Source organism: Salvelinus namaycush, chromosome 13 (genome assembly GCF_016432855.1).
Source record: "Salvelinus namaycush isolate Seneca chromosome 13, SaNama_1.0, whole genome shotgun sequence".
NCBI lineage: Eukaryota > Metazoa > Chordata > Actinopteri > Salmoniformes > Salmonidae > Salvelinus > Salvelinus namaycush.
Window position 1 is genome coordinate 11506622 of NC_052319.1, and position 72089 is coordinate 11578710.

At 41.5% G+C, this 72089-nt stretch overlaps 2 protein-coding genes across 7 annotated transcripts in view; one reads left to right on the forward strand and one right to left on the reverse strand.

Annotated features, from left to right (window-relative positions):
- Positions 1 to 9051: 9051 nt before the first annotated feature.
- LOC120058235 (RNA-binding motif, single-stranded-interacting protein 1-like) lies at positions 9052 to 57903 on the reverse strand. 5 transcript variants are annotated; one of them, XM_039006746.1, is made up of 14 exons: positions 57657 to 57903; positions 36991 to 37169; positions 26352 to 26410; positions 23403 to 23500; positions 19164 to 19321; positions 18269 to 18348; positions 17383 to 17498; positions 17018 to 17064; positions 16759 to 16846; positions 16263 to 16313; positions 14316 to 14381; positions 13944 to 14021; positions 13566 to 13644; positions 9052 to 11631 (listed from the first exon to the last, which is right to left on the reverse strand). In XM_039006746.1, the coding sequence occupies exons 1-13, from the start codon at positions 57726 to 57728 to the stop codon at positions 13573 to 13575; spliced, it is 1164 nt and encodes a 387-aa protein (XP_038862674.1). In that variant the 5' UTR covers positions 57729 to 57903; the 3' UTR covers positions 9052 to 11631; positions 13566 to 13572. The 5 variants fall into 5 exon arrangements, with proteins under 5 accessions (XP_038862674.1, XP_038862675.1, XP_038862670.1 ...); XM_039006747.1 differs by having other exon boundaries at positions 23409 to 23500; positions 57657 to 57900; XM_039006742.1 differs by having other exon boundaries at positions 14316 to 14426; positions 57657 to 57900.
- Positions 57904 to 68680: 10777 nt separating this feature from the next.
- The window catches only part of LOC120058236 (TRAF family member-associated NF-kappa-B activator-like), a 16332-nt gene continuing 12923 nt past the window's right edge, over positions 68681 to 72089 (forward strand). For both annotated transcript variants that reach the window (XM_039006748.1, XM_039006750.1), the window contains exon 1: positions 68681 to 68856. The gene's annotated coding sequence lies outside the window, so the exon portion shown is untranslated. The remainder of the gene's footprint in view (positions 68857 to 72089) is intronic.

Sequence of the window (72089 nt, forward strand, 5' to 3'; positions counted from 1 at the left end):
CATTGTCTTCGAAGGCGCGAGAAGGAACCCCAGATTGCCTTCTGAAAAGCTTTCGGTATACACGGTAGATATCTCCGGCTCTGATTTTATTTGATAGATGTGATAAAAACATCATAAAGTAGTTTTTTTCAACCGAGTTGTATCAGTTTATTGAACGTTAATTGCGAGTTTTGGAATTTTCTTTTCTTTGCGTGAGGTGAAGTTGGGCACGTTTGCGCCACATGGCTAGCTATGGTTGCTAATTCGACAGGCGAAGAGGACATTCTAAAACCAAACAACGATTATTCTGGACCAAGGACTCCTTGTACAAGATTCTGATGGAAGCTCAGCAAAAGTAGGAACCATTTATGATGTTATTTCGTATTTCTGTGGAAAATGTTTAGTTCTATTTTCCGCCCTTATTGCGGGCGCTGTCTCGCTATAACGTAAGCTGTTTGTTATGGTAAAGTTATTTTTACAAATCTAACACGGCGATTGCATTAAGAACTAGTGTATCTTTCATTTGCTGTCCAACATGTATTTTTTAGTAAAGTTTATGATGAGTTCTTTGGTCAGATTAGGTGAGTGTCAGAAATATATCCGGAGATTCTGGGAAAAAGTTGCTACATTTTCACAATGTATAACCACGGTTTTCAGCTCAAAATATGCACATTTTCGAACAAAACATAAGTGTATTGTATAACCTGATGTTATAGGACTGTCATCTGATGAAGTTGGTCAAGGTTAGTGAATAATTTTATATCTTTTGCTGTTTTTTTGCGATCGCTACCTTTGCGGTGAATGAATGTGGTTGTGTGTTTGGCTATTGTGGTAAGCTAATATAATGCTATATTGTGTTTTCGCTGTAAAACACTTAAAAATCTGAAATATTGGCTGGATTCACAAGATGTTTATCTTTCATTTGCTGTACACCATGTATTTTTCATAAATGTTTTATGATGAGTATTTAGGTATTTCACATTGCTCTCTGTAATTATTCTTGCTGCTTCGGTGCTATTGGTGATTGTAGCTGCAATGTAAAACTATGATTTTATACCTCAAATATGCACATTTTCGAACAAAACATAGATTTATTGTATAACATGTTATAAGACTGTCATCTGATTAAGTTGTTTCTTGGTTAGTGACTAATTATTTCTCTATTTGGTCGGTTTTGTGACAGCTACCTATGCGGTAAAAAAATTGTGAAAATATGCGGTTGAGTCTTTTGCTATTGTGGTTAGCTAATAGAAATACATATTGTGTTTTCGCTGTAAAACATTTTAAAAATCGGAAATGATGGCTGGATTCACAAGATGTGTATCTTTCATTTGGTGTCTTGGACTTGTGATTTCATGATATTTATATGCTAGTATTTACTTGTGGTGCTATGCTAGGCTATGCTAGTCAGCTTTTTACTGATGAGGATGCTCCCGGATCCGGGATGAGTACCAAGTAGAAGTTTTAACTGACTTGCCTAGTTAAATAAAGTTTTTATAAAAAACACAATAAAAATAATTTGGCTCAATGACAGCTTTGCACACTCTTGGCATTCTGTCAACCAGCTTCATGAGGAGTTCCCACATATGCTGAGCACTTGTTGGTTGTTTTCCTTCATTCTACGGTCCACTCTGCAAAGTCATCTGATGCAGCACTCCATCACTCTCCTTCTTGGTTAAATAGCCCTTACACCGCCTGGAGGTTTGTTGGGTCATTGTCCTGTTGAAAAACAAATGATAGTCCCATTAAGCGCAAACCAGGTGGTAGCCATGCTGGTTAAAACTTCTTATGGCTGCAAGGCAAAGTGTTGAGTAGCCAGTGAAATCGTGCCCATTTCAAACGGCCTCCTACTCAAATCTTGCTCGTACAATATGGATATTATTATTCTTTTTGGATAGAAAACACTCTCTAGTTTCTAAAACAGTTGGAATTATTTCTCTGAGTGAAACAGAAGTCCTTCTGCAGCACTTTTCCTGACCAGGAAGTGAAATGTCAGAAATCGATGCTCTTTTCAACTTGATGCCTATACATGGTCTTGACACTTAGGAGTCTACTTACACTCCATACGCCTTCCTATTGGTGTCAAGAGGATGTGAGAGAAGACATTTTGTGCTCATCTTGGTCTGTGGTGGGAAAAAACCTATTTCTTTGACGTGACCGTCCACTTCCGGTACTCTGAAGGAAGTGGGATTGACTTCTGTTTTGCTGCCGTAACGGACGATAACTATCCCCGGCTCGAATTTTTTTTTGATACATGTGACCATATCATCGTAATGTATGTTTTTTCAATATAGTTTAATCAGATTATTGAAATTTTTTCGGGAGTTTTGCCGTGTTCCGTCCTCTGACTGTGTTTACGTTGGAGAAATTTGTGCCACTCGGCTAGTGCCAATGCTAAGTGAAGAGGGAAATTTGCCATTCTGAATCCAAACAACGACTCATCTGGACAGAGGACACCTTGTTCAACATTCTGATGAAAGATCAGCAAAAGTAAGACCCATTTTATGATGTTATTTCATATATCTGTCGTGCATGTGAACTGGCCGTGGGCGCCCAAGTGTTTCTGTCTATTGTGGCTACGCTAATATAGCGATACATTTTGTTTTCGCTGTAAAACATTTAATAAATCGGAAATATTGTTTGGAATCACAAGATGCCTGTCTTTCATTTGCTGCACACTATGTATTTTTCAGAAATGTTTTATGATGAGTAATTAGCTATTTGACGTTGGTGTCTGTAAATATTATGGCTGCTTTCGGTGCAATTTCTGATTGTAGCTGAAATGTAAACTATGGTTTATACATGAAATATGCAAATTTTTCGAACAAAACATATGCTATACAATAAATATGTTATCAGACTGTCATCTGATGAATTTGTTTCTTGGTTAGTGGCTATTTATATCTTTATTTGGTCGAATTTGTGATAGCACCTGATGGAGTAAGAAACTGATGGAGTTAGAAAAGTGGTGTCTTTTGCTAACGTGGTTAGCTAATAGATTTACATATTTTGTCTTCCCTGTAAAACATTTTAAAAATCGGACATGTTGGCTTGATTCACAAGAAGTGTATCTTTCATCTGGTGTCTTGGACTTGTTAATGTGTGAAAGTTAAATATTTTAAAAAAAATATCTTTTGAATTTCGCGCCCTGCACTTGAGCTGGATGTTGTCATAGGTGTACCGGTGTCGGGCTGCACCCCTAACAGGTTAAGTCTGCCTTGAATTCTAAATAAATGACTGACAGTGTCACCAGCAAAGCACCCCCACACCATCACACCTCCTCCTCCATGCTTCACTGTGGGAATCACACATGCGGAGATCATCTGTTCACCTACTCTGCGTCTCACAAAGACAAGGCGGTTGGAACCAAAAATCTCAAATTTGGACTCATCAGACCAAAGGACAGATTTCCACTGGTCTAATGTCCATTGCTCATGTATCTTGGCCCAAGCAGTCTCTTATTATTATTGGTGTCCTTTAGTAGTGGTTTCTTTGCAGCAATTCGACCATAAAGGCCTGATTCACTCAGTCTCCTCTGAACAGTTGATGTTGAGATGTGTATGTTAGTTGAACTCTGTTAAGCATTTATTTGGGCTGCAATCTGAGGTGCAGTTAACTTTAATGAACTTATCCTCTGCAGCAGAGGTAACTCTGGGTCTTCCTTTCCTGTTCAGCCCTCATGAGAGCCGGTTTCATCATAGCGCCTGATGGTTTTTGCGACTGCCCTTGAAGAAACTTCTAAAGTTCTTGAAATGTTTTGTGTTGACTGACCTTCATGTCTTAAAGTAATGATGGACTTTCATTTATTTTTGCTTATTTGAGATGTTCTCAAATCAAATCATCATATCAAATTGTATTGGTCCCATACACATGGTTAGCAGATGTTATTGCGAGTGTAGCAAAATGCTTGTGCTTCTAGTTGTAACGAACGTCGTCGGGAGAAGGAGAAGAGGACCAAGGTGCAGCGTGGTAAGTATTCATAATACTTTTAATAAATACGAACATTTGAAAAAAAAATGACAAACGACAAACGAACAGTTCTGCAAGGTGCAATACACAAAACAGAAAACAACTACCCACCAACACAGGTGGGAACAGGCTACCTAAGTATGGTTCTCAATCAGAGACAACGATTGACAGCTGCCTCTGATTGGGAACCATACCAGGCCAAACACCTAGAAATACAAAACATAGAACAAAACATAGAATGCCCACCCCAACTCACACCCTGATCAAACCAAAATAGAGACATAAACAAGGAACTAAGGTCAGGGCGTGACACTAGTTCTGAGAGTGTAGCAATATCTAACAAGTAATCTAAAAATTCCACAACAACTACCTAATACACACACATCTAAGTAAAGGGATGGAATAAGAATATGTACATATAAATATATGGATGAGCAATGACCGAGCGGCATAATTCTTGCCGAAATATGGACGTGATCTTTTACCAAATAGGGCTATCTTCTGTACACCACCATTACCTTGTCACAACAGAATTGATTGGCTGAAACGCATTAAGAAGGAAAGACATTTCACAAATTAACTTTTAACAAGGCACACCTGTTAATTGAAATGCATTCCAGGTGACTATCTCATGAAGCTGTTGAGAGAATGCCAAGAGTGTGCAAAGCTGTCATCAAGGCAAAGGGTGGCTACTTTGAAGAATCTCAAATCTCAAATATATTTTGGTTACTACACTTTTTTGGTTACTACATGATTCCATATGTGTTATTTCATCATGTTGATATCTTCACTATTATTCTACAATGTAAAAAGTAAAAATAAGAAAAAACACTTGAATGAGTAGGTGTGTCCAAACTTTTGACTGGTATATATATATATATATATAATATTCTGCCCATACCAATAGTTTTATTTTAGGCAATAACTGAACCAATTTATGTAGGCTATATTAACAATATTTTGCCCATATCAACGAATTTATAGGCCTATAAAATATTTATAGCCATACGTGATTGAATGAAAAGCAGTAAACATACCTGCCCACATGATCGAATGTAGGCCTATATAAAATATAAATAGCCATACACGATTTAATGAAGATCAGTAAACATTGTTTCACATTCTTTAATAAGACTCATGAACACAACCAGGCAATAGTAAACATACACAACATTCTTTCACATTCTTTAATACAATCCTTAAGATTGCGACAATCTAAGTAACATAATATAAAAATCTCCATCAGTTTAAGCTAGATATGTCTGTTTTTTTGCATGGGCTGTGTCTCAATCCACCGCACCCGCATATGTCAGCCTTCTGCATCTGCGGTGGAAGGGAGAAGGGTGCAACTGCAGCCCGTAATTCGGGCATTCCTGCACATGGGCAATCCTGTATATGCAGGAACCCCTCTTGATACTTCTATTGGTCAATTTATAAGCTATGACTCCAGTACATTGGTGGGAGGCAGGGACGCTCTAGTAGAATAGAAGGCGGTAATCCACCATAACGTTGGATGCCAACAGCCGATAAACCCCACAGAAGAGGAAGAGGCGGAGGCGGGGGCGGGGGCGGGGGCGACAACTGTAGCTGGTACACACCGGTAGAATGTCCTTCGCCCCTGCCTGTCGGGTACTGTTTTCCCTCAGTTCTGTTAATGACGCCAGGGCCGGTGTTCGGCAGGCGGGAGCGAACGACATTGTGTGCTAGCTTAGTCAGCTGCTCCTAAGGAGTACACAGAAGGCAGGAGGCAGGAGGCAGGGGCGACACCGTGTCCTAGCTAGCTAACCATCAAGCTAGCTAGTGCACAGTGATGCTAGCACACAGTGTCACCCAGTCTCCCACCTGCTGTGTACAGGTAGCTAGCGGTAGGCGGGAGCAACACCCTTAGACAGTGTCCTTCGCCCCCGCCTGTCAGGCAAGGTTTTCTCCGGTACACAGCAGGTGGGAGGTGGTCTTCTCACAGAAACGTCTGTAGTGTCCGAACGGTTTGGCCTACGGACTCTCGCGAACACGATGGTGCCGTTTTGCTCTACATCCCCCTCAAGTCCCACAGGACTCGTCTGAAGTCGGTAACCCTGATGTGCCAACTTCTGTCTGTAGCGTCCGAACTGTTTGGGCTACACTGTGGAAAGGGGAGACTGTCACGAACATGATGGTGTTCTCTGTTTTGCTCTATGATCCCCACAAGAGTCACGGGACTCGTCTGAAGGTAACCCATACAAATGGATGAAAATACAGGGGTAGTTTTGTGCCAACAAAAATAAGGAGTTAAATATGCGTCCAAAAAAACTAAAATATTTCTTGAGCTTTCTTATATCTCCTAGATATAGGACAGACACTTCAAAACCTTATTCCTTATGATACATTTTTTTACTGTTCTTTTTGCCATTTATGAAAGTGTTGTTCAATGTGTTTCTATGGGCTATAGTAGTAAAGGCTCAATATTTATTTGATAACTAAAGGTGTCCTAATATTCAAAATCAAATAGCTAAAGGATCCATGGTACTGTAGGACCATTTTAAAACAATTCCATATGTTAGCTTAGTAGAACCCTCCCCCAATGGCTTAGACTTTTAGAGGTTAATAGCAATAGGCTACAGCTGGCTTCACAGCTTCTCAGTGAAACTCAATGTATTGTAGCCTCACTCGGACAGTGTTCACTGTAAAAATAGAATGCATTGCACCGGTACTTTGAACATTTGGACTATATTAGTCCACACAGAAACAAGGATGCACTTGCATGCTAGGTTTAAGATCTCATATTGAAGTTAAAGATAGATACAAGTATCATGAAACCTCTAACACAATTTTTTTTAAATTTGACTTGCTGAAACTTTTTTTACCTGCTTACCCCTTTTTCCATGTGGTTTCTTCCTTCACACACTCCATTAAATGATGGCCTCTTCCAAAATATTTGGTCAAATTATTAATTCATTAATTTTGTGTATCGTTTCCTAGAAACATGGGCGGTTCAACTTACCCCACTCTCCCCTACAGTAAATATGGATATACAGTTATTGTCTTCAGGAGCCCTCCAGGACCTGATACCGAGCAAATGTTTTAGATGGAACCTCTGTGAGTGAAGACAGAGCAGAAGAGCAATACACCCAGCCATTCAGCGTCATCGGAATGTTAAATGTAACAGATCAAACATAATGGTCAGATAGAAAGATACCACTGTTAGTTCACTCTCCACTGAGATGCAGGAGGTTGATGTTTCAGAAAAGTCCAGAAAAGATCAAGAGCTCTTTGTCCTCTCCCTGTGTAAACGCCACATACTTTGGTGGAACAGAAGACATGATTTTTCGTAGACGGCACAATCATTATACCTTTGTTGAGATGGCTCCTCTTGGAAAGCTGCTGTGCTGATATTACCTGCAGCCAGACAAAAGGGCAGAACGGGTAGTATGATATAGTTATAGTGGAGGCAGAAGGCGTGCCCGGCTTGTACAGTAGACGCAGCTGGCTGCAAGCCACAGACAGCTGCAGCATGGATCTGGCTCCTTGTCTGTCTGCTGCTCATGGCTTCCCGTCGGGTGGCACCATACCCTGCAGGAGACCAGGAAGACCCATCTGCCAGTCCAGGGCCTGGCCACTATGGTCCTCTCCAAGCTCCCGTCCTTCTATCCTCCCTCCCATCCACCACCCACCCAGACCTGGCCACAGCCCTCTCCAAGGCCCAGTCCCTCTAGCCTCCCTCCTGTCACCGCTCACCCTGGCGGAGACAGGGACATGCATGTTAACACTGTGACCGGGAGATGGTGTTGATGATAATCTCTACACTGCCCTCACCCTCAGGGCTGTGAATGTGCTAGTGCCAAACACACTGTATGTCCAACTCAACAGAAGGTCTCTTCAACAGTAAGGTCTGTTCAGGCATTCTAATGACAGACTAGAGCAGTGAGTCCTGGTATATTGATTAGATTGCCTCCATAGCTGACTTACAAAACAGTGCACAAGATGAGAAATAAAACAGACAAAAGTTTCATGATGAATTGCATTGTCAGAGTTATATTAATCGGGTTGGATTGACATGGTATGATTCTACCCCATTTATCCAATTTCCTTTTCTTGAGCCTGTCATTTGCAAAGGTAACGGACCTCATAGATAAGTTTCCCCTCTGTCGCGAGAGGAAATGTGTCACATATCTTCATTGTAAGAGAGAGCAGTGTCAATCTCAACTCTATGTGAGGGAAGGTCAGAGTGTCAGTGTGTTGAGACCAATGACTAGAATTCTCATGTGCTCTGAGGAAATTGCTACTGTAGGATTAATCTCACTCCCTGGCCTTGGTGAGCCAGTCGCTGGTAAGGAGATAGGCCTATACAGGCCATGTTGTACTGTCGCTCCAATCATTTCCTGAAAGCTTTTGGCTTTGTGAGGAAGATCCACAAGAAAAACACAGCAACGGCTGTGTCAGCGGGAACTGCTGAAATTGTTTTCCTTCAGCACCTTATCTGTGGAAACAGAGGTCACGGGTATCATTTACAAAAAGAGACAAAAATAAAAGGTTAAAATATAATTAACTTTTCAAAGATATGCTAGTTTTCTGATATGCTTCAAATTTTTCTGGTCTTGACACATTTCACTGTAAGGAAATAAAATAAAATAAGCTAATAAAACTGTTTTGTTTTTTTTATCTTCAAAGTCATATGTTTTCAATATATCCTTTAATTTGTCTTCCAATTGTTATTGATAAATGTAACTCTCAAAATGTATGTTTGTATAGAGCAGGAGCAGCTCCCATTGGTCAAATGAAGTACCTCCAATACAGACTCCACAGTGGATTGGTGGGGTAGGGTGTTGATCAGCAAGAAAGAGGGAGGCAAAGACAGTGAAACAACATTTTACAGCCAAAGACAATTACTTCGGGGAATTCTGTTTTAGGCATAGAGATCCTATAACGTAAATGATGGTAATTTATAACAGTTCTTTTTTTTGTCATGTTGCTAGGAAATGAACAAGCTCTTAATAAGCAATTGTCTCAGCTCTGAGGGTGTGTGTTTACTATGGGCAAGAATCCAGGGAAATACAACAGACAGAGATCAATATAATACCACCTCTCCTCTCTCACACCAACACAGAAAGTCAAAACACAGAAGAATTCCAATGGAAGTTTTTATTTTAAAAAAATTCGAAGAAATGAACAGAAATAATGCTTAAGTAACAATGCACTGAAAAAAATATTTTTGGCTTTAACAAACTCTACAAAACAAAAATATAGAGGAAAGTTCTCATAAACTGGACATACAAGTTACCACTGGCAAATGTGTGGCACATGTAAAAAAAAAAATTTAAAAAAAAAAATCTAATATTTACTCTCATATAGATATCTCTATGAAAATCCTTTGTTTCTTCAAACGATCTGTACAAAACTTCTCTCTTCATAAATTACTACTTTTCAATATAACTGAATGACTGTTTAACATGATGGTTAATTAAATTAGCTTTTCTTTCTTTATGCACCCTTCCAACTCTTGACCCAGACGCAGTATGGCACTTGGTTCAGACATTACTAGCAGCATAACCCTCACAAGAATTCAACAGTATTAGTTATCAGTCTCAGGCGTTTCACAGAAATCTCAAGTATAGTCACAATGGCCCTTTACTTTGGTAACTCAACTCAAGCTGACTTCAGAGGAAATGCTGCTGCAAGTCTGTCTGGACTCTGACAAAGCAACAATGATGTTCTCAGGAGCACAGATCCAGGAAATACCACAACTTTCAGCTTTTATTTATCTTCAACCACTTTTATTAGCCTCTGGAATCTGGAATTGTGATGAAAGCAGCAGTTCTACTTTTGAAACTATGAAACTGAATTTCTGAACACAACTTAAACACGCTCAACGCACAATTTTCCTCTGAATGATTATAATAATACGTCATAAAAAATAAAACAATTATTGTGAAGAAAATCAAAAAGTATTAAAAACAACCTGAAAGGAAACAAGTGTATATTGCCAGCTCCTGAGCATGGCGTTTGGTCTGGAAGGGCGGGCTGGACCTGCTAACCCGGCTCAATACAGAGGAGAAAGTAAACTCTGAGGTAGATAACTGGTCGGTCTGTCTGACCATCAGGCCAGAACATACCATCTATTGGCCAGAACACAGGCTTCTGGAAGACAACTTAATCATAAAGCCTGTTCAAATCTACTATGATAAAAAATTATCAAACTTTAGCAATAACATTCTGTTGCACAATGTCAAAACAAACTATTATTGTATTTTTTGTAATTTCATAGTTTCAAACTGTCTTCTTTCCTGGTTTATTCATTTTATAACGTTGCATTTTCCATTTTTCTGTAGTGACGAAATCAGTGTGTGGCACTTGTTGGATCCAAATTGTCCTTCATGCTTGTTTGTGTCCATATTTTCCCATAAAACGTATGACAACTGAATGTACATGTACAAAAAAGGCACATTCTCCAAACTGCAATCTAGTCTGGCAAAAAGTCAATTACATCCTGGTTAGAGAGAGAAATTTAACTATTTCCTCAATTTACTAGCTCACAGTTCTTTGGTGAAGTAAATCATAATTGAAAGTGCCGAGCTTGTTTGTTTCCTATCAAAGAGCTGGGTGCAATAAAATCTACATATTCATCTCAGTTTTTCCCCAACTAAAACTCCATTAAACGTTTGCCGTAAGTTGCACTGGAAGGCTTTGATAAATCGAAGTTTGCCTCTTTGCATTTCAACTGAAAGTGAAAAAGAACAACAACATCCCCCAAAAGACACAACCACGCCCTCCCTTATTCCATCCCCACCCCAAGAAGCTCATTTTAGGCTAATCTACAACACCAAGTAATCAAAAAAAGGCAAGATTCAAAATGTGATAATTCAACAGAATTTCTAGCACATTCAAACAACCAGAGACATTTAAGGCCCTGTGATTATACAAACATTACATCCTATTAAAACATCATCAGATTTAGAGGGTAATTTCACTCTAAACATTCTTTTCTCAAAAACTTCTACTTCAGATTCGTTTTCAGAGGGGAAAAGCAAGAACATTTAAGCACAGCAGATTTATTTTGCTATATCCAAAGGAAAAGCCCTATTTCGCTGATTTACAAGGCAATAGCTCTCACCGTGACTTCCTCATTTCTAGCCTAGGAGGTTGCCTATATAGCTACTGTGGTCTAGATGGAAAGATCAATCTAGACCACTAAGATAAATCACTTTACAATAAGAAACATTTAACACGTCACCATAGCAACACTCACACAGCAAGCACAAAACATCATTTTCAAGATAAATAATAAAACTTCAGAAAATTCTATTCCAGTACAAAATAAAGAGGAAAAACTCAATTATAAAAAATATTAACAAAAGACGTCTTTACTATCATGCACCATAAACAACAAGTCACATGATCCTCTATAGGTTCTTGCATCCATGTGACAATTCTTGGTAAAAAATAAATGTTCTTTCTTTAGTAAAATACAACTACTTTTTCTTATTTTTTTTTGAGAATTTGAATCCTTTGATGAAATTAATCACTTATTTGCACCTCATGGGACTTATACCAAAATTGTCTCACTTGTTTTTCTTATCACAAACAAAAGTAAATCATTGCAGAATCTGTACAAAATGGGGATAAATCCTTAACGCACAATCCATCACCAGAAGCAGCCATGATTGTTTCAACTGTCATCCCACTCTGTCTTCTGGGCTCCTACCACACCTGAGGACACAACCAAGACAGTCAAATGATTGTACACTCTGGTACTAAAGCCTTGTGCACATTTGCAGTTTGAAGTGACTTAAATCCTATTTGTTTGCATATCCGATTCGAATCTGTTCTTTTTCCTGCAGTCTGAACAGCCAAAAAGCATATTTCAAGCCACATTTCAAACCTTGGTAGGTCATTTGAAATCAGATACAAATCTGATTCCTGGCCATGCGACTTGTGTCTGAACGGTCAAATGTGATGTACTTGCCCAGAAGTGGTTTTTAGACTGTTATTTGGCATATCTTGTTGCTCACTAGCTACTCTGTTGACAGTTTGACAAGATCATGTGGTAGATAACTAGCTTGTTAATTGTTTACAAACAAATTAGTGAACGTGCTAGAGAGCTAAACAGCTACCTAGCTAGCTAGTTGACTGCTGTGGCTAGCCAAAAAGGACTCGTTTTGAAAGTTTTATCATCTTATCCTATGAGGCTTTAAAAGTGTCCTTACACTATGATTTTGAACATTCAAAGAAACTGGGAAACGTCCATGGCAGGCATTGTTGTTACGTTAGCTTGCTACATAACCTCTTGAGTGATAGGAAGCACGAGCAGCACCACTAATTAGCTTGCACCACTGCGCACACAACAGTCATTACTATGACAACTAGCCATGTCAGCAAATTACTGCTGTCTGAACACACACAAACCCCAATTTGGTCAGATGTAACTTGCTGTTCAATCAGAATTTGAAAACTGATCATTAAGCAATAAGGCATGAAGACCCGGGGATTATCGTTGCGAAAAACTCCCGACTAAGGGTTGTTCTTAGGCCCAATGCGGAACGAAAGGCCTGGGGAAACAGCCCTTAGGAGGGAGTTATAGGCTAGGACGATTCCCAACATTAAAAAAGATGAACAATATGTTTTCATTAAAAACGTTATTTTAATGAGTCAATTAATTTTCTTTCATCCTTCCACCAGGCGATATGGTCTGAGGAAAAGCCAGTTGTTAGTTCTGAGATTGTGAAGTTGCTAGCCAAACAGGCAGGCCATTCATTTTATCCATTCTATTTGCAATGGTTGCTATGCTAGACAAATCATTGGCATGCAGCTACGTAGGCTAGCTACTTCTGCTTTGCTAGCTAGCCAACTAAAACTAACTCACAATCACACCAGGCAGCTGAAATGACAGCAGACTATGTGCATTTTTGTTTGTTTTACCTTTATTTCTATTGCCATTTCTATGGATATATCCATTATAATGATCCTGATAAATGAATTCACCTGGCTCAGAGAAGCTGTCAGTCTCTTTTGGACATGTTCATATGGCACAGGGGAGATTGCAACATTGTTGCACAGGTCGGAGAGGCAGGCAGCAAAGTTGAGACAAACCTAATGCTAGGCTTACAAGCATGGGGAAATGTACATTTTTGTCATTTAGCAGACACTCTTTTCCAGAGCAATTTACAGTAAGGAGTGCATAGATTTTTGTACTGGTTCCCCGTGGGAATCAAACCCAAAACCCTGGCGTTGCAAGCGCCATCCTCTACCAACTGAGCCACATGGGACCATAAGGTCTTAATGCCTTTTTCCAGGGGAGATTACGTTTATGAATGGCCTGGCTGGGCTGTGACACAGTGGATGCGCATTGACAATTTACATGGAACTGTTAACAGGCATTACCTGGGGATTGTGGTGAATAACTCCCTGCTATCAACCAATCAGCATCCAGGATCCAAACAATCTATTTCATAATATAAAACATTTACCCACAACCATATAGGCTAGGCTGAACACCCTGGTCCCAAATGGCACCATATTAGTGGACTTAGTGCACTAAGTCTGACCAGAGTTCTAACTGTACTCATGCACTATATAGGGAATAGGGTGCCATTTGAGATGCACGGCATGTACGACATAATAAAAAGATCCCACGCTGACTGTACCTCCGTATTACTTGGTTTGTTGGTAGGTGTAAGGGGAATGATCACCGGATGACTCCACCTGGTGTTGCTGACTGTTGTCCTGGAAGGAAAATTAAGCAGTTTACCATCTATAAATACATGAAGTGTTATCTATGTGAATTACCTCTTTTATCTAGCATCTATAAACAACCAAGTTGTAAGTATAGCTAAAATCTTATGGGCCAGTTTCACAGACCTAGTCCAGGACAAAAAAATAATTCTTAATGGAGATTCTCCACTGAAATAACTTTTGAGTCCAGAACTAGACCTAATCTGTGTCTGGGAAACTGGCCCTATAGGTACAGCTAAGGTACAGGACAGCATAAAATATGATTCATGAATAGTAAGCTAATCACAAACCTCCACTGGAACATTTGTGGTCTGCATGTGTGTGTACTGGGGAATATAGGCTCCTTGCATAGAGTTGGCAGCCATGTACTGCACAAGGAAGAACAGAACTGTGTTAGCATAAATCCATCTAAAATGCACTATATACAATACAGATTCCGACATCAAATGTACTTCTGGGGCCGTATGTAAGCGTCTCAGAGTAGGAGCACTGGTCTAGAACCAGGTCCATGTTATCTTATTTATTATGATCTAAAAGGCTAAACTGATCCTAAAATCAGCACTCCTACTCTGAGACGCTTGACACATACGGCCTTTGCTCTAATTATACAACACATGAACACAGTTTAGACGTATTTGACCCTGTGACCCCAGATCGCTCACCGTTCCTGTGCTACCCATGGAGAGATGACTCATCTGCTGAGTGAGAGGGCTCATCATGGATGTAGGCTGTAGTGACATAGTATGGTCCATAGAGGGCGATATCACCGCTCCCTGGGACAGAGAGTGTGAGAGGATGAGAGCACGGTAGCAGAGGCACACAGACATTCATGGAACATATATTTCTTTGTACGTATAACAAATAAATGCTACACACATCCATGAATACCATGCAAGTGAGAGACAGTGGAGTGAGAGACAGTGTAAGAGAGAAAGAAGGACAGACCGGCACGCTAATTCCTATGTAGTGCACTCCTTTTGACCAGAGCCCTATGGAACCTGGTCAAAAGTAGTCCACTGAAAAGGGAATAGGGTGCCATTTGAGACGCAACCATCCTGTTAAGTCTCTGGAACTAGTCAGGTCAGATAGGTGGAGCTGGAGAGCATTGGAATAATACCTAGATTAAACCCTTCCCTTCCTGAATCATGTATCATTCCACAAGGGCATGCCCTCTGTTAGGTTTCAGACCGAGAGAGAGAGAGAGAGAGAGAGATCAAGTGAGCTCAGTGTGTCAGACTTCATATCCTATATCCACAATACAAGGTAGCTGGCCACACTGACTATAGAAGTCACTGGATGTATCCCAAATGGCACTCCATTCTGTATATAGTGCACAACTTTTGACCAGAGGCATAGGCACTACATAGGAAAGAGGGTGCATTTGGGAAGCAGCCACTGACAATCTTGGGTTATTGTTATTTAGCAAGCTAGAGGCACATGGAAGTACTTGTAAGAAAAACACCCACTGGGAACCACTATTTCCTTGTAAAAGCAGGTACGACTATACGGCACAGGACAACAATTACTCATCTCCCTACCAAAATGGAATCAGTCATCAAACACAAGATGTTTGAAGCGCTTCCAACTAGTCCTGTGGTGAGTGGTGAGCATCACCAAGAGAGTCAGGCATCCTGGTTCTAGTATTTCTCTCAACACCGTAGTGCCAGTAAATCCCAGAGTGCCCAGTCACATCCTGTATGTGTGTCCTCACTACCATCCATCTTCATTTTTCACCAGTGGTGAAAAGTACCCAATTGTCATACTTGAGTAAAAGTAAAAGATACCTTAACAGAAAATGACTCAAGTAAAAGTGAAAGTCACCCAGTAAAATTCTACTTGAGTAAAAGTCTAAAAGTATTTGGGTTCAAATATACTTAAGTATCAAAAGTAAATGTAATTGCTAAAATAGTAAGTATCATAAGTAAAAGTATAAATCGTTTCAAATTTTTAATATTAAGCAAACCAGACAGCACCATTTTCTTTTGTTACGGATAACCTGTGGCACACTCCAACACTCAGACATCATTTACAAAAGAAGCATGTGCTTAGTGAGTCCGCCAGATCAGACGCATTAGGGATGACCAGGGATGTTCTCTTGATAAGTCTGTGAATTAGACAATTTTCCTGTCCTGCTAAGTATTCCAAATGTAACGTGTACTTTTGGGTGTCAGGGAAAATTTATGGAGTAAAAAGTACATTATTTTCTTTGGGAATGTAGCGAAGTAAAAGTAAAAGTTGTCAAAAATATAAATAGTAAAGTAAAGTACAGATACCCCAAAAAACTACTTAAGTAGTACTTTTACTTAAGTACTTTACAACACTGCTTTTCACCTCCCTAGTTCTCCTCTTTTCTAAACATAGAGCAAAGGGAACACCTGCAAACAGCTGATCTACACCTGCCCAGAGTAAGAAAGAACAGAAGAGAGAGGAGAGAAGGGAAGGAGAGAAGGAGAGGAAAAGCAAGACATTCCAACAAGAGGAGAGAAGAAAAGAGAAAGGAGAAACATTACATTCCAAGGTGAGGGAAGAAAACAAGGATAGGAGATGATGAGAAAATAAGCAGGGGGCGTGACAGAGAGGGTCAAGAAAGGTTGTTTATTTGGGCTTACTGGGTGCTGCATGATGTAGGGCTGGTGAGTAACCCAGGAGGGATTCTGTACCTGGAACATCACACATACACTCTGTAAACACACTGGCACAGCACAGGGCACAGGGCAGGCACAGGGAGAGAGCTATTTCAGGAGCTCACATGCCTCTGTTTGGCTCAGCACTATAGAATGCGTCCCAAATGGCACCCTATTCCCTATAAAGTGCACTAATTGTGCAGTACTTTTGACCAGATCTCTATAGGTCATGGTCAAAATTAGTGCACTAGGGGATAAGGTGCCATGTGGATCACAATCCAGGGAGTAAGGCCATAGTGACCTCTCACAGCCCCAGCCGTCTAAGGAGAGCCCTCTGAGGTAAGTGTCATAAAAGGTTAATACATACATATAGACCTGGTCAATTACAGAAAGTGTGTATTATGTCTGTGTAGAATAGTGATGCTACTCAAAGTCATGCAAACCCATCCATCCATATCAATTGAATGAGGTAGATGCCAACCTGGTACGTGGAGATAGGTGAGAGATATGGAGACATGGACGTTTGAGCAATCATCCTGTTTCCGATACTGTATGGAGACGCATAAAATCTGTAGAGGGAAATTCAAACGTTTCTAAAGTCCTACACACCACAAAATGATAAGACTTTGATTTGATTGATTCCTTACTCACAGTTTACGACAACAACAACAAAAATGCTGAATTGACATAATGAAAAAATGGCAATGTGAACACAGTGGATTTGTTGCGGTGGCTCTTACCCGTTTTGCATAGCCGCTGTGGTGTCGTACGTGAGGGTCATTCCAGCCTGGGGACATAGAAAAGAACAAGAGAGCTAAAATGAGACAAGATAACTCATACCCTGAGGCAACCCACACACACAGTCACATTAGCCTTAAACAAATCTCCCCTTGACACCTGTGGAGACTGATTACTGTACGTACACCTCATAACTCTGTCAAAGAGTTCTAGGTATACGATTTAACCTTGACGTCTGTTTATTAAAACTGGAACTAGATGTGTAAAAATCAATCTAAACACCATTCTTATAGATGTGCTCTTCCCGTGTGCAGCAACCCCACTCCATCTAACATGCATGCTGAAACGAAAGGGCAGCAGCACTCACCAGTCTAGCATCGCCGTCTCTAGCCCACGCACGGCTATTCTGCAAAAATGTATACTGGCTTTGCCTCTTTTTCTGCCCGCCGTCAGCAAACTTACACAGTAAGGGCTCCGGTGGCACTGGAGAGAAAGAAAGAGGAGGGAGAGAGACAAAGGGAGAGAGGGGCTTCACAATCACACAAACACTACTACAGTATGCATGGTGCGGTCTGAATCACTTACGGGGGAGGCAGGTAGCCCAGCGGTTAAGTGCGTTGGCCCAGTAACCAAAAATTCACTGGTTCGAATCCCTGAGTAAACTAGGTGGAAAAACTGTTGATGTGCCCTTAAGCAAGGCACTTAACCCAAATTGCTACTGTAAGTCGCTCTGGATAAGAGCGTCTGCTAAATGACTCAAATGTAAATGTTACTATACAGTCATTCATGGAAGCTGAGTGTTTTTTAGCCCGGCTGAGAAACACAGACATCTCATTTGTCAGCTGGGGCCCTGTAATCCCTGTCCTTTCCTAAAGGCGGCAGGGCCAGTGGACACTATTTCAGTCGATTAATCCAATTAAATAGCTTAAACTGGCAAATAAGGCAGCTCTCCAGCCACAGAAGGCCGCTCTTCACTCTGCCTCTTAGTAGAGGGTCCATGGCACCTGATTCACTAGGGCCCTGGTCAACAGTAGTGCACTATATAAGGAAAAGGATGCCATTTTTGGACACCTGAAGGGACCACAGATCCGCTGCTTGACCACTCACTGTATTGGTTCACATCCCAATGAACCAATAGGCAATCCACCTTTTACTGTCATTTGAAGCTGTTTAATAAAAGAGCGAACCCTTGAGAGCCAGTGCAGCTGCTGACAGGGTGAACAATTATTGGTTCTTAGAAATCAGTCCCTTACCAGTAACTCCAGGTGGTGTCTTAATAAACTTCCCGTTGAAGTGAGAGATAACGGAATCACATTTCTCTGTCGACTCCATTCTGAAATATGCAGGAGACGAGAAGTTACACTGCAGAATCGCATGGTGGCATCCTACAGTGCTTTTTGTTTTAGACTGAATATAAATGCAGACCTTCCAATAAATGCTTTTTTAATGGGTCAATATCCTGGGCTTTAATCTTGGTTGCAGGTCCTAGAGTGCACTTGAGGTTCATATATATTCATATATAAATGTAATGTAGTAAATATATCTCTGCTCTGGATCATTGGTAACATGCATGCAGGCAGGGACTTGACCACACACCCTCTCATAGACAGACATTCCTATGAAGCAAAGATAGTGTTTCTGCTTTGTGAATCAAGGGCCTGGCCTCCCTTTCAGGTTAGTCAGTCAAGTGCCCTGTTATGTGAGCGTGAAAGGAGGAGGCCCACATTAACACTATAATTACACCATCCCAGTCATAATGAAACTGATCTTCAACTGGCACTTCAAAACATTAACTCTTCATTGTCCATTAAAATCCACGGCTAACCACAGTGTGTTCACTCATCCTCTCTGGGGAAAAGTGGAAATACAATAACTCCTGGGCTATAATTGCCTATAATCAAGCAATGTAGTTGTGCATTTTTATTACGTGATAATACATTTTTAGTCTGATCTGTTTGTGCTCTTGTAAACTCTGTTGCTATCCATGCCAAGCCAAACATTGGTTTTGCACGACAGTGAATGACAAGGAGTTGGCGTGATAGCACAAATGGACCGGCACTTAGGCTATCAATTTCAGTCACGTGAATAAAAACACCATTCAGGAATGTTGGGTTGTGGCTCCTGTTCATTCTACTACTAGTGGCTGACCTTGCAAAGCCCACTCCTCTACTGGTTCCATTGGAGTCCCTCAGTATTCGGGTAGAGATGACCTGGCCAAAGGGCTTGAGCATGGTCTCAAGCTCCTGCTCGTCCATCGACAGCGGCAGGTTGGAGATATACAGGTTGGTTGGGTCTTGTTCTTGTTGCTGCATGGTGATAAAAGACAGGAAGCATTGACGTGTTAATGGCACTTAAGAACAACCTTGACACACCTGGAAAAAAGATCTCAAACATTTCAACTCCGTCTCTTTATTGGCATCAATTTCAGTTTCAGGCACGGCAGTCATATCCCTTGAATAATTCCTACTCTCTGTCTGTGTCCCAAAATGCCCTCTATTCCCTATATAGTGCACTACGTATGTCCAGAGCCCTTGACCAGGGCCCAGTGGTGCACTGTATAGGGAAGAGAGTGCCATTTGGGACACCCTGAGACCTCTTAGACTACCGTGATGGGGTTAACCCTGGCCATGATGCCTCTCTCGACATCCACTGTCTTTGTCTGCCTGGGTTTTTAGCTAATAAAGGGTCACCATGAATAGTGATTTGCATGCAGCACACGGCTGGTTGAGACCCACATCAGCTGATTTCTTCCTGTTTTTCAATAGCATCAGCAGAAACATAAGACACGGCTACGGGTCCCCGGGGAGCAGCCGCTCACCATTAATATTCATCAGCGTCCTGCCGCATTCAGAGCCCAGCCTAACACACTCGATTGGATTACTAAGTTAATACGCTGACAGAGAAATCTACATCCAACTATTAGGAACAATGAATTGGCACCACACAGAACAGCAGAGCAAAGCACCCAGTGGAGGTGTTCAATCAGAGGGATTGGTGAGGAGTTGAGGGAGGGATGGATGGAGGAAGGGAGGAGTGTGTTTCAGCACTCAGCAGCAAAAGGGTGTGTGTGTGTGTGTGTTCTGCTCTAATAACTGTAAAAAGCTCTCTAGAATGGAAAGAGGGGGTGGCCATGAGCAACAATCCTCCCTGCTCACCACGCACACGCGCACACGCACACTAATTATATTCAAGGGCAAAAAGACTTCCGTACCATTTTATCCTTTATGGCTTACCTAAAGGGTAATGGTAAAGCCTTCATCCAGTTAAATGGCCTTTAAAACATTTATATTGAATAGGCCACAGATATCCATTCAGGATAACAGGCTGCCTACACAGGAAGTATGGAATAGACGATATACGGAAAATCAAACTAACTTAGTCAACACACAACCTGTATTCCACAGAGAATTCCACTAGTAATGTATTCAGTGGCTCAAAGGGAGGAATGAGTGTAGGATAATTACCACATGGTTTACCCGTGAGTCATCCCGAATGGGAGTTCTCTTAGTATAAGCCCCGACTCAACTCCTAACTCCGCCATCATCTGACAGAAATTAGAGACAAAAAAGCCTTTCTGTGCGTGTGAAGCGGCTCTTAAAACGCAGGGACCGAAATTTGGCAGCAAAATAAGACATCTGTTTGTGCAGCAGTGAATGGGGTCACCAGCAAAACAAGTAATGTGACTAAGGCGTGCTCATTGAGGGTTATGTCTAGAAGGGATACAGATTTTGTCAAAATGTACTTTTTGGAGCAGGTTAAGGAGAACTTACGGAGCAGGTTAGAAGGGCCAGTGGCGGCTGAGGGGAGGAGGAGGGGAGGGGTGGCCTGGCAATTTCTTGTCTAGCCGGAGAGGGAGTCCCTCCAAATTCTGTGCTTAGGCCACAGGTTTATTATTACGATCATCTGTTCATGTCCAAAATAAGTGGGAAAGTAGACCTCACTCATCTGTCATTACTAGGGGATGTTCACTTCATCCTAAACAAGTTTATCCACTTACAATATTATGATACAGACACATTGTATCATTATTATGTTATATTGGACTCCTTCTGTAACATGTTAGAAAGGGAGAATAGAAGTATGCAATCCATCTATGAAAAGGAACATATCTAGGTGGAAATACCATTAGGATAACATTTTCAACAGGAAACCCTCATCTGCTGACTTCCCACCCACCTGCCTTTGAAATAATAATGAGTGAATGCCTATTAAATGTTGCCCGGGCAGAAAGAAAATACCTTTGTTTGGGGAGTTCATTAAGCCCAAGCAAGCCCTGGTAATAATGAGAAAAAGTTAACAGAAAAGGCTCCGACTTTTAAATGGCCTTTACCTTGAACAATGCCTAGATTAAATTTAGGCATTCCTCACAAAACGGCTTTATTTTAATGAAAAGTTAAATAGGTGCACAGAGGCATGTCAAAAAGCAGAGGATTTTGAGGATTCCTGTTTAGGCTTTGCGGGCCTGATTTCCACAACTATAACTGGCTCGGTTGCCATGGCAATCTCCAAACGATTTACATCCCTTTCTTCTGTCCAAGATTGTAAACTACCTTGTTCAAAGTTATTACAGCCCCTGCTGGCCCTTTGAAGACCAACCATGTGAATTCTCTGCCCAATTGACTCCCACCAGAAACTGGCCTCAAAACTGCTCCAGTAATGCTTTACCCAGCTCAGTCTGCCTGACACATAGGACTTTCAAAGGACATTCTATACCAGAACAAACTAGCTACACGTACGCTGTTCATAACCCTTTCATTACAGTCGGTCTAGTAAGTCAGGCCTTTTTAAAGTGACACAAGCTGGTGTGACTTCAGTGAGTAATGCTGCAGCAAGCTAGATCGGTTACACGCAGAATGCAAGGCTCATGACTCATGCTTCTCAAACTAATATCCCTCTTCACCACTTAGTCTTATTCAAAGTTTCACATTACTTTCATCCTCTTTTGCCTCCAAATTTCCACAGCAATGCTTCCAGGAAGCTTGAGAAAAAACCTAATGGCTCATCTAATTTATACACTTTACTTTATTACACTGTAAACATATACTGTATGTTTATACAAGCACATGTGAATCATTTTCCAGTAATCTTAGAACTAAGATTCTGTGAGACAAGAATATTCGGCATTGTGTCAAAAAGCAGCCTTCACCTGTCCTGCCTAAAGCCAAGGGGATCAAACTTGTCTCCGTGCCAGTCTGCACTGAACCCATTAAGACTTTCCAGACCTGGAACACCGTCCATTGACCGTTACATCTTCTTTGGATGTGGAGCGAGGAAACAGGAAAATATACTGTATTTCCCAACAATTTGTCCCTTGGTTGGTTGTGCTCGCAAAGCCCAGTTGGCCGTAGCCAGGTTTGGAAATGCCTACCGGGGAACAGTGGGTTAACTGCCTTGTTCAGGGGCAGAACGCTAGTTTTTTTTTACCTTGTCAGCTCGGGAATTCGATCCAGCAACCTTTCGGTTACGGCCCCAATGCTCTAACCACTAGGCTACCTGCCGCCCCAAGGCTAGTGAAAAAGGCTAGTGTAGGCTAGTGTAAATGAGCCCTTTGAACAGACAAGACGAGCCTCCTTTAGAAAGGACACACTGGATGTGTCCCAAATGGCACACTATTCCCGATATAGTGCACAACTTTTGACCAGGGCCCTAGTGCACTAAATAGGGAATAGGCTGTCATTTAGGACACCGCCTGCCCTATAAGCCTCCTTTAGAAAGGACACACTGAGTCCTCTCTGCTCCTGCTGAGGCTTAGACACACATGTCCCCAGGGGGAATTCCTTCTCCGGCACGTCACCTTGTTGTCATCGCAGAGTATCACCAGCCTGTTCTCTCCACCCAACAGTCTGCCTGTCGGCGCCACTCACCCCTGGTGCCCCTCCAAAGTGTGTGACAGGATGCCTTTAGGAACTGTCACACACACCACCACCACACACACACACAAGCGAACGCAAGAGCACACACACATACAAATGGTTGAGCACACACACACACAAAGGCAGGAACACACACATGAACGCAAGAGCAATAACACAAACACAAGCAAGCACACACACACACACACACACACACACACACACACACACACACACACACACACACACACACACACACACACACACACACACACACACACACACACACACACACACACACACACACACACACACCTATGGGCTCATGTTACTGCACAGTGACCACAGAGTCACAGGGGGGCTGCAGACAAACTTGAGAGGTACACATGCAACCCGGGCAGGGAGAAACCTATTAATCTATGTAATGATGGGTGGGTCAGGTTTTTGCTGCCTATAAATGGACTACCAAAATCCATTGGAGACTGTGTATTGTCAGGTGTTAGTGTGTGAGAATAGGAATAGACTGCAAGCATACCCTCACCTTAGCCATCTGGGCTTGGACCCCGCTGGTCTTCAGGACAGTGACGGCTTTCTGAGCTGCAGCAGGGCTGTCAAAGTCCACAAAGCCGTAACCTGAGGGACAGAACACCATACCACTCAAGACACGTCTCACTATATGCGTTACACAGCCTACCCGGAAAGACTGCATGGCACAACCATGCTACCTAATGCATCATTCAGCTTTATCATTATTATCTTCTGTTGGCAATGCAATTAAACATATAACAATTACGGACCCTGGTTAAAAGTACTTCACTACATTTTTACATATTTATATATACAGTATCAGTCAAAAGTTTGGACACACCTACTCATTCAAGGGGTTTTCTTTATTTTGACTATTTTCTACATTGTTGAATAATAGTGAAGACATCAAAACTATGAAATAATACATATGGAATCATGTAGTAAACAAAAAAAGTGTTAAATATTAAATATTTTTACATTCTTCAAAGTAGCCACCCTTTGTCTTGATGACAGCTTTGCACACTCTTGGGATTCTCTCAACCAGCTTCACTTGGAATGCTTTTCCAACAGTCTTGAATGAGTTCCCACATATGCTGAGCACTTTTTGGCTGCTTTTCATTCCCTCTGCAGTCCAACTCATCCCAAACCATCTCAATTGGGTTGAGGTTGGGTGATTGTGGAGGCAGGTCATCTGATGCAGTACTCCATCACTCTCCTTCTTGGTCAAATAGCTCTTACACAGCCTGGAGGTGTGTTGGGTCATTGTCCTGTTGAAAAACAAATTATAGTCCCACTAAGCGCAAACCAGATGGGATGGCCTATCGCTGCAGAATGCTGTGGTAGCCATGCTGGTTAAGTGTGCCTTGAATTCTAAATGAATCACAGACAGTGTCACCAGCAAAGCACCCCCACACCATCACACCTCCTCCTCAATGCTTCACGGTGGGAACCACACATGCGGAGATCATCCGTACACGTACTCTGCGTCTCACAAAGACACGGCGGTTGGAACCAAAAATCTCAAATTTGGACTCATCAGACCAAAGGACAGATTGCCACCGGTCGAATGTCTATTGCTCGTGTTTCTTGGCCCAAGCAAGTCTCTTCTTATTATTATTGGTGTCCTTCACTAGTGGTTTCTTTGCAGCAATTCGACCATGAAGGCCTGATTCACGCAGTCTCCTCTGAACAGTTGATGTTGAGATGTCTGTTACGTGAACTCTGTGAAGCATTTATTTGGGCTGCTATTTCTGAGTCTGGTAACTCTTACGAACTTATCCTCTGCAGCAGAGGTAACTCTGGGTCTCCTCATGAGAGCCAGTTTCATCATAGTGCTTGATGGTTTTTGCGACTGCACTTGAAGAAACTTTCTGCAATGATAGTCCCACTAAGCGCAAACCAGATGGGATGGCGTATCACTGCAGAATGCTGTGGTAGCCATGCTGGTTAAGTGTGCCTTGAATTCTAAATAAATCACTGACAGTGTCACCAGCAAAGCACCCCCAGAGCATCACACCTCCTCCTCCATGCTTCGTACAATACATAGAATAGGGTGCCATTTGGTTGGCCCTCTAAATCTCAGGTCAACATTGACGTCTACAGCAAGCAGAAAGTGACAGGATGTGATTGACAGCCACCACAGCGAGGCCAGGCCAGAGGCCACCATGTTCTGTGGTTGACCCCCACCTCTCTGTGGCCCGTGGTGGTCAGTCAGTGACTGGTGGTGAGGTAGTGTTGTAGGCCGGGGGAGCAGAGAACAGTGCTGAAGCTGCAGATTGTAGTGATGACGCCCAGGGCTCAGGTCAGCTCACTGTCCCCCTGGGGCTACATGCAGGCCAGAGTCAGACCTGCAGTCCCTCCCTGCCTTCTGCTCTGCTATATTTAACCATCAAACAACCTCACAGGTCCACAGCAAACTCTATGCTCAATGTGGAATCTAATAACAGATTCTAGTTTGATCTTGGTGATAAACAGCACAAACAAAGTATATGCAGAATCGGAACATTCTGATGTTTGTTTTTATGAATGGCAAATGTTCATTTGGCTTTCCAAGTTGGGATTTTGGGCAGATACTCAGGTACCTTTCTTCAAGCAAGCCGTGAGTTCAAGTAAAAATCGTCACGCAAAATGAAATGATGTTTCTCAGTCGCCACCTGTGATTAATAAGGGTATAATAATCCCCAGCAGGACAGTGACCAAGCTTATTTCCTAGCCCATCTGTGGTGCGTGCTGGCTGGGCTGGGCTTCAGTGTCATTGCGCTCCTCACTAGTCAGAACAGGGTGTTGGGCCCAGGGCTGCAGGCAGAGCCAAAACTGTTTGTCCCGCTCCAGAGGGAGGGGCATGAGCTGTCACTTCCTCTTGTGATCCCCCCCATAGCGCGCTGCACAGTGACAGACAGCCAATCAGTAAAGGGACTAAAATAACTTGAAGTAGTGGCAGCCTTTTGCCAGCCTGTCTGTCTGTTTCCTGATTAGACCAGCCCCTCTGAGCCACATAGCTGTTGGATGACTGAATGACTTCAACAAGGCAGAGCCAGTACACTGTGACACTATTGGGGTGCCAAACCCACTGCGTGAGTCAAGAAGGCCTTAAGCAAGAATCTTCATTCATTCCTTAGCATGGCCTTTGTCTTTAGTATAATAGCATTAGGAGGATTATGGTGAAAATCCTATGTGTCATCATATCACAAACTGGAAGTCTATGTCAAAGCTCCAAAGCCTTGACACTGATCTCCTGCTTTACAATGAGTCATTGTGATACCTACCTACACTATCCTCTCAATGAAGATGCATGTGATGAGTTTTTATTGCTTTAAGCCTAGGCGTTGTTATGAGCATGACTTCTTGAGCCGTGTGCAAAAATAATAATAATAAAAAAAATACAAATCTGTTAGCAGAATCAACCACGTGCCGACTTACTGAAATGTTTCGCAAAAACAGAGGAAGCCATACACACCTTTACATTTGTTTGTCGTCTTGTCCAGGATGGCCTTTGTTGATACAATTTTGCCATACCTAAGAGAGGAAGAGAGAAGTATTTTTAGTTGTGTTGCGTTACGTCCCAGACAGAGGCAGCCTGTTATAAAAGACAAAAAGAGTTTGCACAAGAATGTATGACATCACCAAAAAAAAAAGCATGAGAAACAGGAAGCTGTTTGTTTCCATGTGGATTTGAGAATCTCTGCGGCGCTGGAGCAAAGGTTGCCGTGATGTTTACCGAACGACAGAATCACGGAGGGTTACCTATCCTCCATAGGCATAAGGATGTCTGACTCGTGAAGAAGACGTACCGAAAATCAGAAAACATTTAGGAATAAACTTGAATGAAATATGCATTACACACTGTATATTTACGATTTCTTGACAATGCAGGCACAGGGGGACTGAGTAGCATTCCATAGACACATCCTGTGCTTTAACAGTTATTTTGTGCACCGTGTTGCTGCTGCTGCCAGCTCTGACAAATGAACTCAGCGGTGACCCCTAAACACAGACTGCACTGCATTTCCTTTCAGCGCTAAGCTAGCTCACTCTATTCAAAATGAATAGCAAATCAGTACAAAGAACGCAACAACGACATATATCGCGACTTTCTCTCTGTACAATGATGAATGCAACCAATAACAACGCACAGACGTCAGGCCGTAGTAGTAGATGAGCCTCCCTTGTAGTAATCAGCGCGGCAGACAAATGATTGATGAGGGGATTGGCTCTCTAGACGGAGGAGGAAGTGTGAGCTTTGACCTGAGCTGGGAGGCGGGCAGGTGGTGGCTTTATGAAAATGAGGCCTCCGTCCCGACCGTGAGTCATAGATAAAACCAACTGTGACAGATCTGGTTATGTGTCATGGTGTTATGATTGTCGCAGAGGAAAAGGTCACCTATAGTGCCTTTGCAATTAATGATCGCTGATCAGCAGTGGCTTAATATAACCAAATAAGTCTCCATGATATTTGAAATCCAATTACAGAGCCTGACTTTGCGAGCAGCAGCACATTTCTGTGTGTGCTGTGCTAGTCTCCGTGGGCCGGCGTGACCTTACTCTGTGCTCCACTGGGTAAAGAGCCTCGAGGATGAAGGGGTTTCCACTAATTGACTCCAAATAAATCAATTACAGGAATCACCACAGTGTCAACGGCAACCCGCCCACCTCCCCCTAGAGCAGCTCACAATCAAGGGACGCAAAAATCTAAACCTTGAATGCAAGAGGTTAAAAAAGGCACAGGATTACGACACCCGCTTCCTAATCTGGGCCACCGTTGGATGACTGAGAGGACACAGTTTAACTCTCTGCAAAAAAAACAGTAGATTAGCATCGAATGTATATGACATCGGTACAGTAGTTCAGGGTAAAGGTGTCCGCATTCTTCCCATCTAAAACAGTTAGTGCAAATACAGTGCATTCGGAAAGTATTCAGACCCCTTCCCCTTTTCCACATTTTGTTATGTTACAGCCTTATTCTAAAATGAATTAAATAAAAAAATGTCCTCATCAACCTACACACAATACCCCATAATGACAAAGCAAAAACAGGTTTTTAGAAATTTTTGCACATGTATTACAACTAAAAAAGAGAAATACCTTATTTACATAAGTATTCAGACCCTATGAGACTAGAAATGGACCTCAGGTGAATCCTGTTTCCATTGATCATCCTTGAGATATTTCTACAACTTGATTGGAGTCCACCTGTGGTGAATCCAATTGATTGGACATGATTTGGAAAGGCACACATCTGTCGATATAAAGGTCCCACAGTTGACAGTGCATGTCAGAGCAAAAACCAAGCCATGAGGTCGAAGGAATTGTCCGTAGAGCTCCGAGACAGGATTGTGTCGAGGCACATATATGGGGAAGGGTACCAAAACATTTCTGCAGCATTGAAGGTCCTAAAGAACACAGTGGCCTCCATCATTCTTAAATGGAAGAAGTTTGGAACCACCAAGACTCTTCCTAAAGCGGAACCCGATGGTCACTCTGACAGAGCTCCAGAGTTCCTCTGTGGAGACGGGAGAACCTTCCAGAAGGACAACCATCTCTGCAGCACTCCACCAATCAGGCCGTTATGGTAGAATGGCTAGACGGAAGCCACTCCTCAGTAAATGGCACATGACAGCCAGTTTGGAGTTGGCCAAAAAGGCACCTAAAGGGCTCTCAGACCATGATAAACAAGATTCTCTGGTCTGATGAAACCAAGATTGAACTCTTTGGCCTGAATGCCAAGTATCACGTCTGGAGGAAACCTGGCACCATCCCTACGATGAAGCATGGTGGTGGCAGCATCATGCTGTGGGGATGTTTTTCAGCGGTAGGGACTGGGAGACTGGAGAGAATCAGAGAGATGAAAACCTGCTTCAGAGCGCTCAGGAACTCAGACTGGGGCGAAGGTTCACCTTCCAACAAGACAGTGACTCTAAGCACACAGCCAAGACAACGCAGGAATGGCTTCGGGACAAGTCTCAGAATGTCCTTCAGTGCCCAGCCAGAGCCCGGACTTGAACCCAATTGAACATCTCTGGAGAGACCTGAAAATAGCTGGGCAGCGACACTCCCAGTCCAACCTGACAGATCTTGAGAGGATCTGCAGAGAAGAATGGGAGAAACTCCCCAAATACAGGTGTGCCAAGCTTGTAGCGTCATACCCAAGAAAACTTGAGGCTGTAATCGCTGCCAAAGGTGCTTCAACAAAGTACTGAGTAAAAGGTCTGAATTCTTATGTAAATGTGATATTTCCGGGGTTATTTTTTATACATTTGCAAAAATGTATAAAAACCTGTTTTTGTTTTGTCATTATGGGATATTGTGTGTAGGTTGATGAGGGGAAAAAAACAATTTAATCCATTTTAAAATAGGGCTGTAAAATTTGGAAAATGTCAAGGGGTCTGAATACTTTACAAAATTCAATGTATTATGGCAACATTGTGACGTTTTAGTTCGATTTATTTAGGCTGTTAGTGCACAAGACATTTTTTATCAAGGCAAGCCTAAGTCGGTAACCGAAGTGTACGCCCATTCATCGGTGATTGGTCAACAGTAGTGATGGGATTCTTCAATTAAGTGTTTGTAGTCATTCAAAGAGAGAAGATTCCTTATTATGCGCATTTTGTCACTTGAGGGAGTATGCGAGCACACTTGTTCGGTTTGCCTGGCCGAGTTCGGCTAGGCGCCAGCTGAACAGATACATGCGGAAAGCTTTAGACAACGGCCAAAGGTGTCTGTGTGTGTGTGTGTGTGTGTGTGTGTGTGTGTGTGTGTGTGTGTGTGTGTGTGTGTGTGTGTGTGTGTGCTACAACACATCTTCCAGGAAAATACGCTTCTTAAGACAACCTTAGCCATTAGACTCCCCCCTTTTCCATTAGCTTTCACTAACCATCTATCACAGTGTGATGGAGCTGCTTGGTGCTGTCAGACAGATGAGGGTGAGCTGCTTGGTGCTGTCAGACAGATGAGGGTGAGCTGCTTGAATCAGGTAGAATGTCTTCTCTGAGAAAGTGGTGGCAGCAGCAGCTAGGAGAACAATGTACTCCCATTCCACCTGCCTTTCCCCCCCTGCCTTTATCCCATTACAGTGGCTAAAAGGGCTCTGATTACTATTCACTGCATGCTTATTGATTCCTGCGGATAGCACTGAGGGATACTGTTCTGTCTGCTCTGAAAATAGCAGGATTGAGTTATGGCCGAAGGGAACAGCCTCGTATTGACTGAGGGCTGTAAAGTGTTCCTGAGTAGCAAGTGATTTTTTTTTTTTAATGCGATATGAAGAATCACTTTGCTATCAACAAGAACTGATTATACCTTGTGCTTTTTGAATCCTCAACTATTGCCTCAAGGTTTTAAGTAGAGGTTTCAGGATTTGATTTGGGGATATTTTGGGATCGGGTGGTGGATCAGCTCAGATGGTGTCAGTTGGAAAAACACAGGGATCTATTCCAACCTCTTTAGATTGTCTAAACAACTAGCTAAGGTGCATTACCCCTGACCTACTGACTGAGTAGCCTGGTGGTTCAGTCTGTTGGTGCATTAGCCAACTCTTGTTCGTGTCCATTCATGGTCATACCAACCAGACTGGCCTCTGCAATCTCAATGTTAATACGCACTCCAATTTCAAGCGGGGTCACTGATTGGTTGTTGAACACAACGTTCTTCATATAACGTTTTAAGAGTTTATTTTGGGAGAGCGTTGCTGAACTGTTGCCAGTATTTAGGCTACTAGTCACTGAAAATCAGCATTGATATAACATTGATTAGGGTGAGTTTATACGCTGAGAACATTTCAGTCGGGAGAAGGATTAAGCTAGTTACAACACAGGGTAAAAGAGCAAGAGCCGTTGACCCAGAATCTCTAAAGTGAGCTCTAATCCCAAATCTTAAAATGGCAACAGAAAGCGGCTGCGCTATGACAAACCATCAACAGTGCTAGAGATGGTCCGGATATGACTCCCTTATGTACATGACGTTATCAGTATGAATCTAACTGCCTTTCACTGTACATACAATAGAGTCCTGCATCGGGTCAGATACCCATGGTTCCCCGCAGGTAACCCACAAAATAAATCAGCTGGTGGGTGGTGTAACGGGCGTCTAAGTCGTTCTCCTCCTCGGACGAGGAGGAGCAAGGATCGGACCAAAATGCAGCGGGTGATGAATACATGATGAATTTATTAGACAAGACGAAAACACGAAGTACACTTGAATAAATTACAAAATAACAAAAACGACGTAGACCGACCTGAACATGAGAACTTACATAAAACGAAGAACGCACGAACAGGAACAGACTAGACAAACGAAACAGTCCCGTGTGGTACAAACACTGACACGGAAGACAATCACCCACAAACAAACAGTGAGAACAGCCTACCTTAATATGGTTCTCAATCAGAGGAAACGTCAAACACCTGCCCCTGATTGAGAACCATATAAGGCTAATTAACCATGAACCTAAACAAGAAACAAATAACATAGACTGCCCACCCCAACTCACGCCCTGACCATACTAAACAAATACAAAAACAATGGAAAACAGGTCAGGAACGTGACAGGTGGAATTTAAAACATTCTTTCAACCCGCGGGTCGGCTCACGGTTCTGAACAAATATATTGCGGGTCGGAAACATTTTAAATCAAGATCTTATATATATTTTTTTAAACCCAGGTGCATGTTGTGTGGTGCTAGAACATTCCTAATTTGACCAAGGTCAGAGATTATGTTCCCTCCCCACACGCACGACTGTGTTCTCAAGTTTACTTTCCCTGGCTAGCCTAGCTTACCCGAAATTATTAATTATTACATTAATTCAGGCCTTAGTTCATTTAGACCATATGCAGGCCATATAAAGTTTAAACCTGTGAGACTGGTAAAAGTTTGAGTAGCCTATAGCCTTCTAAATAAATGTAGGCTATTTTTGTAGCCTGTAGCCTATTTGAATCTGGGAATTGTTTATTGGAGTTTTTATTAAACTATTTTATTATCTATGCATAAAGGTTTTGTTTTGTTATGTCAGCTATAGTCTTTTATTAGGTAAGAAGGCTAATTAGAAGGCTCCTTTTTTTAAAGCCATTTTAATTGTCAATGTGCCGCTTCGCATTGTGAAAATAAGAACATATGGCATGGTTTCCTTTTATGGAAATGTTGAAAAAACATGCAGACAAATTCATTAATGCAGGGAAAGGGAATAACCTAATAACCTAGTAGGGCCTACTTTGGGGTCATAAAAACAATTAAATAAATGTATGTTATTTGGCGGGTCACAGGTCGGCTCTCAGGATAATTATATGCGGCAGGGTCGGGTTGCAGAGAAAAATCTGTCCTGATATCGGGTATCGGGTGAGGCTCGGAATTAATGTGGCCGGCGCAGGGCGGGTACAGCTCCAAAAACTAACCCGTGCAGGACTCAAACATTTAATACCTGTTTGCTTTCTTCAATTAATAAATTCCCCTTTAAGTAATTTTTTTAGGAAAAGTAAACATAGATGTGTGTGTTCCAGACAATCTTGTGTGTGGTGTAGGTTGCTAAACAGCAGCTATCGCTCTGTATCTCTCTTTCTAAACACGGGATAGAGGATCTATGCCAGCCGATTGGGAGATCGAGGGGTTGAATGTGCTGCAAAGTCAACATCACATTGTGGAGGTGGGGGGAAGGTAAAGCAGGGGGTCTGGGAGATGAAAATGAGATTTCAAAGTCACCTCGGTGGTCTTTTCCATAGATAGGTACACAATAACACAATGGGGCTCTGGATGAGAGCGGGCTGGGATGGCTCCTTTATCCTCTGCATACATGAACCCCCAACTGTCTCGCTTCAGATACTGTCAGCTGCTAAGGCTCTCTGGGTTTGCCCTTGTAGTCTTCCAATATCATCTTTCATTTTAAATTCAGATGTAATGCCCCTGTCAGCTCTCCCCTTGCAGTGTTGGCCATCATCTACTCAAATATCTCCATCCCCCTCCTTCACTCACTGCTATCTCTCTCCCTCTCTCTCTGGTCCAGTGGTCTGACCTGTCCCAGCTAGGTTCTACTTAAAACACGGCAGTAATATAATAATAATAATAATATATACCATTTAGCAGACGCTTTTATCCAAAGCCACTTACAGTCATGTGTATATACATTTTACATTCTGATGGTCCCAGGAATCGAAACCCACTATCCTGGTGTTGCAAGTGCAATGCTCTACCAACTGAGCTACAGTGAGTCATCTGACCTTATTAGTATCTATTAAATGCACATTGAGACGGTCCACTGGTAACTGAGGTTTTGTTCTTCATATAGCATTGTGACATCACAGGGAGACGATGCAACACCAAACATAATGTTAAAGTATTTCGATTTTCACTGAAAATACACTGAGTGCACAAAACATTTGGAACACCTTCCTAATATTGAGTTGCACCCCCCTTTGCCTGCAGAACAGCCTCGTCGGGACATGGACTCCACAAGGTGTCGAAAGCATTCCACGGGGATGCTGGCACATGTTGACTTCAATGCTTCCAACAGTTGTGTCAAGTTGGCTGGATGTCCTTTGGGTGGTGGACCATTCTTGATACCCATGGGAAACTGTTGAGCGTGAAAAACCCAGAAGCGTTGGAGTTCTTGACACACTCATACCGGTGCACCTGGCACCTACTACCATACCCCGTTCAAAGGCACTTCAATCTTTTGTCTTGCACATTCACCCTCTGAAAGGCACATATTCACAATCCATTTCTCAACTGTCTCAAAGCTTAAAATACTTATTTAACTTCTCTAGGAAAGGGGGCAGCATTTTCACATTTGGATGAAAAGCGTGCCCAGGGTAAACTGCTTCCTACTCAGTCCCAGATGCTAATATATGCATAGTATTATTAGTATTGGATAGAAAACACTCTGAAGTTTCTAAAACTGTTTGAATCATGTCTGTGACTACAACAGAATGTATTTGGCAGGCAAAACCCCGAGGACAAACCATTCAGATTTTTATTTTTTAGGTCACTCTCTTTTCAATGGGATTTCATTGGGAATCCAGATTTCTAAGGTACCTTCCTGCAGTTCCTATCGCTTCCACTGGATGTCAACAGTCTTTAGAAATTGGTTGAGATTTTTCCTTTGAGAAATGGAGAAGTAGCCATGTTCAGAATGAGGCTCCAGTGAAGTGTACTGTTTGTTTGAGGCGCGTGACCAGAAAGCATGCTACACATTTTTTTCCTCCAGTATTGAACACAGATCATCCCGTCTTCAATTTTATTGATTATTTACGTTAAAAAATACCTAAAGTTGTATTACAAAAGTAGTTTGAAATGTTTGGACAAAGCTTACAGGTAACTTTTGAGATATTTTGTAGTCACGTTGTGCAAGTTGGAACCGGTGTTTTTCTGGATCAAACGCGCCAAATAAATGGACATTTTGGATATATATATCGACGGAATTAATCGAACAAAAGGACCATTTGTGATGTTTATGGGACATATTGGAGTGCCAACAGAATAAACTCGTCAAAGGTAAGGCATGAATTATATCTTTATTTCTGCGTTTTGTGTCGCGCCGGGAGGGTTGAAATATGATGGTCTGTGTTTGTTTGCTTGGTTGCTATCTTCAGATAATAGCATTGTTTGCTTTCGCCGTAAAGCATTTTTGAAATCTGACACGTTGGCTGGATTCACAACAAGTGTAGCTTTAATTTGGTATATTGAATGTGTGATTTCATGAAAGTTTCATTTTTATAGTAATTTATTTGAATTTGGCGCTCTGCATTTTCACTGGATGTTGGCCCAGAGAGGCTAACCTGTCTTCTCTCCTTCATCTACACTGATTAGAGTGGATTTAACAAGTGACATCAATAAGGGATCATCGCTTTCACCTGGATTCACCTGGTCAGTCTATGTCATGGAAATGTTTTGTACACTTAGTGTTCGTTTCTTTGTATGAATTAGATTCAAAGAAATTATGCTTGCAGAGGTCTGACAAAAACTGACATATCATGATGACTTCGGAATTACATTGAGGAGTACACCACATCAGTCACTGGCTTCATCAATAAGTGCATCGATGACGTCCCCCCCACAATGACTGTACGTACATACCTCAACCAGAAGCCATGGATTACAGGTGACATCCGCACTGAACAGCCTCGTCCGCACTGAACTAAAGGGTAGAGCTGCCGTTTCAAGGAGTGGGACTCTAACCCGGAAACTTATATGAAATCCTGCTATGCCCTCAAACAAACCTTCTGTAATAGCAACAGCAGACCACCATAGTCCCTGTGCCCAAGAACACTGAGGTAACCTGCCTAAATGACTACCGACCCGTAGCACTCACGTCTGTAGCCATGAAGTGCTTTGAAAGGCTGGTCATGGCCAACATCAACACCATTATCCCAGATACCTTAGACCCACTCCAATTTGCATACCGCTCCAACAGATCCACAGATGAAGCAATCTCTATTGCACTCCACACTGCCCTTTCCCACCTGCACAAAAGGAACACCTATGTGTAAATGCTATTCATTGACTACAGCTCTGCGTCAACACCATAGTGCCCTTAAAGCTAATCACTAAGCTAAGAACCCTGGGACTAAACACTTCCCTCTGCAACTGGATCCTGGACTTCCTGACGGGCCGCCCCCAGGTGGTGAGGGTAGGTAACAACACATCCGCCACGCAGATCCTCAAAACGGGGGCCCCTCAGGGGTGCGTGCTCAGTCCCTTCCTGTACTCCCTGTTCACTCATGACTGCATGGCCAGGCACGACTCCAACACCATCATTAAGTTTGCTGATGACACAACTGTGGTAGGCCTGATCACCAACAACGATGAGACATCCTATAGGGAGGAGGTTAGAGACCTGGCAGTGTGGTGCCAGGACAACAACCTCTCCCTCAACGTGATCAAGACAAAGGAGATCATTGACGGTGCTGTAGTGGAGCAGGTTGAGAGCTTCAATATCCTTGGTGTCCACATCACCAACAAACTATCATGGTCCTAGCACACCAAGACAGTCGTGAAGAGGGCACAACAAAACATATTCCCCCTCAGGAGACTGAAAAGATTTGGCATGGGTCCTCAGATCCTCAAAATGTTCTACAGCTGCACCATCGAGAGCATCCTGACTGGTTGCATCACTACAGAGGGTAGTGGATACAGCCCAGTACATCACTGGGGCCAAGCTTCCTGCCATCCAGGACCTTGGCAGATAACCTAGTGGTTAGACCATTGGGCCAGTAACCGAAAGGTTGCTGGATCGAATCCCCAAGCTAACAAGGTAAAAATCTGTCGTTCTGAGTAAGGCAGCTAACCCACTGTTCCCTGGGCGCCGTGGATGTTGATTAAGGCAGCCCCGTGCACCTCTCTGATTCAGAGGGGTTGGGTTAAATGCAAAAGACACATTTCAGTTGAAGGCATTCAGTTGTACAACTGACTAGGTATCCCCTGTTCCCCTCTATACCAAGCGGTGTCAGAGGAAGACCCTAAAAATTGTCAAAGACTCCAGCCACCCTAGTCAGACTGCTCTCTCTGCTACTGCACAGCAAGCAGTACTGGAGTGCCAAGTCTAGGACCAAAAGACTTCTCAACAGCTTCTACCCCCAAGCCATAAGACTCCTGAATAGCTAATCAAATGTCTACCCAGACTATTTGCATTGCCCCCCCCCCCCCCTCTTTTGCACTGCTGATATTCTCTGTTTGTCTGTGCATAGTCACTTTGCGTCTACCTATGTATATATTACCTCAATTGCCTTGACTGACCGGTGCCCCCGTGCATTGACTCTGTACCGGTACCACCTGTGTGTTGCCTCACTTGTTATTTTGCTGCTGCTCTTTAATTATTTGTTACTTTTATTTCTTATTTTCTCTTATCTATTTTTTACTTAACATGTATTTTTCTTAAAACTGCATTGTTGGTTATGGGCTTGTAAGTAAGCATTTCACCTGTTGTATTCGGCGCATGTGACAAATAAAATGTGATTTGATTTGGTTTGAACAGGGTGTTATTATTTCCAACTCAGGTCACATAAGTAACTGCTGCTTTGAATCTCTTTACCACAGTCATGGTGTTGGTGACATCAGCCAACAAGTCAATAACCAGTCAATAGCTGTAATCATAAGATGAAGGAAGTGTACTTACGGCTGGCAAAGCTTGACCAGATCATGGTCGGTGGTGGCTGGGGCAAGGCCTCGGATGTACAGGTTGGTTTTACTGAGTTGCTCCCAACCTGCAGTGCTGGAGCTACTGCTGTTGTTGGTGCTGCTGTTGGTGCTGGGGCTGGGCGGAGCCATGGGCTGGGAGGAGGAGGCAACAGGTGGCTGCCAAAGGGAAACACACAGAATGGTGTCAGTCCAAGACAAAACAACATGTCGGTGTGAAGTGCAATACTGCTGTTCCCTTTTACTAAACAAGAGGGAGAAAGTGAGAGAGAGAAATAGACTTCTCAAAACGAAGCAGACTACATTGCCTTGCCACATGGATGCAGGGCCATTTAATTGCTCAAATAAATATATCTGTTACATTTGTATTGTTGTCTTGCAGAGCTAGTGATTGTCAGCCAGAGAGTAATCATGAAACAATGAAAGTCTGCATTTCATTAGTGGGTTAACAAAGTGTGCGTGGATTTTATTCCAACCCTCAGCTTTGTCTATGAATCTTCTCTCCACCATGAGCTACACAGAGGCATTCTTATTACTCACTCCCACTGTAACCAATAACAGTATTTTAGTGCGCTGGACCAGAAAACCATCTGTCTTCACCACAAGCATATCGTTGTGTGGCCCAGCTAAATCTTCCATATTGGTGCATAATAAAAAATGAACTGTCCCGATACTCCATCATTTGAGACTATTGAGTGGGTGCCCAGTGTGAGGATTAATATTTCACAGAGCAGTGATACATAGAGTGAAGTCAGCACAAACTGGGTCCAGAGAGGCCTGCACATCTGCTCTGACACTAGTGTGAGACTGGATGGTTGTGCGTGAAAGAGTGAGCCCTTCTGAGGCCATCGCCCCCTGGTGACTGACTGACTCCAAACTAGACATCTTAACAACTACATGGCTGTCTTCTCATTCCACTGCTCCCCTACACTAACATGCAGACTTAAGGTACGGTGCAGAATGTAACTCAACCTCAAGACCAGTACTGCTATTTCTGAACTCTGAGGATCAGCGTGATTGAAACAATGACATGCCACCCATTTTCTGTAACTTGCCGGATGCTAACGATGTACCCTCTCGAATCAAATGGAAAGAGATGAGAATTTCTGTTATGTACACGAACAATGTGTCAACCAGTTCTTCCAGCATTGAATTTCAGATATATTTCCAAGATGCTTGCTCTAATTCAATCAGCATCTATAAATCAGATGGGCCGTGTCAAGAATAGCTTGATTTCCACATCTCAGAAATCCCTTGTGTGATTGAGCAATAGGCTATTACACAGATGTAAGATCTTGATTTGAGCCAGTTTGCTATGTGGATTAACAAAATTTATTTTATGTGGATTATAATTATGGACATTTTTGTAGGGGTTGATACATTTTTCGTAAGGGAAAACCAAGTCTGATATTTCAAAGTGGAAATTACAAACTTCAGAAGAGTTTTTAAACATCAAATGCATTGCAGGAACATTCTCCTGCAACAGGATGATGAAATTAACATCCTACATCTGTAGCATGCTTCCTGTTTGTAGGGCCACATATGTTATGATCTTAAAAGCTGGCCCTCTTCTAAAACTGATCTGTGTGTCTGTTCTGTGTCTGACACTGATTATCACCCTTCCCCCTCTGAGGAATCACAAGAGAGGAAGCTGAGATGATACAATAGCGCCGGTGGAGATAGCTGTCTTTTTTACGGGCTCCTAACCAATTGTGCTAATGTGTGTGTTTTTTCCCGCGTTATTTGTAACTTATTTTATATATAATATTTCTGCCACCGTCTCTTATGACCGAAAAGAGCTTCTGGATATCAGGACAGAGATGACTCATCTCGTACTTTACGAAGATTCTTTTTTTTTTAACTAGTCGGATGCAAAGGATTTACTTCATTCGCATGAAGAAGAGAAAGATATAGGGGACGTAGGTCGGGTGCCTTGTAAGGATCCGACGGCGAGTGGGTAATCTGCCTCTACCATCAGTCCTACAGTGGTTCCTCCTTTAAAAGTTGCGTCATACTGCGGCACACCTTGCGTGCTGCCTCAGCATTCTGTGGCACGTCATTTAATTCTCAGCCATTTCTTCTGTTACTGCAAGTTATTGCTAGTTTGACCACCAGAGGGCATCTTTGAGAAGCATTTGATAGTATTCCGTATTGGCATTACCAGAGAATTTAAAACCTTTTTTGTAATAACGTAGTATATGGGATTGATTTTAAGAAATTTGGCTTCATTAATTTGATTAATATTATGGTGTATCCATTCAGAGAAAAATTGTCCGTTTGTAAATTCAGACCGTTTCGCTCTCGGAGCGCACACTGGACGTTCAGGCCGAGGAGTAGGGTTGATTTGAGAGTTCTGGCCTTTCAACGGCAGTCAAGTACCCAAGCTAACATTGGCTAGCTACTTCCAGACACAAATGAGACCACTCTGACCATTTTACTCACCCTAGCAGAGCTGGTAAGGCAGTTTTCGTGTTAACCAGAGCGTAGGTGACTTTAAATGTGCTGCTGGAAACAATTTCATTACGCTTTTCTCCCAACGTTTACTGACACCGGCCATATTCAACAGTTGTTGAGCGCTCGTAAAGTAATTATTCTGCGCTCTGGTACACTCAGACGAGAGTGCTCTGAAATCCGTGTAGATAGTAGGCTGGATAAAAAGTAGTACATTGCATCCGCCGTGGAGCCCAGTTTCATAATATTTCCCAGCTGCTTGCAGTCGTTTTGAAGTAATTGTGAAAAAACAGGCCTTATTTTAGTGCATTTTTCACCCTGCCAGCTCCTATTAGTTCTATTCAGCACCGTGGCACCAACTCGCCTTCCAAACGTTCTATTCCCAGCGTATTGTTCAATGTCACAATGCCTGTTTCGCTATTGTTGGCAATGAGACCTGCTCACATTGTTTTATAGTTAAAATGTAAACAAAAATAATATTGGAACTCTGCGGTCTTCCCATTGTTTCCTATGGGGGAAATATAGGCATGTCTGTCTATTTCGCCAAATATCTTGCAATGTGTATATTTAGATTTTTTTCAAGTCGGGTGTAACCAGTGTGAAATGGCTAGCTAGTTAGCGGGGTGCGCGCTAATAGCGTTTCAATTGGTGACGTCACTCGCTCTGAGACCTTGAAGTAGTTCCCCTTGCTCTGCCGTGGCTTTTGTGGAGTAATGGGTAACGATGCTTCGAGGGTGGCTGTTGTCTATGTGTGCAGAGGGTCCCTGGTTCGAGCCCAGGTAGGGGCGAGGAGAAGGACGGAAGCAAAACTGTTACACGGGCACCATTTTAAATCAGGAGAATCTCCTCTTTGTAATTATGTAAGTCTGGGCAGCGAGCTCGTTTGTCATCGATCGCTAGACCTGAAATATTCCGAAGTTTTTATTTTTTCCCTACTTTTTCATTATGCAGACATATGCACAGTTGACACCATCGAGGTGCAGATGTTTACTTTCTACACAAGTCGTTTTTTTCCAGTTTCGTCCGACGAACAGATTGTAGTGGTAAAATAAAAAGAGATACATTTTTTATGGAATTTTAAGCATCACTCCAGTCAAAACAGGCTCCGCGAACATTCGATTCCATTAATTTGGGCTCGCACTAGTGTTCCAGTTTAGCCAACGGTCTTAAGACGTTTTTTAGCCTTGGGTGAATTTTGACTCGTTCTATTGTCCAGCATATAGATAGCCAGAGCGACTTTACAAAAGCACCCGAATGTCCATTGAGAAAGCACAACGACTATACCATTTAGCTAAGCTAAGAATGACGGGAATAATCAAGCCAATAAACGTTGGGTAGTTAGATAGCCTATAGTTAATGTACTGGCAAGTTTGATGTATAACTACTAACGTTAGGTAGCTAGCTAACATACCGGTACATACTGCTGTAATGATATGCTATGTGGTTCGTAAGGACAGCGTAGTTAACAAATTGTCAGCCAACATAACATCTAATGAAAAGTCATTACTTTATTACATTGAGTAGCAAGCTACCCCTTGGTCGTTTGGGCAAATCTGGTCTGTGATAGTTTTATTTCACACTTTGCTCAGCTATTAGCCCTCCTCCCCAACTTGCAACAAATCTCATTCTTTTCCCTCTTCCACGGGTCATCATTCTGCTTCTGGGTGGCTCGCTTGTGGGCGTGCAGGCAAGATATGGCAGCATCTTTGGTTATGCGTCAAGAATTCTGCATACAGTAGCACGTTTGTATAAATGTGTGGTTATTCACAGGCAAATTGTTATATGCTATGGAGGTACATTTGATTTATTTTCAATCAAAAATAATTGTTCTGAAAGCAACTTTTTTCCAGACACAAAGGAAGTCAAAGCGGACACCTACGAAGATGGCATCTCAGGTAAGCAGCACTGGGCTGTATTGACGTATCCTAAAAACGACATCTGCTGCTTTAGATTGAACGGTCATATCTCAGTTATTGTTTTCATATCTATAAAAAATAAACAGTTTTCTTTACTTTCAGAAAGCGAGCTGACCAAGGGGTGGAAAATGTAGATATTGCCAGATGTTCACTGTCCGAGGAACAGGCCGTGGAAGCTTTATTGCTGGCAAAAGTGTCCATAACCAGAGCTAATTAAACTGTTCTGTGTTCTTTTTCTCCATCTCTGCCTGTCTTGTTGTACATGGAACCTGTATCACATACACGGAGCCTGTCTCACATACATGGAACCTGTCTCACATACATGAAACCTGTCTCACATTAATTAAAAAACCCTTAAGATGTCAGCTGCTAATTTTCAGATTTACACCACATAAACACAGCCATTTTCACTGGACTATCTGTTGCTGCCAAATCATGATTTCCCTGTGGGTTAGCCTTGCAAAAACCAAGTGGTGAGACACATAGCCCTCTATATTTAAATGCTTCAGGTACACTCCGATAGGTGTCTGCGTCACATACAGTATCTTATATTGACATTATCTTCTATTGTTTGTCCTCATGTGTCTGCTTTTCAGCATAACTTAGTGTGGACACCAGGTGAGACCACACACACACAATAACAGTCTCTCTTCTTCACTTCATCCCCCCCTTCTCCCTAAATCCTCTAGGTTATATCAGCTGTTTTGGTGAACCCCTCCCGCATCTGAACTGGCTGACACAGAGGGCACAGCATGATCATAGGTGAGATGTCACTTGGTCGGGTCAACAGGAAGTATTATTAAAGAGATGCTTTACATTGAAATACAGACAGAGATGTAGTAGTCCCAGAGTTAATGATCCAAGGTCAGTTTTGCATTTCACCTCCTGATTTAAGATGACTGAGCGTGTTAGAATAAAAAAAACAAGGCTTAATCATGCTCTCTCATCTGCAGTTATGTTTTGATGTGAGAGAGGAAGCCAGTCCCGTCATCGCCACTTCCCCGCTCTTAAGATAACCTTCGGACCAACTGGGGGCCCAAGGCTGGTTAGGAGACACCGCAATTGTGATGAACTGAGAGAATATTAGGGTAGCTCTGTAATTCATGAATCATATGCTGTCTGCCGCTGTTCTTACCTCTTTCCCTTTCTGTCTTCTACACCTCTCTCCCCACCTCGTCTGTCTTCCTCGTTTCATAATGCACACATTATATTGTATTTATAATATTACAATTATCATAATTATAATGCATTTATGTATTTATAACACCTGGATAATGAACTTCTTTCAATAAAGCGTTTCACATTCTCTACTGGTTGAAATTAAGTATCTCCTTGAAATACTATCCTGTGTCCTCAGATTAATGCAGATGACGGGAGTTAGATATGCATAGTTTTTTTGCTGTATATATGAATTACAAATCAATCATGTTTCTAGTCTATTGCATAGTTACAATGTGTAATCATTGATGTCCCAGGAGCTGGGGTAGTAAACACTGTTGAAGTGTATAATTGTAATACATACATGCAGACACAGCATCATTCAAATAATGGAGTATGATATGGCTGAAAAAGAATTTCTCAGAGATTCCTTCCTGAACCGCCAAGGCAGAGTACATCAGTGAATATATTCAATGTACAGGCTACAATGTGGGAATCTCATGCGTGGTAATAACTACAGTACATGTGCATATAGGACTTGCATCCTTGGCACAATAAAGTTATTATATTCTACTCTATCCATAGGCTTCATTAATGCTATTCAGACTTGAAGTTGATACAACTATGATAGCTGAGGTTCATAGATTGGAATGAATATTAGTTCAGAACCTAACGTTTTAGGGTCCATACACAGATCTGCTACATACTGTAGCTAGCTACACATCCATAGGCATACAATTATTTTTATCCTCCACTACACAATAAGCAAGTAAATAGTTAGCTAGCTATGTTACTTCAGCTGCATTGCAAGGCAAGCTTACACAATTGTACATTCAATTTGCAGTAAATGCTTTAGCTAGCTAGATTCTTTACATCCACTATTTCACAAGACGACAGCCTGGTTTGCTGGTTCTCTCAGTAGTCCCTAAAACATTAAACACGAATTACAAATTCATTCTCCTAACACTAGCTAGCTGGCTAATGTTGGCTAGTCGTAAAATTAACTTTATGACAAAAAAATATGCACAAACGTTTGTCTCTACATTAACCAACATATTCCTCTGAATTGTAATTTTTTTGCTTGACTCGTTATGACGCTATAACAACTTACATCTGGTTCCACCATAATGTTTTGTAAGCCATCTTTGTTGAAGAACGCTGCAAGGCAAGGGTGGCTCGCGTCAAAATTAGTCATTGGAACCACTCAATTTTTTTAATTTATCCTTTATTTTACCAGGTAAGTTGACTGAGAACACATTCTCATTTGCAGCAACGACCTGGGGAATAGTTACAGGAGAGAGGAGGGGGATGAATGAGCCAATTGTAAACTGGGGTTTATTAGGTGACCGTGATGGTTTGAGGGCCAGATTGGGAATTTAGCCAGGACACCGGGGTTAACACCCCTACTCTTACGATAAGTGCCATGGGATCTTTAATGACCTCAGAGAGTCAGGACACCCGTTTAACGTCCCACCCGAAAGATGGCACCCTACACAGGGTGCCGATATGATTGGTCATGTAAAAACCTTGGGACCCAAATGCATAATGAGTGCTCTAACTCCTCCTTGTGGTGGTCTGGAGCAATGAAGTTGTGATGCTGGGTAACTCTAAGTCCCGCGTTGCAAGCTCCCAACTTTTAAATGAGGAACCACTGTATTAGCCAACGTGCAATCACTGGATAACAAACTGGATGAGCTCCGATCAAGACTATCCTACCAAAGGGGAATTAAAAACTGTAATATCTTATGTTTCACCGAGTCGTGGCTGAACGACAACATGGATAACATACAGCTGGCTGGGTTTTCCGTGCAGCGGCAAGATCTGTGTCTATTTGTTGATGCACGAAATCTAATATTAAGGAAGTCTTGAGGTTTTGCTCGCCTGAGGTAGAGTATCTCATGATAAGCTGTAGACCACACTATTTACCAAGATAGTTTATCTATATTCTTCATAGCTGTCTATTTACCACCACAAACTGATGCTGGCTCTAAAACCGCAATGAGTTGTGGGCGGGGACCTAGTGGCCGGGAATTTTAATGCAGGGAAACTTAAATCTGTTTTAACTCATTTCTACCAGCATGTTAAATGTGCAACCAGAGGGAAAAAAACTGTAGACCACCTTTACTCCACATACAGAGATGCGTACAAAGCTCTCCCTCGCCCTCCATTTGGCAAATCTGACCATAATTCTATCCTCCTGATTCCCGCTTACAAGCAAAAACTAAAGCAAGAAGTACCAGTGACTCACTCAATACGGAAGTGGTCAGATGACGCAGATACTAACCTAAAGGACTGTTTTGCTAGTACAGACTGGAATATGTTCCGGGATTCTTCCGATGGCATTGAGGAGTACACCACATCAGTCACTGGCTTCATCAATAAGTGCATCGATGACGTTGTCTCCACAGTGACCGTACGTACATACCGCAACCAGAAGCTATGGATTACAGGCAACATCCGCACTGAGGTAAAGGGTAGAGCTGCCACTTTCAAGGAACGGGACTCTAACCCGGATGCTTATAAGAAATCCCTCTATGCACTCTAACGAACCATCAAACAGGCAAAGCATCAATACAGGACTAAGATTGAATCCTACTACACCGGCTCCGACTCTCGGCGGATGTGGCAGGGCTTGCAAACTATTACGGACTACACAGTGAAGCACAGCCATAAGCTGCCCAGTGACACGAGCCTACCAGACAAGATAAATTACTTCTATGCGTGCTTCAAGGCAACTAACTAACTGAAGCATGCATGAGAGCACTAGCTGTTCCGGACGACTGTGTGATAACGCTCTCTGTAGCCGAAGTGAGTAGGATCCTTAAACAGGTCAACATTCACAAAGTTGCAGGGCCAGATGGATTACCAGGACGTGTACTCCGAGCACGCGCTGACCAACTGGCAGGTGTCTTCACTGACATTTTCAACCTGTCCCTGACCAAGTCTGTAATGCCAACATGTTTCAAGCAGACCACCATAGTCCCTGTGCCCAAGAATACCAAGCTAACCTGCCTAAATGACTACCGACCCATAGCACTCATGTCTGTGGTCATGAAGTGCTTTGAGAGGCTGGTCATGGCTCACAACACCATTATCCCAGAATGAGACCCACCCAAATTTGCATACCACCCCAACAGATCCACAGATGAAGCAATCTTTATTGCACTCCACACTGCCCTTTCCCACCTGGACAAAAGGAACACCTATGTGAGAATGCTATTCACTGACTACAGCTCAGTGTTCAACACCATAGTGGCCTCAAAGCTAATCACTAAGCTAAGGACCCTGGGACTAAACACCTCTCTCTGCATTTCCTGACAGGCCGCCCCCAGGTGCTAAGGGTAGGTAACAACACATCTGCCACACTGATCCTCAACACAGGGGCCCCTCAGAGGTGCATGCTTAGTCCCCTCCTGTACTCCCTGTTCACCCATGACTGCATGGCCAAGCATGCCTCCAACACCATCATTAAGTTTGCAGACGACACAACAGTGGTAGGCATGATCACCAACAACGATGAGACAGCCTATAGGGAGGAGGTCGGAGACCTGGCAGTGTGGTGCCAGGATAACAAGCTCTCCCTCAACGTGATCAAGACAAAGGAGATGATTGTGGACTACAAGAAAAGGAGGGCCGAGCACACCGCCATTCTCATCGATGGGGCTGTAGTGGAGCAGGTTGAGAGCTTCAATATCCTTGGTGTCAACTACACCAACGAACTATCATGGTCCAAACACACCAAGACAGTCGTGAAGAGGGCACAACAAAACCTATTCCCCCTCAGGAGACTGAAAAGATTTTGCACGGATCCTCAGATTCTCAAAAAGTTCTACAGCTGCACCATCGAGAGCATCCTGACTGGTTGCATCACCGCCTGGTATGGCAACTGCTCGGCCTCCGACCACAAGGCACTACAGAGGGTAGTGTGTACGGCCCAGTACATCACTGGGGCCAAGCTTCCTGCCATCCAGGACCTCCATACCAGGCGGTGTCAGAGGAAGGCCCTAAAAAATATATATTTTTTAACTTCAGTTTATTGTAGTAAATACTTTCTTCACACTTATTTTTCTTAAAACTACATTGTTGGTTAAGGGCTTGTAAGTAAGCATTTCACGGTAAGGTCTACACCTGTTGTATTCGGTGCATGTGACAAATACAATTTGATTTGATGGAATCCCAATCATGAAGTGGTGACAGAATTGCTCAATCCTCAAGATGGACTCGTTCCAAGCAAGAGATCTTCTTCCTTTCCGGTTCACATACCTTCACCACGGAAACCGACTTGACCTGCTGTTTTCAAGGCGACGATGAGTATTTCATTTCCTTCATTGTTTTCCTTTCTGACACAAACAGCTCTTTGTATGGTGTGAAACTATTCAAATTAAATGACTACCTTTTCACAAAGAGTGCTGCTATGACTCTAAAATTATCTCAGAGGGCTGTCCTCAATTAACTCTGACGGGACTCTTGGCGTTTGAAGGATCCCATGTATTTTCCCTCTATATGGTGGGAGGACAGGTTAAGACATTAATCACCATGGCGTGCATGCTTGAGGTCATAACCTATCGGCTAGAGGTTTCGAGATACGAGGCAAGGTACAATTTATCTATCAAGCATCATATCTGACATACGGGCTATTATTAACCTCTAGACAAAGAATGTAACTGACATAGATGCAACTTTCTAATTTCAATGTGCCAAAAATAACCCTGGTCTTTGTCACTGTTGTTTTTGAACAGAGAAGTCCATTCCATGAAATACAACTGAAGAAACCCAACACCCCACTATTCCATGTTAATCTTGCACTCCCTGGATGTTTCTGTTTCGGGCATAAATCTCATGGTGGGGTCTATAGGGATCAGGAATTTCCATTTTAAACCACCTTTCACAGCATTTCACTATCCATTTCACTATCCATGGTCAGATATCACAAATTCTACCACTTACTGTTGTATGAGTCATCATTCAGCATCATGTCTCATTCGGTTAACAACAATGTTACTCTGCAAGTGCATTAAATAAAGATTACATTGAAAGTCTGGACCCAAAGGTGGCATTGAATATTCTCCTATTGAGTTGGCCTTATAACTCAATACATAGTCCTAGCCTAAAAGACATGAGAAAAAGGAGATAAAAGGTCAAAGCTGACATGTGTCCTCCTAGGTGACACTGACAGTAGAACCTGATTGAGAATCATTGCATGGATTTTGAAAAACATGTCCCAAATACCATGGATTCAGGTAACATGCAAGAAGAAGGATCGCATGTAATCTCCAGGCTATCTGTCAAAGAGTATCACGTCCTGATAGGTCACTTTACAAAACAGTCAATTCTTTCACGTGTTTTCTGTCAACTCTAAAGGTCCTTCAATCACAGTCACCTTTTGAACACATAACAGACGCATCTGGTATGAAGTGCACATGGTACAGAAAGCATTGGGTATAGGTTGAGAGCCATGTTGATTGCTCTCATAATGTTAAAGACGGTGTTGTTGGATATTTGTGCTTTATAAACATTTGAACAACAAGCGCTTCATGATCATGTAGTCCTTCACAGCAATCCAATATATTCAATGGCTTGTTTTAACTTTCTATACATAACTATCAGTCTGTTCCATGTAATAGCGAAGAGAAAGAGAACATTTAGTTAATGTTATAGCTTGACATAATCATCTGATCTCATCATCAGTCCCCCAACTAGGAAGTGTGCCATCAGCTCCAGATATATATGAACAAAGACAATCTTTGAGGAAAATGCCCGCAGTTCCCTCGGCGAAACCCACACACTAAAGGATAGAAAGTCCCTTTTCTACAGGACTGAAAGCCTACTTGTTTTCATACATCTGCCTGCCTATTGAGCTCCAGAGTCTAAGGGAGTGTGATGGGGGGAACCCAGCCTCTTATCAGCATGCTCCAGACCAGCAGAGCCTTCATATCCGAGCTGGAAATACACTGCGCATCCAGTAACACAGACCGCGCCCTCACAGCACTATCCCAGCACTGAACAAAAAACTGGTCTCTTGTTATGACAGCAGACTTGAATTATACTGAATATGAATAATCCTGAAGTCTTCAACACCATCAATAGTTTCATTATGTCAAGAATGTTAATCCATTCCAAGTTGGGAAAACCGGATGCATGCTTGAATTACATTCCACTATGCATTCATTTAACATGCGAAACAGCAAGCTACAGAGGCACATCATATTTTCCAAACTATCATTCAATTATATCAAGGTCATTCCAATACATTTCCTCATGACCTCAATGTTATCTGGGTGGATTATTACATTGTTGTAGGTTTGAAAAATATGAAAAAGTGATTTGGGATGGTTTACATAGAATCCTTCCAGTCATATAAATAGGTCAAATATCAACATTGTCTAGGCACTGCTACTGAACCAGTTCTACATTGGAACACGAGGGCAATTCCACAGTAACAGAGCGGCGGTGAGACTCCGATTTTTCACTGATTGCAAAGTTAAACAAACCAGATAGCTCTATTTACAAGGACTACTTTTAACAATTTCCACTGAACATTTGACAAAAACATACTTAGTTGAAGAACAGTGCAGATGCAAAGTTTGGTAACAGAACGACAGCACAAACCGCCATTCTGTTACCAAACTTTACATCCGCACTGTTCTTCAACTAAGTGTGTTTTTGTCAAATATTCAGTGGAAATTGTTAAAAAATAGTCCTTGTAAATAGAGTTGTATGCTTTGTTTAACTTTGCAATCATTCGTTTTCATGGACTTTGCAATCACTCTGTTATCATGGAATTTCCCATTACAGTAGCCAGGACAAGCTCCTGAACCTCCAAAGTTTAAAGGTAAAGTGGAATTTCAGAGAGCCTCTCTTCACTTCTCTACCACGACATATCAAATGAATTGCATTTGATAACAAACTATATAATAGAAACCATAAACGAAATGAATTGTTGGTTAAAATCCAGGTCACAGAAAAAGGTTGATGAGTGGCTAGATTCACTTTTAAAAGGTCTAAATACACTGACATAAGGACCAACAAACAACAGTAGCAATAGCCTACCAGCTGACTGAAAGAATACAACGAGAATAGAGCAGAGTTTCAGAGTAACCCACTAATACTATATGAGTAGAAATACGTTTTTAAATGCCCAGCAAAAGTCTGTTTACAACTGAAAACGAAACTTTCTGTTCTTCAATTCCCTCTGCGATTAAGCTATTCGTCACCATAGGCTGATCAAAAAAACATTCCTGTTTGGCGATTTGGATAAAGTCCGCTTGGTGGTGAGGAGGATTAGTATTGCATACCTCTTGTATAATCAAATAGGCTATTTACCTGCTTACGATACGGAGTCCTCAATGGGTTCGCAGAATTCGCAAAAATCATCGTCGGTTTCCAAAGTCCCAAAACAGATTTATTTCGAACTATTTGTATCCAATGGCTGTTTAGGATAAGTTGTACATTTGACCAGAGATGTGTTTTTAAAACAAATCGTATCTTTGCTACACTAAAGCATAGACTATAGGTTACTGTAGGCCTAAATAGTATACTGTATTTGACATATACTACTGTACTATACAGCGATGGCAATGTATCCGCGAATCAGTCTGAACTTCGTTTGCCCAACCCCGATCTTTTGACTGAGTTCATTGATTTGCATTGAGTCTTCCGCAGAACGGACCCAGCAACGGTGGGAAAAACCATTACTCTATCCGGTATAGGGATTATGACTTCACTGGATAACATGAAAACAACACTATATAATAACTTTTTCTGCAAATTCCAAGGAGATAATCTACAAAAAAACAGCCTATATAAGATGTAGAGGCCATGCTGGTTAATAGCTGGTATGATAAAATAATAGGTCTATAAACGATAGATTGTTACAAACAATGTTTCCCTGTTTTGCTACACTTTGTCTAGTCTGAAATGCATACCATACATTCCATAGTGCGGCCATTAGATAGTTAAAGGAGCAGTACGATATTTTTGATCGATTCAGGACTCGTATCTTATTACAATTTGAAGAATATTTAAGAAATTGAATGAACGCAGGCCACAATTTAGTCCATTAAACACAAATTATTGAATTGTTATGAAGATAATCAACACTGAAAGAAAAAGTACATTGGGGGTTATGGCCATAGGACACTCGTTGAAATAAGTATTAATCAGACTGATGAAAGCAGACAAAAAAGAGCAAACAGTGAGATGAAAATACACATGGGAAAATGTCATTGAAAAGATATACAACCAATTTGAAATGTCAACTGTTCTAATCCAGTAATAGTTACAAAGTCTATTCTGATAGGGTGACCCCGCTTTTTATTATAGCAAAACATACACTTAGAGGCTGCGCTAGGCTATAAATCAAAACCAATTCACCTGCCATTCTCAGTCTCTGATTGGAAAACCAACTGTGGTGATGTAGTCAGAATGTGAATGCATGCTGACCTTAAGGTGGTCGTTGCCTTTGTGGTCATCTTTTTGACCTCTTTCTTGTTCTACCAGGCTCTTTCTTTCACCTGGCTTGTTGTCATCCTTTACATCCTTTCCCCAACTGCATTTCCTGTCTTTAACTAAGTCTATTCGTTTTGTTCGCCCTTTTGTGTCAGGGGCTTTGAACCAACTGCTAATGAGATTATGCAACATCTGGTCTTTTGACCACTGCAAACAGAGCAATGTCAACATTGGTCTAAAACCAAATCAGCCCAAAAACCCAATCACAATAAAACGTTTCCTTTTGGTTTCAGAATGTGCTCACTTTAAACCACGATCTACCAAAAGCTCCAATTTGAATCTTTCCTTCCTCTTTTTTCCTTGTTGATTTTTTGGGAGGTTGTCCAAGTGATACCGTATGTTCATTTTGAAACACACAGACGTTTTAACATATGGTTTCCTAAAAGACACTGCAGAGTCATATAGATCGAGCATGTAGGGAGGTCCTTTGGGCCACCATGAGGTGTCAATATATGTCACCCTTAAAGGGAAAAGAGGGACCTGAATTAGCACTCCGTGGAGATCACTGAGAAATGGGGACCAGGGCAGGGAGAGCGACAGACAGTGCAACTATCCCTTTTATATAGGAGTCAAAGGTACATATCTCTATTGCCTTAAAGTTGTTACATAAAACACATAGCCAACTGTAATCAAATCAAATCAAATCAAATGTATTTATATAGCCCTTCGTACATCAGCTAATATCTCGAAGTGCTGTACAGAAACCCAGCCTAAAACCCCAAACAGCAAGCAATGCAGGTGTAGAAGCACGGTGGCTAGGAAAAAATCCCTAGAAAGGCCAAAACCTAGGAAGAAATTGTAATTGTTCTTTCTTGTGAATACATTTATTGACCTGAAGCTTCATTCATTCTTTTCTATAGGAATTGATGCTGGCAATAATGTAATCTAATAATATATTCCATTTAGCAGATGCTTTTATCCAAAACAATTCACAGTCATTCGTGCATGCATTTTACGTACACTACCGTTCAAAGGTTTGGGGTCACTTAGAAATGTAGTTGTTTTTGAAAGAAAAGCATTTTTTGGGTCCATTAAAATAACATCAAATTGATCAGAAAAACAGTGTAGACATTGTTAATGTTGTAAATGACTATTGTACCTGGAAACGGCTGATTTCTAATGGAATATCTACATAGGCGTACAGAGACCCATTATCAGCAACCATCACTCCTGTGTTCCAATGGCACGTTGTGTTAGCTAATCAAAGTTTATAATTTTAAAAGGCTAATTGATCATTAGAAAACCCTTTTGCAATTATGTTAGCACAGCTGAAAACTGTTGTTCTGATTAAAGAAGCAATAAAACTGGCCTTCTTTAGACTAGTTGAGTATCTGGAGCATCAGCATTTCTGGGTTTGATTACAGGCTTAAAATGGCCAGAAACAAAGACCTTTCTTCTGAAACTCGTCAGTCTATTCTTGTTCTGAGAAATGAAGGCTATTCCATGCGAGAAATTTCCAAGAAACTGAAGATCTGGTACAACGCTGTGTACTACTCCCTTCACAGAACAGCACAAACTGGCTTTAACCAGAATAGAAAGAGGAGTGGGAGGCCCCGGTGCACAACTGAGCAAGAGGACAAGTACATTAGAGTGTCTAGTTTGAGAAACAGACGCCTCACAAGTCCTCAACTGGCAGCTTCATTAAATAGTACCCGCAAAACACCAGTCTCAACGTCAACAGTGAAGAGGCGACTCCGGGATGCTGGCCTTCTAGGCAGAGTTCACCTGTCCAGTGTCTGTGTTCTTTTGCCGATCTTAATCTGTTCTTTTTTTGTTGGCCAGTCTGAGATATGGCTTTTTCTTTGCAACTCTGCCTTAAAAGATCAACTTGGATTAGCTAACACAACGTGCCATTGGAACACAGGAGTGATGGTTGCTGATAATGGGCCTCTGTACGCCTATGTAGATATTCCATTAAATATCAGCCGTTTCCAGGTACAATAGTCATTTACAACATTAACAATGTCTACACTGTATTTCTGATCAATTTGATGTTATTTTAATGGACCAAAATGTGCTTTTCTTTCAAAAACAAGGACATTTCTAAGTGACCTCAAACTTTTGAATGGTAGTGTATATGAAATAAAACTAAAGATTTGGTCCTCTACAGACTTAAAGCAACACTTCTAGTGCTTGAGAATTGCTGTTATACATGACGTATGACAAATATCTCACCTATGTGTGAACCTACAGTCACGGAAAGGCCTGCAGTGATATCCAATTTCCCACGGCCACAAATCAGTTCCTAAGCAGGCTGTTTTGACATGATACAGTCTCTGCTGAATCAGCAGAGCTAACAAATTATCAATTTAATTCTGGCTTTATGTCAGACCAAACCCTACAGACATCAGGGCTTTTACAAAGAATCTAGCAGCTTTCCTAATAGATGATAACTATACACACCATGCCACTATAGATGCCAATTTTAGCCATTTATGAGAACGGTAGGTTTAAGACTGCAACAGGGAATTGCTGGTAAGGAAATCAGCTACTTCATCATTCAAGGAATCAGGCACCCACAGCCCATATAATTATAAGAATCAGTTTGTCTGGAAACTAACAGCAGCTATACGGTTTAACACAAGAGTTTGTCCTCTTTGAAAGGCTGACATCTCCCATCCATTTCCTTCCTCTCCGTTAGCTCGCTCAGAGTGAGATCCAGCAATACCACAGCACCCTGAAATTCAAGTGGAGGAAAGAGAGTCCCAGCAGTACCAGGAAGGCTTTACAAACAGCTCTGTATATTTACCTTCCTGCCTGGATGGAAGGGGTGAGTTCAGGGGACTGCCCCTCTGAGGCAGCAACAGAATCATTTTCGACGACACCCAGCGAGTTAGGGTGGAAGCAAGTAAGCCACAAAGTGTGTGTGTGTGTGTGTGTGTGTGTGTGTGTGTGTGTGTGTGTGTGTGTGTGTGTGTGTGTGTGTGTGTGTGTGTGTGTGTGTGTGTGTGTGTGTGTGTGTGTGTGTGTGTGTGTGGAATGGTGGTGGGGTAAGAACAGCTCAACCTAAAGTTGTCATTATCCAGGATTGGGAGTAGATTCATGGAAAGTCTTTCCATACTTCCAAATTAAAATAATATGATGATAAGTGTGTCAAATTGCACAGACAATTCAATAAAAGCTTGTAGAGTGGATGCTACACTCGTGACAATGATGGTCTTACAAACTTTTGCTTTAGACAAACAAAACTTCCCCAAAATGCCTGATCCTGAAAATGTGTGTCAATCTTGATTTTGACAGAAGTCTGCAGACAGTTTTCCAATGATAAACGGAGAGTAGCTTGGACAGGACAGTACAGTACAGGGTAAACATGCTGTACTGCCCATCTGTCTGAAGCACTCACTGGTCATGTGATGTCAGCACCAGGGATGGGATCATGTGGCAGGTGATCTAAGTTTGACTTACTGCACCAGCACTGAGGGATAGAATATCAAAAACTGATGTTTTGCTGTCAAGAGCACATTGGTCAATGAGAGAGCTTTGGCTTTATTGGTGGTCAGTTGAGAGGGGTTGTAATAGAACATTGCAAATTCCCTTTTCACGTTTTTTTTTATGTCATACTGAATGCCACATTCATATAAGAGCGCTTCTAAAAATGTGAAGAATGTTTCATCTTGTGTACTGACTAAATGTAGAGCATGCAATGTATTCCAAGTAGGAAACAAATATTTTCATGTCATACTACTCTATATGGCAACAAATTAGATTTGTATTATTATTATTGTTTTACTGTGAAAGCAAATAGGAAACATTGAACAACCCACATCCATTCTTTAATATTCATTTGAAATCATTCATATCCATATTGCTTGAAAATAAATACATGATTGACATGAATGCACCCATTTTCAATTACCTTTCCTATTCCCCGCCTCAGATCCAGTGAGGTGTTTCATAAATAATTCAAGAAAGGGGAAATTGATTATCAATGCAATAGCCTGATACGAGATGTTTATGTTTTTCTTATAAGATATGTTCTCATGAAAAAAAGACAAGGGCCTTGATGAGAAGTGAAAATCCCAAATTCTAAAACCCTGACTACAGTCTGCCTCTGTAATAATTGACTTTGCAAAGTGAAGGAAAAAAAATAGATTGAAATATTCCTGCTATATTACAATTGATATAACAGCCCCTGTTGCTTTATTTCATTGCATGCTCATTTCAATTGTTTCACGCAAGAAGCAATGAATAAGAAATGATTACCTTGATGGCCTATGTGTCACCATTGACATCTTTCTAACTCTGATGAGGCTTTTCAATCTTTTCTCTATTTTTTATGAAAGAGCCTCTTGGCAGAGAGAGCCTCAACAGCAGGGTGGGTATTATTGTGCACCGTGTAAACCCACATTTTGTTCATGTCAAAAGTCCCCAAGAATGAGAATCATAGGAGCACAATGGTTGCTCTTTCAGCCCTACACCAACATAAAGAGCAGCGACATTGTGCTGTTCAACTGTGTACATTCAGCTGCTAGGCAACTCTCCAAACTTTATTGTAAACATTGTATAGGGCTTTTTCAGCCTCGGCGTAATGCCATTGTTCACAGTCTCTGCATGTAATGTCCGATGGCAGTTAATGTGCTTACCTTCAATTGATTACTATAGGCTTGTGTTGACAACAAACAAGAATACAAAATAGTGATTTAATTGGATTTTAATCATTATTTAAGCTTGTAAAAGAGTATTTCCTTCAATGTAAACACTTCTTCACCAGTAAGGACCGTCTGTTCTTCAAACTATTGTAAATCTGTGAACCCCTAGTCTAGTGGATCACTGAAATACTGGATCACTCACATAGATATTCGACACCAGTTTGTACCAAGCACTTTGTTCTGAAACTAGAAGCAGTCTGTTCTGCTCCACTTGAATTACTCTATCAAAGTACTGTAGCTAGTCTCCTGCCGAAACAGAAATCCAGTCGCTTGACAAACATGCTAAAACACGCTATGAATTTCTGTGCTTTGTCAATGCGATTCCTGTGAGACTATCTCAAAACGTAACAACAAATGGACGACAACAAAAGCACATATCATGAATAATGCAATATTTTGGCGCTTACTGAACATGATACAGCTCTTCTATACAAAATCAATATCACAACAAATAACATACAATATCACTAAACCTTTAAAGACTCCCAACATCACATACACACCAAAATAGATGAAAAATCTGTGCCAGGCCCCCTCAATAAGATCATAATAGGGTCATTGCATTTGGATCCAAGCAGAGAGGCCAGCAGGACAGAGCAGGACAGTAAAATGTAAACCACCATGTCAGCTATCCACAAATCCATGAGCAAGGCCCTGTTTGAAGTGGACAAGCCACTTCTGTACTAAGGCCACCCCACACATATATGGTGTGTCATAAAACAAACTGAAAGGGGCCACATCCCTTTCCATGTGTAAATCACATGAATGACCCTATTTTTAAATCGAATTCAAAGAATGACTCTTTAGCCAATGGAATAGTGAGATTTGAAGGGAAAACATTTAGCATTTTTGGGTGTCTTTTATAAAGTCAGCATTTTATGACTAAATTTCACCAATGAATGCAAGTGCCATTTTGACTAACTTTGGCGAATAAGCTAATACTTTCTCTTCAAATTATATCGTCAAATAAAAGAGAAACCTGCTCTTGCTAGTATCACTTAGTTGTATGGAAGCTCTTCAAATGATATCAAAATGGAAAATAAATCGCCCATGCATTCATAACACAGCTATAATAGGCTGTGTAGCTAACACAACGGCATTGCAAAATCCCGTTTAAGGTCTTTTTCATTGGCTCGACACACTCAGATGTCTATCTCTGTTTGAAAACATATCCTCATTTTACTGTTGCATACTAAGCAGCCTATAGGGCTGCCGCTCTGGGACCTTGTCTTTTAATAGGCAGCCAAGCTGATTAAACATGTATGGAGCTTAAGTGAGGCAAAGTATTCTGTAGGAGCCTCTTGATGATCAGTGGTGATGCCTGTAGGTCAACTGAGGACTGTCATTTGACCCCCATATGCCCTCTGATTTTCAACACATAATTCATTAATGATGCTGTAAAGAATTCGATCAAACCTGACTTGCGCTCTTATGATCATTCATCAATACGAAATAGCATATCAAAAACTACATAAACAATTCACAATAAAATTAATTGGGTTGGGAGATGCTATCTTGATCTAACACTTAATTATACATGGCAGTGTTTAAGGGATTTAGGAATAACAGTAATCCTATAAATTGTGCATCGTTTCTATTAGCTAACCCTGGAGAGCCACAGTCACCCCAATGTAAATCCAAATGATCCAAGTCAATAGTGAACCGAAATATCTGTCAGAAGAGTTTTACAGGTGTTGAGATGCACTAAAGCTGTCCAGGGTGCTTAAGTCATAAAGTGATCTCAATCTATTTTCCTGAATACATAGGCCTATGCGTTTCAAATGACTTAATAAACAGAACCCCAACGAACAAGAAATCTGACAGACAAAATAGAGTACAATAATCTACCGAGGCAGATGAAGAACATGTTCTTATCAACTGTCGAATCTAACCGCGCATTGATCATTTTACGATGTAGAGTCAATCGCCCATTTTCAAGTATATAGAGCACTGTTTTACTGTACCTTCGCTTGCAGGTATCGGGGGTAGTAATATGAGTACTGGGGGTACATCTGTTGTTGCCACACTTTTCCCATGAATATAGAAAGATGAACTAGTCGCGCAGGAACTGAAGGTTACTTCAGTATTTCCTCCAATTCGGTTTTTCGTCAGTCAATTCTCTCGTTGTTGGGAGACCTCACTCTGGAACCAAACAGCGAAACATTGGGATATCAACCAGCCTCTGCGCAAATGAACTGCGTTTCTGCGTGGGCGTTGGACTTGCTTCGGGTGATGGGTTCTCTGCTGTGGGCACATTCTGACTGGAGCCAAAGTGGTCACTGCAAATGCTGACCAGTTGGCTATTCATGCAATCTCATTCAGAACAGTGTCAAGAGAACAGTTTGATTAATTTTGATAATACATTTTGTATTTGAAGATACAAAAAGGACGTTTTAGTCACTGATGCACTGGAAGTCCATAGGCCTACTCTCCAGACATCAGTCTCCAATGTTGGACAGGCACTCTCACCTTTGCACCAGCAATACAAACATTGCCATGTGACATCAATAAGTGCTTCACTGTAATGACACAATCATATTGGTTCAAGGAGTGATGGTACATTATATAAGGTACACTACCTTTCATGGCATCCAGACAAGGCAATGCAACTTCATTAACAAAAAAACGAAGCCTGACATGATCACAATGCACATTTACTTAAACCAATCTATTACAGTTGCACACCAACAAACATCTGCCAACTGTGCCAAGTCAACAACAAGGTCCATGATTCTCCTTGGGTAGCTTATAAGGGTTTAAATCACAATCATATCTTCACACATTATTCATGGGAACTGCAAGGGAAGGGAGCATCTCATATCCGATATTTGTCAGTGAAACTCATTTATGTGTTCACAAGGTCACAACATGAAATGTGGTGGTCGACCCGATATGGCCCCAAGGCTGCTCTCTGAGTACAGTCTGAAAGTACTACTGAAGAACTATTGCATGCATTTGTCATCAACAAATTGTTGAAATAGCTAGGACACATAGCCACATTGTACATTTCTTATCAGGTGGAACCGACTAAGAAGCACTGTGGATGAGAATACAGAATGAGGAACTATGTTGTGTTTTTGTAGGGCGGGGTTTAGGATACAAAGCCACAGTATCACGAAGGAAGCTCAGAGAGGTTACATACAGGCAACATGATATATCGTCTGCTTTCCCTCGCAAAGGGAGAGAAATAATGCATGAAAATTAACGCATTTTCCTTCTCGGGAATATGAAGCCCTGACCTTTTGGTTCTTGATTGTTTCGAGCTTTTCGTGAATTCCTCCCCAAAATATCCAAACGCATTAGAGTAGTAATGTTCATCTTCATTAAAGCGCAGGCCACCAGCTGATGGTGTGAAGATGTCTGGGGATGGTCATATTGCTGTCTGTTGCAAATGTTGTTTGAATCCATTAATGAGGATGAAGACCTTCTTCTATCCTTTGATCCTGCAGTAATTAGAGCATGCTAGAGCCACATGGAGCCAAACTAACCTTCCACAGGTTTGCAACAGTGACTGTTTAGGCAACTACTACACTACATAGTACTACTACATACTATATTGTAGTAGTGGTTATGGCTCTTTTCTGTCGAGTACAAAGTAGTCCTCCTGAACATCAAAATGATCAATTTTCATTCTCCTTCACCATTGCCATCTAACCGGAGTGCTATAGGTAATGGCATGACCATGGACTTGGTTGTTCCTGTTACGTTTTAAAGGCTCAGGGGGGTCTGTTACGTGTCACTGGTGGTCTCGGTGCTCCCCTCATTGTCGATTTATTATCTGCTGTCTATGTGTCCTGCTACTCACTTCCAGATGTATATGGATGACATGCCTATTTATCAAATTGAATAGTCCACTATAGAGGCCAGGGCAAAATGTGCACAGGTGAAAAAATAGCCCATACCCCACTCGCGTTATTTCCCACACACTGGATACCGACTAACAACTTAATCACTCTACTGTTGGATCAACAAATAAATATATTTGAGTAAGGGGAATATTTTTCATAATTGGATGTTTTTAATTGTGACTAAAAGGTACAAATGCTTTATAATACTCTGAACACAAATATAAACACAACATGCAAGGTGTTGGTCCCATGTTTCATGAGCTGAAATAAAAGATCCCAGAAATGTTCTCTTATTTGCCAAGATAATCCATCCACCTGACAAGTGTGGCATATCAAGAAGCTGATTAAATGGCATTTTGTGCTAGGGACAATAAAAGGCCACTCTAAAATGTGAAGGTTTGTCACACAACACAATGCTACAGATGTCTCCAGTTATGAGGGAGAGTGCAATTGCATGCTGATTGCAGGAATGTCCACCAGAACTTTTGGCAGAGAATTTAATGTTCAATTCAATACCATAAGCCGCCTCCAACGTCGTTTTAGAGAATTTTGCAGTATGTCCAGGCGGCTTCACATCCGCAGACCACGTGTATGGCGTTGTGTGGGCGAGCGGTTTGCTGATGTCAAAATTGGGAACAGAGTGCCCCATTGTAGCGGTGGAGTTATGGTATGGGCAAACATAAGCTACAGACAACGAACACAATTGCATTTTATCGATGGCAATTTGAATGCACAGAGATACCGTGATGAGATCCTGAGGCCCATTGTCGTGCCATTCATCCGCTGCCATCACCTCATGTTTCAGCATTATAATGCACGGCCCCAATGTCGCAAGGATCTATACACAATTCCTGGAAGCTGAAATTGTCCTAGTTCTTCCACGGCCTGCATACTAACCAGACATGTCACCCATTGAGCATGTTTGGGATGCTCTGGATTGACGTGTACGACATCGTGTTTCAGTTCCCGCCAATAGATTATGGCATAATGAATTTATTGGAATTAGTTGTAACTCAGTAAAATCCTTGAAATTGTTGCATGTTGCGTTTATATTTTTGTTCAGTATATATTTGTTGTGAAGATTGTTTTTGTAATTGTTCTCAAATTATTGAAATAAATAGCAGATTTCATTGAATTGGTTTTATGAGTGCTGAGTCTCAGGAGCCAGTTGAGTTTGATGCTTTCTGCCATATTGACAAAAGCTCTGTGTTGTCATAGGGGTTATAGCCTATAGATGGATTGTCTCATACAACCGTCAGGTTGTCCTCACCTGATGATGAACTCATCTTGGTGAGATGGTATGTGCTGAAAACATCATCATATATTGGCTGAATACTGCCACGTTTACATGTGTCTAAAGTTGGTATTATTTTAAATGACTCCTAGCACAAACGCATGTCATCATACTATTTTAGAATACAAAATGTACAATTTCTCAGTTTAGGAAAATAATGGAATTACATGCATCAACAGAATTGGCCATGCTACACATTGCACAATTTGATTTATATGTAGTATAGATTAAATTGGTTCCATTGGTTACTATGTTATTCTCTGTAATATGCAATTCTCTCAAGCCATTATTCTGCAAACATCCCAAAACATATCTCCCCAAATCCCCTCTCTAATAGCAGGAATCCCCTGAGGCCAGAGTCTCCACTAAAACAACAATATTACATCCAGCTCTGCCCTATGTTATTGATGGGAACCTCTGGCTTCACAGCCTTTTGTGGGGGGGTTGTCTGATTTCCTGTTGGCGGCCATTTTGTTTCCCCAAATACATAACTACTCCTGCAGTTTGAAAGACATGATTTTGAGGGTATTTTGACACAGACGGTGAGGGCCTAAACATTGTTTAATTACATTTGAGGCACCGTTGCAATGTTAGAGTTAAAAATTAAATGAAAAGTTAATGAAGTTGCATCCTATACCACTCTCTGAGACCTCTAACCCTTTGCAGATTTAATTTGACCTTAGTTTCGTTTCAGGGCCGCTTCTTAGACGCTTATTCTCCAGGTTCCTGAAATATGATCTTTGAGTTTTCTCCGTGCATTCCTCTTCACTTCCCCTGGCGTGCCTGAGCTTTCTGTCGCTCGGCTCTGCCCTCCGCCTGATCTCCCGTTTCTGCAGACCTACAGCAGGTTGTTTATTTGACTAGCTTCGGAGGCATCCGATTGGCCAAGATTTACTTGCATGCTTATGTCCAGATCCAGAGGGCTATGCACCCAACAGGACAGACCACCTCTCAACAGGAAGTGGAGTGTCCTTTTTATGGATGTCATTCATGACACACACACGTAAAGAACATGGTGCAGTAAAAGCATCTGGAGTTCCTTGTCTGAGGTCTGCAAAACCAGAAGAAGGCAGAGCCAAGCAGAAACATCAGACTCCGATGGCCATATTTGTGCTGCATAGTTACAAATCATCACACTCCTGCGTGGAGGGCCGTCAGCTAGACATTCTGAGAGAGAGAGAGAGAGAGAGAGAGAGAGAGAGAGAGAGAGAGAGAGAGAGAGAGAGAGAGAGAGAGAGAGAGAGAGAAAGGTGCTAGATCAAACAGGACAGATTTGCACATGAAAGGGAACAGAGTGTTCCTCCTAGAGTCTTGCATTCTGCTTATCAGTCTCTGGATCTCTCCACAGACCTGCTCACCTGCTCGCCCACAGACTGTGTTCAAACCTAATGAAGTGGGTTGGATTTATCTAGAAATAGGAGACGAGGTTTGAGTTACAAAACACGCTTGATTTAAGTATAGCTTAGACATTTAAATGGACAATTTGTGTTTTGGAGTTGTCAAATTGACACAAAAATGCTAGGGGGAGGGGCAGCGCATGGCAGCTGTCATAATTAATTTGCATCTCGTTAATTTGGGAATATAAAGTATTTCTGTCTGCATAATTACAGAAAGCAGGAGGAATATTGATGATCCTTATACTTATTTCAGGAAGTCCAGCAGTCGTTACTGATCTGTTGTCATAAATCTTATGGTCAAAGCATCCACTAAGACCCATGTTGTGAGTTGTGGAGCAGAGTGGCAACCCTATTGTTGTATATTCCCCTCAAGACAGGGATGCTGGGCTGATCATAATTGGGGTTGTTATTGCCAATCTGCACTCTTAGAAAAAAGGGTTCCAAAAGGGTTCTTTGTAAGGCAAAGGGTTCTACCTAGAACCTTTAACACCCTAAGAACCGTTTTTGGAAGAAAGGGTTCTTTGATGATTCTTTGGAAGGGAGGAAGGGTTCTTTAGAAGGCAAGAATGATTCTTTAGAAGGCAAGAATGATTCTTTGGAAGGCAAGAATGATTCTTTAGAAGGCAAGACGGGTTCTTTGGTAGGCAAGAATGATTCTTTGGAAGGCAAGAATGATTCTTTAGAAGGCAAGAAGGGTTCTTTGGTAGGCCAGAAGGGTTTTACATACAGCATGCTCTATTCCAGGGTGATTTTCAGAATTGTTTGTTTTAATATCTGTGTTTTTGCATGTACATTGATTGGTTGATAAATGTTATGCTACACAAAGATAAATAACATACATATTTCTAAACTAATCCAATCCGTTAGTATTTATTTAGATTTATAGCATCTGTTACTGACATGGTTGTTCCAGTTAAGATGAATGAGGTAGTCTCAGTATTCAATTTTCCCTACCCTGGCAGTCATTCTGAATGCAAGTTGCGGATGATAAAAATGTTGCCTTGTTGGAAATCCTGACTCTGGCTGGATTCCAATAGGAATTAACATCACTTTGCAAGTCAGCATAATGTGACTTGCAGAGTTGGTGGGGTGGGGGTGGGGGGTGGGGGTTGGAATGTCTTGGATCCACACCAGGTGGAGAGGTGTCGGGTTGGAGGGTCATGGATGACAACTACAAAGCAGGGCTCCCAAGAAGGTGATCCCTGGCTAGGGTTTGAGAAGCAGGAGCCATGTCTAGGAAGCCCCCTCTGTGCCAGGCTGCGGGCCACAAAGACCAGCAGCAGATACATGCTGAGCTTCACCACAGACCGAGGACAGAAACAGACAGGACCTTCCAATCCACTTTATTCCATTCTCCCTAGGTCTTATAAATACAATACAAAACAGCCATGGCTATCAGTTGTGTTTTCCTCTCTGTACCTCATTGTACAAGTCCCCTATTGTATGGCTAAACACGTCTTAATTGTTAGAACGTGCAAACAAAATGCATTCGTCCTTTCACAGGGGGAATGTGTCAATCAGAGCCACAGCATCTCCCCCCTCTGGCCGTGAATACCAGGGCAACAGATAGAAGTGGCAAGGCTGACAAGGCTGACAAGAATGCCAAGAATTCAGATACCTCTCCAAAAGTCCATGTGGCTGAGGTTGAAGCATGTAGAGCAAGCAGTGGTGTGGTTACTGACCTCTGGTGGCAATGTGCATTATGTTCCTAAATGAACATTTTTCAAGAGGTGGATAGTTTTTTTCTTCTGAAGAGCACATTCCTTCCCTCTGTCTGAGACCATAGAAGTAGTTTAGGGGTGGGGGTGCTTCACAGGAGAGGCATTTGAACATTTTTAATTACAATATAGAAATTCCTTCTGGAACATGTGAACTTTCATGTGCCTTAATAACAAACTTTACGAGCCTAGTTGGTTTAGCCACGGAAGAATACAGGATATTATTGGTCCACTAATACAGGACTTGTAAAGGCCCACTGCACTACTTTTGTGAAAAAATGTAAACCAAATGTATTTGAGTGCTTACCAGCATTTGTAACTTGAGTCTGATAATTATCTGTACAAAAGAGTTAATCTGATAATACTTGTGGAATATAAAAATACTTGCTTGATATATGTTTTCCATTTTCTTGAAATACTTTGCAAATGCAACTTATTTCTATGTAAATCTGTCTGAGACAGTTTGGTCTGAGACAACACTGCTTAGACTCAGAGGGATACGCTGGGAGACAAAAACAAATCAAATCAAATTAAATATTTTCACATATGCCAAATACAACAGGTGTAGACTTTACCGTCAAATGCTTACTTACGAGCCCTTTCCCAACAATGCATAGTTAAAAAGTAAGAAAATTAGCTAATTAAAATAGAAAATTGCCATATAACAATAACGAGGCTATATTCAAGGAGTACTGGTACCGAGTCAATGTGCAGAGGTATGAGGTAGTTGAGGTGATTGAGTTAATATGTACATGTAGGTAAGGGTAAAAATTACTAGGTAATCGCGATAGATATTAAACAGAGTAGCAGCAGCGTATGTGGAGAGTGTGTGTGTGTGTGTGTGTGGCGTCAATATGCATGTGTGTGTGATTTGTGTGTGTGAACTAGACAACTCACTCTACCAATCGATGGGGATAAACTCTCAAACTGATGCCCTGTTAAGGGACCAGCTAAGTAAGTGGAAACTTTTAAGTATGAATATTGACAACATTCATTATAAGCATTCTTTCACTAGTGCAAAAATCTGCATATCTCTTTTTCTTGAGGGAGAAAAATAAAGACAGCAACAACAGAGAATAGGACAAAGGATTCTTTGTCAATCTGGTGTGTATCTAGAGCAGGCAGTCATGGGCTCATGACACAGTGGCACAGTAGCATGCACATCACACATAAACCTTTATTACCAATCATTGGCTAAAATACAATCAAATCCACACAGCAGAAACCTTCATTACCAATCATTGGCTGGAATACAATCAAATCCACACAGCAGAAACCTTCATTACCAATCATTGGCTGGAATACAATCAAATCCACACAGCAGAAACCTTCATTACCAATCATTGGCTGGAATACAATCAAATCCACACAGCAGAAACCTTCATTACCAATCATTGGCTGGAATACAATGAATCCACACAGCAGAAACCTGAACGGTTTACAGTAATGTGTATTCATTTGTAAGACATACTGTTTGTTCATAGTGGCCAATATGTTGTTCTGATTTAATGTGTTTTACATCGATGGAACTCGATGAAGATGGAGCAAATGTGTGGAACAAATGAAGTGGAACTAATTAATTTGTAATGTGGAATATGCACTTGTGTTTTCTGAAATAAATTGGAACATAGAGTAAAATGTTGAATTCGTAAATGCTTGTTTTATTTAAGGTGTCCTGCTACTTGAAAGCGGCAGCTCTAGCCTTTAGCTCGATGTGGATGTTGCCTGTGCGGATCCATGGCTTCTGGTTGGGATATGTACGTACGGTCACTGTGGGGATGACGTTGTCGATGCACTTATTGATGAAGCCAATGACTGAGGTAGCATACTCCTGAATGCCATTGGATGAATCCCGGAACATATTCCAGTCTGTGCTTGCAAAACTGTTCTGTAGCGTAGCATCCGCGCCATCTGACCACTTCCGTATTGAGCGAGTCACAAGTACTTCCTGCTTTAGTTTTTGCTTGTAAGCAGGAATCAGGAGGATAGAATTATGGTCGGTTTTGCCAAATGGGGGCGAGGGAGAGCTTTGTATGCATTTCTGTGTGTGGAGTAAAGGTGGTCTAGAGTTTTTTTTCCCTCTGGTTGCACATGCTGGTAAAAATGTGGTAAAACTGATTTAAGTTTGCCTGCATTAAAGTCCCCGGCCATTAGGAGTGCCGCTTCTGGGTGAGCATTTTCTTGTTCGCTTATGTCCTGATAGAGTTGGTTGAGTGCGCTCTTAGTGCCAGCATCGGTCTGTGGTGGTAAATAGATGGCTATGAATAATATAGATGAGAACTCTCTTGGTAGATAGTGTGGTCTACAGCTTTTCATAAGGTACTCTACCTCAGGCGAGCAATACCTCAAGACTTCTTTAATATTAGACATCGCGCACCAGCTGTTACTGACAAAAAGACTCACACCCCCACCCCTCGTCTTACCAGACGTAGCTTCTCTGTTCTGCTGGTGCATTGAAATCCCCCAAGCTCTATATTGTCTGTGTCGTCGTTCGACTCGGTGAAACAGAGGATAATACAGTTCTTAATGTCCTGTTGGTAGGATAATCTTAATCATAGGTCATCCATTTTATTTTCCAATGATTGAATGTTAGCAAGTAGAATTGAACCATCTCAGTAATGGGTGCAATCAGTCCAACTACTAACAGATTGGATCAGTATAGAAAAATGTATGTTATATATACTAAACAAAAATCTAAACGCAACATGTAAAGTGTTGGTCCCATGTTTCATGAGCTGAAATAAAAGATCCCAGAAATTTGCCATACGTACAAAAAGTTTATTTCTCTCAAATTTTGGCAACAAATTTGTTTACATCCCTGTTAGTGAGAATTTCTCCTTTGCCAAGACAATCCATCCACCTGACAGGTGTGACATATCAAGGAGGTTAGAGGTTAGAGCATTGGGCCAGTAACTGAAAGGTTGCTGGATCGAATCCCCGAGCTGACAAGGTAAAACATCTGTCGTTCTGCCCCTGAATAAGGCAGTTAACACACTGTTCCTAGGCCGTCATTGTAAATAAGAATTTGTTTTTAACTGACTTGCCTAGTTAAATAAAGGTTTAAAAAAAACAGCATGATCACTGCACAGGTGCACCAATAAAAGTTTTGAGGGAGCGTGCAATTGGAATGCTTGAATTATCTAAAATGTTGTTTTAGATAATTTGCCAGTACGTCGTGTTGGCGAGCGGTTTGCTGATGTCAATGTTATGAACAGAATGACGGTGGGGTTATGGTATGGGCTGTCATAAGCTACGGACAACTAACACAATTGCATTTTATCAATGGCAATTTGATGGCACAGAAATACTGTGACGATATCCTTTGGTCCATTGTGAGGCCCATTTTTGTAAGGTATCTTTGACCAACAGATGAATATCTGTATTCCAAGTCATGTGAAATCCATAGATTAGGACCTAATTAATGTATTTCAATTGACTGATTTCCTCATATGAATTGTAACTCAGTACAATCTTTGAAATTGTTGCATGTTGCGTATATATTTTAGGGAGGTATATCTTTGTGTAACATACAATTAATCAACCAATCGATGTACATGCAACAACATAGATATTAAAACAAACAATTCTGAAAATCACCTGGCAGTAGAGCACTCTAGGAAATAGATACATTGTTCTATGTAGAATCCTTCTTGCCTTCCTAAGAACCCTTCTTGCCTTCAAAAGTATTATTAAAGAATCCTTTTCTCCAAAAAATGGTTCTTAGGATATTAAAGGTTCTCGGTAGAACCCTTTGCCTTACAAAGAACCTTTTTGGAACCATTTTTTCTAAGAGTGTAGCTGCCCTCTGTTGGTCACTATTGGACTTGGCACTTAAAAAAATAGATGTATTCTCACATACTGTACACCGGATAGTTGTAGTGAAATGTGTTGTTTTACAGGGTCACACAGTAATACGGTGCCCCTGGAGATAATTAGGGTTAATTGCCTTGCTCAAGGGCACATCAACAGATGTGTAATCTTTCGGTTATTGGCCCAACACTCTAACCACTAGGCTACCTGTCGTCCCATTTTCATGTTGCACTTTATTCTGCACAAATAAACTCTTTCAATGATAAGTGTGAAACTGCAAACATCACTATGATTGCATTTTCATTATTACATGGTAATAAATGTGTGATTGCATATTGTGGGAAAATAAGAGTAGGCTTATATCTTCCAGATACAGCACAGAAAGATGTTGATATGTATCTGTGTGCTATGTTTGTGCAATGAAAGCAGATCTTTGCTGTAGGCTACAGTACACAGTGGCATGCCCCTACTGTACATCTTTCAGAATCATTCAAATAACACTATAAAGTTTACTAAATTAATAAGGCCTAGTGCATAGACATAAGAATAGCTCAGCTAGTGATATTTCTTTTTTGCAAAGAGCATGTGTTGACATATTTTAATATAAACTATCTGTCAGAGACCAGTAAGTGTTCACCACAATTTGGGCAAAACACATTTCACACCAACACTGAGGGCTGAAATGTTGGGTTCTGATTAATTTAGCTAGCTATGCTTAACAGTGTGAGAAAACACTTATCAGCGAAGGTCACAATAAATTCAACACATTTTTCTGCCACTTAACTTTGTTTTATCGGATTACTTTTTACATGCACAACATTGCCGACGTGTAGGCAGCAAGAAGAACCCTCAATTTACTAAACCACCTAGCACGAATTTAGTACCTCAAAGTTGATTGGTCAGAATCCAGCAAGGCGGAAGTCTAACAGGCGCGGGGGATTCCCCGAGGGAAGTTCCCAACGCGTTATAAAACATGTAAAATGTACATTTGTTCGAAATACACCATATCCTCTCCCGCACGTCGTACATATAGGCCACTCGAAGAATAAGAAGCTGTCGCAGTATCAAAACAATAGTTTGGCAATTTTCGAATGAAGGTAAGATACTGTTATTATAGGCTACAATCAGATACCAAAGTTGAGGGCGAACTGACCGAGGCTAGATCTGATATCTAACTATCTCAACTTGCTAACTATTGACATTCAATACGACAAAACAGAACTATACCAATTTTGCATAGTCAACGTTCAATTTATGAATGTCAACGTTCTGTGTAGCCAGTTCGTGCTTGATAGAATGTTGCTAGAAATGTAGAACTATTTGGCTGCTTCAGGCTACGGTGTAATCTTCATATCATGTAGCCAGCAGATTTGACCCGCTTGTTTACAGCTGCACTAGGGTCGGACAGGTTTCCTGTTTAGATTAAGACACAGCGGAGCTGGCGCGAGATATGGCTCAGAAAATATACTTCAATCCAGGGATGAGAAATGCGTTGTACTCCGAATTGTCTAGCAGTCGTTCAATCTTCTAAATGGAACAGGTGGGATAATGGGACAATTTGGGGTACAACGCATTTCTCATCCCTGGATTGAGGTACATTTTCCAAGCCATATCTCACACTTTGGTGTTTTAATCTATACAATGACTGTTTTAAGCTTGAGTGTGTTTAAAGTAAATTACTAGATAGAGAATGGGATTAGCTGTTTAATCAAATGAAGTAACCAAACATATTACCATGCTCATTATTCATTGTAAATTCAAAGTTAAAAAAAAGATTCAGAACATCCAGGAAAAACAATACCCAACCGAAAAGCATTAGAGATGTCAAAGATTCACAGTTTAGGTCAGGGGTATTTAACCGGGGGTCCATACTGCAGGGGTCCGCTATAAACAAATATACATATACAGTGCATTTGGAAATATTCAGATCCCTTGACTATTTCCCACATTGTTACGTTACAGCCATATTCTAAAATGGAATACATTTTTTTTTCCCTCTCTCAATCTACATACTATTATACCCCATAATGACAAAGCAAAAACAGAAACATATCACATTTACATCGGTATTCAGACCCTTTACTCCGTACTTTGAAGCACCGTTGGCAGCGATTACAGCCTCGAGTCTTCTTGGGTATGACGCTACAAGCTTTGCACACCTGTAATTGGGGAGTTTCTCTACAGACAATTCCTTGAACCTCATGGCTTGGTTTGCTCTGACATGCACTCTCAACTGTGGGACCTTTATATAGACAGGTGTGTGCGTTTCCAAATCATGTCCAATCCAATCGAATTTACCACAGGTGGACTCCAATGAAGTTGTAGAAACATCTCAAGGATGATCAATGGAAACAGGATGCGCCTGAGCTCAATTTCGAGTCTCATAGCAAAGAGTCTGAATACTTAGGTAAATCAGGTATTTCTGTTTTATTTGTAATATATTTGCAAATATTCCTAAACCTGTTTTCGCTTAGTCATTATGGGGTATTGTGTGTAGACTGCTGAGGACTTTAATTTTTTTTAAAAATCCATTTTAGAATAAAGGTGTAACAACAAAATGCGCAAAAAGTCAAGGGGTCTGAATACTTTCCAAAGGCACTACATATATACATACATACAGTACCAGTCATGTTTGGACACACCTACTCATTCCAGGATTTTTCTTTATTTTTACAATTGTCTAATAATAGTGAAGACATCAAAATTATGAGATAACACATATGGAACCATGTAGTAACCAAAAAAGTGTTAAACAAATCAAAATATATTTTATATTTGAGATTCTTCAAAGTAGCCACCCTTTGCCTTGATGACAGTTTTGCACACTTTTGGCATTCTCTCAACCAGCTTTATGTGGTAGTCACATGGAATACATTTCAATTAACAGGTGTGGCTTGTTAAAAGTTAATTTGTGGATTTTCCTCTTAAAACCTCTTATGGCTGCAGGGGCAGTAATGAGTAGCTTGGATGAAAGGTGCACAGAGGTGCCCATAGTAAACTGCCTGCTCCTCAGTCCCAGTTGCTAATATATGCATATTATTATTCGTATTGGATAGAAAACACTCTGAAGTTTCTAAAACTGTTTGAATTATGTCTGTGAGTATAACAGAACTCAGATTGCAGGCAAAAACCTGAGAAGTTCCACTTCCTGTTTGAATTTTTTCTGAGGTGGCAGATTTTCAACCAAGCTCTCATTGAAATTACAGCGAGATATTGATGAGTTTTCACTTCCTACGGCTTCCACTAGATGTCAACAGTCAATAGAACTTTGTCTGATGACTCTAATGTGAGGGGGGCCGAAGGAGACAGGAATTAGTCAGGTCTGCCACGAGCTGACCATGCATTCACATGAGGAGGACCTCTGTTCCTCCGCTCTTCTGAAGTCAATCTAATTCTCCGGTTGGAACGTTATTCAAGATGTATGTTAACAACATTCTAAAGATAGATTCAGTACATCGTTTGACATGTTTCTACTGACTGTTACGGAACTTTTGGACATTTCGTCACGTTATAGTAGTCACTTTGTGACTTTGGAATTGTTTACCAAAAGCGCTAACCAAAGTAGGTAATTGGACATAAATAACGGACATTATCGAATAAATCAAGCATTTATTGTGGACCTGGGATTCCTAGGACTGCATTCTGATGAAGTTCGTCAAAGGTAAGGAAACATTTATTATGTATTTTCTGGTTTCTGTTGACCCCAACATGGCGGCTAATTTGGCTATTGTTCTGAGCTCCGTCTCAGATTATTGCATGATTTGCTTTTTCCGTAAAGTTTTTTTGAAATCTGACACAGCGGTTGCATTAAGGAGAGGTATATCTATAATTCCATGTGTATAACTTGTATTATCATCTACATTTATGATGAGTATTTCTGTTGAAACGATGTGGCTATTCAAAATCACTTGATGTTTTTGGAACTAGTGAATGTAACGCGCCAATGTAAACTCAGATTTTTTGTTATAAATATGAACTTTATCAAACAAAACATGCATGTATTGTGTAACATGAAGTCCTATGAGTGTCATCTGATGAAGATAATCAAAGGTTAGTGATTCATTTTATCTCTTTCTGCTTTTTCTGACTGCTATCTTTCGCTGGAAAAATGGCTGTGCTTATTGTGGTTTGGTGGTGACCTAACATAATCGTTTGTAGTGCTTTCGCTGAAAAGCATATTTGAAATCGGACACTTTGGTGGGATTAACAACATGATTACCTTTAAAATGATATAAGACACATGTATGTTTGAGGAATTTTAATTATGAGATTTCTGTTTGAATTTGGCGCCCTGCACTTTCACTGGCTGTTGTCATATCGATCCCGGTAG

Coding starts and splice junctions, on each gene's coding strand:
- LOC120058235 (XM_039006742.1), bottom strand. CDS start 57,728: ATGGGAAAAGTGTGGCAACAACAGATGTACCCCCAGTACTCATATTAC. Junction 23,501..26,351: donor GACGACAAACAAATGTAAAG/GTGTGTATGGCT, acceptor TCTGTCCCTCAG/GTTACGGCTTTGTGGACTTT. Junction 18,349..19,163: donor AGAGGAGTGGGCTTTGCAAG/GTCAGCCACTAG, acceptor TGCATATTTCAG/AATGGAGTCGACAGAGAAAT.